At 45.9% G+C, this 72089-nt stretch overlaps 1 protein-coding gene across 2 annotated transcripts; it reads right to left on the bottom strand.

Moving 5' to 3' along the window:
* Positions 1-13429: 13429 nt before the first annotated feature.
* On the bottom strand, positions 13430-56827 carry LOC141055916 (uncharacterized). 2 transcript variants are annotated; one of them, XM_073552629.1, is made up of 7 exons: positions 56704-56827; positions 26836-26985; positions 26527-26706; positions 26321-26444; positions 26143-26240; positions 18057-18147; positions 13430-14850 (listed from the first exon to the last, which is right to left on the bottom strand). In XM_073552629.1, the coding sequence occupies exons 1-7, from the start codon at positions 56728-56730 to the stop codon at positions 13529-13531; spliced, it is 1992 nt and encodes a 663-aa protein (XP_073408730.1). In that variant the 5' UTR covers positions 56731-56827; the 3' UTR covers positions 13430-13528. The 2 variants fall into 2 exon arrangements, with proteins under 2 accessions (XP_073408730.1, XP_073408731.1); XM_073552630.1 differs by lacking the exon at positions 56704-56827 and adding an exon at positions 40761-40931.
* Positions 56828-72089: the final 15262 nt, after the last annotated feature.

The raw sequence follows: 72089 nt of genomic DNA, 5'->3' as shown, positions 1-72089 counted from the left end.
CAAAGCGCAAGCATGAGGAAAGCCTGTGAAGCGCCTGTGTCAGATCGCTTATCTGTCACAGCGATCTGTGATGTGACACATCAGTGATCTGTCACATGACAGTGATGTCCCCTCTGGGACAATGTAATAAAGTTAAAAGAAAAAAAAAAGTGTAAAAATAATTTATAAAAAAAAATCGCTAAATAAATTAAAAAAGAAAAAAAAATATTCCCTAATAAATTCATTTTTTGGAAATAAAAAAAAACAAAAGTACACATATTTGGTATCGCCGCGCCCGTAACGACCCACCCTATAAAATTGTCCCATTAGTTAACCCTTTTAGCGAACCTCTTAAAAAATAAAAATAAAAAACAAAGCAAAAAATAATGTTTTATTATCATACCGCCGAACAAAAAGTGCAATAACGCGCGATCAAAAAGACAGATATAAATATCCATGGTACCGCTGAAAACGTCATCTTGTCCCGCAAAAAATGAGCTGCCATACAGCATCATCAGCGAAAAAATAAAAAAGTAATAGCTCACAGAAAAAAGCGATGTAAAAATAATTTTTTCATATAAAATTGTTTTCATTGCATAAAACCGACAAAACATATAGAAACGGCATAAATGAGGTATCACTGTAACCATACTAACCTGAAGAATAAAACCTCTTTATCAATTTTACCACATGCGGAACGGTGTAAACGCCCCCCCCAAAAGAAATTCATGAAACGCTGTTTTTTGTTCAGTGTCCCAAAAATCGGAATAAAAAGCGATCAAAAAATGTCACGTGCCCGAAAATGGTACCAATAAAAACGTCAACTCATCCCGCAAAAAATAAGACCTCACATGACTCGGTGAGTCAAAATATGGAAAAATTATAGCTCTCAAAATGTGGTGATGCAAAAACTATTTTTACAATAAAAAGCGTCTTTTAGCGTGTGTCAGCTGCCAAACGTAAAAACCCGCCATAAATAGTAAATCAAACCCCCCCGTTATCACCCCCTTAGTTAGGAAAAATAATAAAATAAAAAATGTATTTATTTCCATTTTCCCATTAGGGTTAGGGCCAGGGTATGTTCACACGTGGCGTTTTTTTCGCGGCGCTTTTAACCGCGCAATTTTGCCGCAAAAACGTGAAAAATAAGCATCCCATGCATTCCTATGGGATTTCGCAATGCTGTGCTAATGCTGTGGTTTTTACCGCGGCGGGATCACTTCGCGGTAAAAAATGCAGCATGCTCATTAATTTAGCGGAATCGCGGCGATCCCGCACCCATAGGAATGCATTGTTCTGCTTACTTTCCGCATGTGGCTTTGTACACCATGCGAAAAGTAAGCAGAACATTTGCGGATGGTACCCACGGTCCGGAGGAGAGAAGATGCTCCTCCAGGCTCTGGGTACCATATCCCTGTAAAAAATAGAATTTAAAATAAAAAAAAATTGGTTATTCTCACCTTCCGACGTCCCACGCAGCCTTCCCGCCTCTCTCCACGCTCCCGGTCCCAGTAATCCTTTGCGAGTGATGACGTCCGTTCTCGCAGGATCGCGAAGTCTCGCAGTTATTCGCGCGACGTCATCGCGAATGACCGCGAGACGTCGCGATCCCGCGAGAACAGACGTCATCGCAGTCATTCTCGCAATGGATTACTGGGACCGGGAGCGTGGAGAGAGGCGGGAAGGCTGCGCGGGACACCGGAAGGTAAGAATAACAATATATATTTTTTTTAAATTATTTTTTACATCCTATCTTTTACTATTGATGCCGCATAGGCAGCCTCAATAGTAAAAATTGGTCACACTCGTCAAACACTATGTTTGACGAGTGTGACCAACCTGTCAATCAGTTCTCCAAGCGATGCTACAGATCGCTTGGAAAACGCTAGCAATTCTGCAGGCTAATAACGCTTGCAAAATGCTAGTTTTTCCGCAGGAAAATCACGGGAATTTAAAATGCGATTTTCCCACGGAATGGAATTCAGAATTCTAGCGGTAATTTCCTCAAGAGTTCCGCTACGTGTGAACGTAGCCTTAGGGCTAGGGATAGGGCAAGGGTTAGGCCTAGGGTTTGAGTTAGAATTGGGGGGTTTCCACTGTTTGGGCACATCAGGTGCTCTCCAAATGCAACATGGCGTCTGATCTTAATTCCAGCCAATTCTGCGCTGAAAAAGTCAAATGGTGCTCCTTCCCTTCCAAGCTCTGCCATGCACCCAAACAGTGTTTTACCCCCACATATGGTGTATCAGCCTACTCAGGACAAATTGGACAACAACTTTTGGGGTCTAATTTCTCCTGTTACCCTTGGGAAAATAAAAAAATTGGTGACTAAAAGATCATGTTTGTGGAAAAAATATGATTTTTTTATTTTCACGCCCGGGCATTATAAACTTCTGTGAAGCCCTTGGGGGTTCAAAGTGCTCACCACACATCTAGAAAAGTTCCTTGGAGGGTCTAGTTTCCAAAATGGTGTCATTTGTGGGGGTTTCCACTGTTTAGGCACATCAGGGGCTTTCCAAAAGCGGCATGGCGTCCAATCCCAATTCCAGCCAAAAAAGTCAAATGGCGCTGCTTCCCTTCCGAGCTCTGCCATGCGCCCAAATAGTGGTTTACCCCCACATATGGGGTATCAGCATACTCAGGACAAATTGCACAATATCTTTTGGGGTCCTGTTACCCTTGGAAAAATAAAAATTGAGGGTGAAAAGATCATTTTTGTGGAAAAAATGATTTTTTAATTGTACAGCTATACGTTATAATCTTCTGTGAAGCCCTTGGGGGTTCAAAGTTCTCTCCACACATCTAGATAAGTTCCTTGGGGGGTCTAGTTTCCAAAATGGTGTCATTTGAGGGGGATTTCCACTGTTTTGGTACATCAGGGGCTTTCCAAAAGCGACATGGTGTCTGATCTCAATTCCAGCCAAAAGAGTCAAATGGCGCTGCTTCCCTTCCGAGCTCTGCCATGCACCCAAATAGTCTTTTACACCCACATATGGGGTATCAGCGTACTCAGGACAAATTGGACAACAACTTTTGGGATCCAATTTTTCGTGTAACCCTTTGGAAAATAAAAAAAATTGGGGACTAAAAGATCATGTTTGTGGAAAAAATGACTTTTTTATTTTCATGCCCGGGCATTATAAACTTCTGTGAAGCACTTGGGGGTTCAAAGTTCTCACCACACATCTAGATAAGTTCCTTGGGGGGTCTAGTTTCCAAAATGGGGTCATTTGAGGGGGTTTTCCACTGTTTAGGCACACCAGGGGCTCTCCAAAAGCGACATGGCGTCCAATCTCAATTCCAGCCAATTCTGCATTGAAAAAGTCAAACGGTACTCCTTCCCTTCTGAGCTCTGCCATGTGCCCAAACAGTGGTTCCCCCCACATATTGGGTATCAGTGTACTCATGACAAATTGCACAATAACTTTTCGGGTCCTTTTACCCTTGGGAAAATAAAAATTGGGGGTGAAAAGATCATTTTTGTGGAAAAAAATATGTTTTTTTTTAATCATACGGCTGTACATTATAAACTTCTGTGAAGCCCTTGTGGGTTCAAAGTTCTCACCACATATCTAGATAAGTTCCTTGGGGGGTCTAGTTTCCAAAATGTGGTAACTTGTGGGGGGTTTCCACTGTTTAAGTACATCAGGGGCTCTCCAAACGTGACATGGCGTCCGATCTGAATTCCAGCCAATTTTGCATTGAAAAAGTCAAACGGCGCTCCTTCCATTCTCTGAGCTCTGCCATACGCCGAAACAGTGGTTCCCCCCCCACATATCAGGTATCAGCGTACTCAGGACAAATTGCACAATAACTTTTGCAGTCCAATTTCTCCTGTTACCCTTGGTAGAATAAAAAAAAATTGGACCTGAAGTAATTTTTTGTGAAAAAAGTTAAATGTTCATTTTTTTAAAAAAACATTTAAAAAATTCCTGTGAAGCACCTGAAGGGTTAATAAACTTCTTTACTGTGGTTTTGAGCACCTTGAGGCGTGCAGTTTTTAGAATGGTGTCACTTTTGGGTATTTTCTATAATATAGACCCCTCAAAGTGACTTCAAATGTGATGTGGTCCCTAAAAATAAAATTGTGCTGGAAAAATGAGAAATCGCTGGTCAACTTTTAACCCTTATAACTTCCTAACAAAAAAAAATTTTGGTTCCAAAATTGTGCTGATGTAAAGTAGACATGCGTGAAATGTTACTTATTAAGTTTTTTGTGTGCCGTAGCTCTGTGATTTAAGGGCATAAAAATTCAAAGTTGGAAAATTGCGAAATTTTCAAAATTTTTGCCAAATTTCCATTTTTTTCACAAATAAACGCAAGTTATTTGAATGAAATTTTACCACTAACATGAAGTACAATATGTCACGAGAAAACACTGTCAGAATCACCGGGATCCATGGAAGTGTTTCAGAGTTATTACCTCATAAAGGGACAGTGGTCAGAATTGTAAAAACTGGCCCGGTCATGAACGTGCAAACCACCCTTGGTGGTTAAGGGGTTAATGCACCCCATGATCATGTTTGCCTTGGCATCCGCTGCCCGGCACTGGCTGCTCCAGGTAAGTTTATCATTAACTAGGGTCCCCAAGTCCTTCTCCATGTCAGATTTACCCAGTGGTTTACCGTTCAGTGTGTAATGGTGATATTGATTCCTTCTTCCCATGTGTATAACCTTACATTTATCATTGTTAAACCGCATCTGCCACCTTTCGGCCCAAGTTCTCAACTTATCCAGATCCGTCTGTAGCAGAATACTATCTTCTCTTGTATTGCCTGATTAACATCGTTTTGTATCATCTGCAAATATCGATATTTTACTGTGCAAACCTTCTACCAGATCGTTAATAAATATGTTGAAGAGAATAGGTCCCAACACCGACCCCTGCGGTACCCCACTGGCCACAGTGACCCAGTTAGAGAATATACCATTTATAACCACCCTCTGCTTTCTATCACTAAGCCAGTTACTTACCCATTTACACACATTTTCCCCCAGACCCAGCATTCTCATTTTGTGTACCAACCTCTTGTGTGCACGGTATCAAACGCTTTGGAAAAATCAAGATATACCACATCCAATGACTCACCTTGGTCCAGTCTATAGCTTACCTCTTCAAAAAAAACTGATTAGATTGGTTTGACAGGAGCGATTCCTCATAAACCCATGCTGATGTGGAGTTACACAGTTATTCTCATTGAGATAATCCAGAATAACATCCCTCAGAAATATTCAATAATATCCTTCAAATATCATACCAACAATAGAGCTTATACTTAGGCCAGGTTCATACTGCGTTAATGCAGTCCTTTCAATGCATAGCGTTGACGGACTGCGTTAACGCTATAGCATAATGCGATCGCGTTATGCTATTTCGCTAGTGCAGATGCTAGCAGTGACAGACCCTTGGACTCAACAGACCTTGACCGAGGGTCCATCACAGAATGAGGGCACATCGCTAGCGCATGCTGATTATGGCATGCATTAGCGATGCGCTCGTTAATGGAAGTGAATGGCAGCGTTAATGGATTGTGTTACATTGCGCTATGCCGCTGTGTAACGCAATCCGTTAAAAACGGACTGCAATAACGCAGAAGGAACCCAGCCTTACTGGCCTATAATTTCCAGGTTCACTTTTAGAGCCCTTTTTGAATATTGGTACCATATTTGCTATGCGCCAGTCCTGTGGAACAGACCCCATCGCTATAGAGTCCCTAAATATAAGAAATAATGGTTTGTCTATTACATTACTTAGTTCTCTTAGTACTCGTGGGTGTATGCCATCCGGACCCGGAGATTTATCTATTTTAACCCCTTAACGACCGCCGATACGCCTTTTAACGGCGGTAATTAAGGGTACTAAAACCACAGCGCCGTTAATTCACGGCGCTGTGATTTAAGTGAATAGCGCCCCCCAGTGTTGGATTTTCCCCGGGGTCTCGGCTGCCAGGGGTAGCCGAGACCCCAGAGAACATGAATCAGTCGGTTTTTACCGACCCCCGCTTTTGCGATCGCCGTTATTAACCCTATAACGGCGACCGCAAAAAAAAAAAAAAGCCGCGATTTTACATTTAATTTCTCTCTCCTCTGATGTGATCGCACATCAGAGGAGAGAGAAATAGGGTCCCCGATCCCCCCCGGTACCTCTCCGTGGCCCTCCGTCCCCTCCGTCCCCTCCCGGTGGTCCCACGTCCCGCCGGCATCCTCCGATGGGCGCCGCCATCTTGAAAATGGCGGGCGCATGCGCAGTGCGCCCGCCGGGAATCTGCCGGCTCCGGCTGGCAGATTCCATTCATTATTTTGATCACTATGATAAACGATCATAGTGATCAAAATAAAAAAAATAGTACATAACCCCCCCCGTTTATCACTCCCTTATATAGGCCAATATAATGAAATAAAGAAAATATTTTTTTTTTCAGTTTTCCATTAGGGTTAGGGTTAGGGTAGGGTTAGGGCTAGGGTTAGGGCTAGGGTTAGGGCTAGGGTAGGGTTAGGGTAGGGTTAGGGCTAGGGTAGGGTTAGGGCTAGGGTTAGGGTTGGGCTAGGGTTAGGGTTGGGCTAGGGTTAGGGTTAGGCTAGGGTTAGGGTTGTGCTAGGGCTAGGGCTGGGCTAGGGTTAGGGCTCGGGTCACGACTAGGGTTAGAATTAGGGTTAGGGCGAACTAGAATTAGGGTTAGAATTAGGATTAGGGATTAGGGTTGGGATTAGGGTTGGGATTAGGGTTAGGGGTGTGTTGGGGTTAGGGTTGGAGCAAGAATTGAGGGGTTTCCACTATTTGCCAACTTTGGGGGTCTAAAAATTGGGGTCTAAAAAATCACTTTTGTGGAAATAAAAAAAGACTTTTTATTTTCACGGCTCTGCGTTTATAAACTTTTGTGAAGCGCTTGGGGGTTCAAAGTGCTCACCACACATCTAGATAAGTTCCTTAGGGGGTCTAATTTCCAAAATGGGGTCACTTGTGGGGGTTTCCACTGTTTAGGCCCATCAGGGGCTCTGCAAGCGCAACATGATGCCCGCAGACCATTCCATCAAAGTCTGCATTCCAAAATGGCACTCCTTCCCTTCCGAGCTCTACCATGCGCACAAACAGTGGTTCCCCCCCACATATGGGGTATCGGCGTACTCAGGACAAATCGCATAACAACTGTGCAGGTATGATTTCTCCTGTTACCCTTGTAAAAATAAAAATTTGGGGGCGAAAAGATCATTTTTGTGGAAAAAAAATGGATTTTTTATTTTCACGGCTCTACGTTATAAACTTCTGTGAAGCATTTGAAGGTTCAAAGTGCTCACCACACATCTAGATAAGTTCCTTAATGGGTCTAGTTTCCAAAATGGGGTCACTTGTGGGGGGTTTCTACTGTTTAGGCCCATCAGGGGCTCTGCAAGCGCAACATGATGCCCGCAGACCATTCCATCAAAGTCTGCATTCCAAAATGGCACTCCTTCCCTTTCGAGCTCTCCCATGCGCCCAAACAGTGGTTCCCCCCCACATATGGGGTATCGGCGTACTCAGGACAAATCGGATAACAACTGTGCGGGTATGATTTCTCCTGTTACCCTTGTAAAAATAAATATTTGGGGGCGAAAAGATCATTTTTGTGGAAAAAAAATGGATTTTTTATTTTCACGGCTCTACGTTATAAACTTCTGTGAAGCACTTGAAGGTTAAAAGTGCTCACCACACATCTAGATAAGTTCCTTAATGGGTCTAGTTTCCAAAATGGGGTCACTTGTTGGAGGTTTCAACTGTTTAGGCACATTAAGGGCTCTCCGAACGCAACATGGCATCCGATCTCAATTCCAGCCAATTCTGCGTTGAAAAAGTCAAACGGCGCTCCATCCCTTGCGAGCTCTGCCGTGTGCTGAAAAAGTGGTTTACCCCCACATATAGGGTATCAGCGTATTCAGGAGAAATTGTTCAACAAATTGTGTGGTTGATTTTCTCTTTTAACACTTGTGAAAATAAAAAAAATTGGTTCTGAAGTAAATTTTTTGCAAAAAAAAGTTAAATGTTAATTTTTTCCTTCCACATTGCTTTAGTTCCTGTGAAGCACTTAAAGGGTTAATAAACTTCTTGAATGTGGTTTTGAGCACCTTGAGGAGTCTAGTGTTTATAATGGTGCCACTTTTGGGTATTTTCTGTCATGTACACCCCTCAAAATGACTTTAAATATGATGTGGTCCCTAAAAAAAATGGTTTTGTAAATTTTGTTGTAAAAATGAGAAATCGCTGGTCAACTTCCTAACAAAAAAAAATTTTGCTTCCAAAATTGTGCTGATGTAAAGTAGACATGTGGGAAATGTTATTTATTAAGAAATTTGTGTGACACATCTCTCTGATTTGAGGGCATAAAAATTTAAAGTTTTAAAATTGCAAAATTTTCAAAATTTTCGCCATATTTCCGTTTTTTTCATAAATAAACACAAGACTTATCGAATAAATTTTACCACTAACATGAAGTACAATATGTCACGAAAAAACAATCTTAGAATCAGCGGGATCCATTAAAGCGTTCCAGAGTTATAACCTCATAAAGGGACAGTGGTCAGAATTGTAAAAATTGGCCTGGTCATTAAGCTGCAAACTGGCTCTGTCGCTAAGGGGTTAATCTTATTTAGCCGGTTTCGCACCTCTTCTTGGGTTAGATTGGTGACTCTTAGGCTATGTGCCCACGTAGCGTTTTTCATGCAGAATATTCCTGAGTGGAAACGCACACCCTCCTCCCAGGAAAACGCATGCGTTTTATGAAGCGCCTTTGTAAGCGTTTTTTACGCGTTTGTTAAGCGCTTTCGCATGCGCGCGTTTCCGCAAAATTAATGAACATGCTGCTTTTTTTCCGCTTAGCGTTTCCGCAGCAGAAAAAAACGCACCATTAGCACAACATGTGCGGATTCCATTATGATTAAATTGGATGCTTTTCTTAAGCGTTTCCGCAGCAGAAACGCGCGTCTAAAAGCGCTGCGGAAACGTTTAAAAAACGCAATGTAGGCACACAGCCTCAATATAGGGTTTTCTTTGTCTCTCGGCATTTCACCTAGCATTTCATTTTCCACTGTGAATACCGTGGAGATGAAGGTGTTTAATATATTAACTTTTTCCTCGTCATCTACAACCATTCTTTTCTCACACTTTTTTAAGGGGCCGACACTTTCACTGATGATTATTTTACTATTGATATAGTATTGTATCTTATCAATGGCATCAAGTGGAGGGACCATTATTAGTGTTCATCAGCAGGAGCTATCCTCCAGGGACAACAGACCAATATAGTATATAATTAATCTGCATACATTTATCACCATGAAGATTTCATTTATTTGGCTGGTAGATATATATCTACATGGGAAAAGATGACTAGGGGAGAAAGGGGTGGGTATGGAATTAAGATGGGGAATTGTGGCTAGGGAGAAAAAGCACAGTAGGTGCTCATCCACACTGATACTACCTGTGAGGATCTTGTTATGGGAGAAAAATATATTTGATCATTTATATTATATTTACAGCTAATTTATAACCCAAATCTGTTGACTGTGTGGATGTGTCTGTCCTAAGACAGATAATCACAGGGAGTGAGTGTGTGAAGACAAAATAGTATTTTGACACGGTCACTGCTTCTAATAGAGTCTTCATTGCTAGTGCATAAATCAAGAAGCAGTAGAACGTGGTCAAACCCCACAATGTCCATATACCAAAGAGGCATGCACAGACAAGACAGAGCTATAGAGATAAGTACATTACCCAGATGGGCCCTTTTATGCACGTTTCGCTTGTAATGCTTCCTCAGAAAGCGTTAGCATGATGTACGGTTTGCCACTTTCTGTTGCTTCTGGATTTATGCACTAGCAATGAAGACTCTATTTGAAGCTGTGACCGTGTCATGCCCATAATGCCACCATACTTTGGGACAGATATAAACACATTTTTATACTTACCCGATGATTTTTCTCTGCAATTCTTTTTACATGTTTTTATGTGTTTTGTTGAAATAAAGTATATAAAGTGCTCTAAGTGAGAGAAACAAAATAGGAATCTTGTGGGTGTGATATATTTAATGGCTAACAAATAATAGTGAATGATGTTACAATGCAAGCTTTCGGGACTGCTTACTTCTCTTCATCAGGCTGATATAACAAAATATTTGCAGAAATCCAATTATATACAGTAAAGAGCACAGGCATTTTACGGAGGTTTACGGAGTCTGTACATAGACATTTGATGACTCTTTTCAACTCCCTCAGATATTTTGGAGTTGGGTCATCATCCAGTTTGGTGTAGTACTGTATATCCATCAGTTGTCTGTGTGCCTCTTTAATGTAGTCGGTGATGTGCTGCAACACATCAGACTCTCACCATCAACGGAAACCTTCAAGAAGAACCTGAAGACCCACCTGTTCAGACAAGCCTACAGCCTGCAATGATCCTCGGTCTACTGAACCACCGCCCGACCTGCTCTACCCTCTCCTACTGTATCCTCACCCATCCCTGTAGACTGTGAGCCCTTGCGGGCAGGGTCCCCTCTCCTTATGTACTTGTGTGTCCCATGTCTTACACATGTTTATTATACTTATCTATATTTCCACTTTTCACATGTAAAGCGCCATGGAATAAATGGCGCTATATAAATGCATAATAATAATAATAATAATAATTAAGGAGAACTATGGCACCACCTTTATCCGCAGGCTTAATAGTGATCTACCTGTTGTTCTTAAGGCCATGCATCGTCTTTTTCTCCTGCAAACTGATATTAGATGATTCCTTTGCTTTTTTTCCAATATCGTGGACTGCACCTAATGTCTAAATGAGTCAATATATTGGACCTAACTGGTGTTGCGGCCAGAAGGAGGTGTCCAGTCACAGTTTGTTTTTCTTATTCTCTAGTCTGACTTGAGTTTGACTGCCCAGAAGCCCCAAGTCCTCTTTGACAGAGAAGAACTCCTTCAGTCTAAGTCTCCTGAAGAATTGTTCCATGTCACTACAAAGTTCTGTTTTGTCTAGAGGTTTTGTAGGACAGAATGTGAAACCTCAGGAAAGTACATTGAGTTCTAGATTAGTGGGTTTGTGAGATGACAGATTAATAACACAGCTGACTGTACCTGTGTCCTTCTGGCGGTTTTGCCCCATGCTTTAGTGTTTAGGAGGGTCTTGACTGGTGCTGGAATGTAATCCTGCTTTCATTCGAAGTCTGTGGAGTTTCTTTTTCTTGTTGTATATTAGGTACGACTGCAGGGTTGTATAGTAAAGCTGCATTTTCTGCTGTATGTCACCAGCAATTGTACTCCTTAAAGTTTGTATTTCCATTTGGACCTTTTTCTTGGTGCTGTAGAAAACATGAATAAGGTGGTTCCATAGTCTCTCCAAAGCAGAGGTGTTGTGAGTAATGAGTATTGTAGGTATTCCTAATAGGATTCTTTAAGCTTAGTCCTTTGGGTATTAAGTGCTCCTTCTTGCATCTTGTTGAAAAGATGTCACTATCCAGTTGTGCCAGTTTCTTCAGATGATCTTTCAGTTCCATAGTTGTACGGTACATTCTGGTATCCTCCATTTAGTAAAACGAAAAAAAAAAGTGGTTTGGTACTGTGTTAGACAGTAGAAAAAAATATATAAAGTGCTCTCAGTGACAGAAAGAAAATAGGAATCTTGTGAGTGTGATACCTTTTAATGACTAACAAATTGTAGTGAATGATGTTACAAAGCAAGCTTTCGAGACCGCTTTTCGAGTCTCTTCATCAGGCTGATGTAACAAAATATTTGAAGAAACCCAATTATATACAGTAAAGAGCACAGGCATGGTGTGATCCATGGATATTTCAATAAACAAACACTGAGCTTGAAGAGAGAATCCTTCATTAGGGAAGCTTAGATAAGTGGTGTGAAAGTTCTATGGACCCCATACGTATGTGAGATCAAAGGGCTGGTGGTGCCTTCATTGTTTTTGGAGGAAATAGCTCAGATTTGGAAGTGGGCCATAAATCCTCCTGACAAATTCAGTCCTGTGTGAACAGAATCAAAGATGGTAATGAATTTGTATTCCCAGACCCCGCAATGTTTCTGTGATTTGAAATTGCCTTTTAAAATGACAACTTTCATATTGTCCATGTTGTGTCCTGGACCACAGAAATGTTAGCCACAGGTAAAAGTTTTGTCTGTAATTGTATGACAATGAGACCTCATCCTTGCTCTCAGACTCTGTCCTGTTTCTCCAACATAGAGGCCACCCACAGGACATATATTGCATACAATTAAATATACCACATTGGAAGAGGAACCTGTGAATTTACCATTTACCTGTGGCCAAACATTTCTGTGGTCCAGGACAAAACATAGACAATATGAAAGTTGTCATTTTAAAAGGCAATTTCAAATCACAGAAACATTGCGGGGTCTGGGAATACAAATTCATTACCATCTTTGATTCTGTTTACACAGGACTCAATTTGTCAGGATGATTTATGGCCCATTACCAAATCTGAGCTATTTCCTCCAAAAACAATGAAGGCACCACCAGCCCTTTGATCTCACATGCATATGGGGTCCATATAACTTTCACACCACCTATTTAATCTTACCTAATTAAGGATTCTCTCTTCAAGCTCAGTGTTTGTTTATTGAAATGTCCATGGATCACACCATGCCTGTGCTTTTTACTGTATATAAATAAGGTTTCTTCAAATATTTTGTTATATCAGCCTGATGAAGAGAAGTAAGCAGTCCCGAAAGCTTGCTTTGTAACATCATTCACTATTATTTGTTAGCCATTAAATATATCACACCCACAAGATTCCTATTTTGTTTCTCTCACTGCGAGCACTTTATATATTTTTTCTACTGGCCAATACAGTACCAAACCACTTTTTTTCCGTTGAAATAAAGATATTGTATTTCATACTATAATTTTGTTTTTGGAAGTAATATTTGTAGGCTATGGTGTTGATTTGTACTCCTGAATATATGGACGACCTTGTTTGAGCTTTTTATATATGGTTAGACAAAAGAACTACATATTGTGGCAAAAGGCGTATACATGATAACCTCATACTGCAAGGAAAGACGTGTATTTTAGAACAATAAAGAAAGTGATAATACAACATGACAATATTTAGGGGTAGTTCACCAAACTCCATTACAATCCATAAATCCCCATGTCCCTTTTATCTAATGTCATTATAACTTCACATATTGACAACTGTATTGTTCTTGTCACACACACTACTTACTAGCATATGAGACCACTTATTTACTCTCACAATACCCTGCAATTACTCCTATTAACCTTTGTGTATGCCAACCATACCTGCTAATGGCTCTGATGTCATTTTATGTCTCTATTCTGGCTACAGCTCCCATAACGGCATCTCATTAGCTGCAAAGTTAGTTGGCGAAAGTTTTTACAAGATGACAGCTCAGTCCGACGAGGCTGTTCAACATATTTAGTACTGATGATTCTGCCGCAATGAGTGTTTTTATTTTAATGTGGCCAAACATGAGAAATGACAAGGGGTTGTCCTAGTAGTGGTCAATCCTTTTAAGAAGATACAATTTTCAGTTAAAATATTTCCCACATTCTGAACATGAAAAAGGCTTCTCCCCTGTGTGAGTTTTTTGGTGACTAAGAAGAGATGATTTCTTCACAAAACATTTTCCACATTTTGAACATGAAAAAGGCTTCTCTCCCGTGTGAGTTCTCTGGTGCCTAATAAAATTTGATTGATCTTTAAAACATTTCCCACATTCTAAACAGGAAAAAGGCTTCTCCCCTGTATGAGTTCTCTGGTGCTTAACAATATTTGATTTATGGCTAAAACATTTCCCACATTCAGAACAGGAAAAAGGCTTCTCCCCTGTGTGAGTTCTCCGGTGTTTAACAAAACTTGATTTATGGTTAAAACATTTCCCACATTCTGAACATGATAAAGGCTTCTCCCTTGTGTGAGTTCTCTGATGTTTAACAAGACTTGATTTACCTATAAAACATTTCCCACATTCTGAACATAAAAAAGGCTTCTCCCCTGTGTGAACTTTCTGATGCATAACCAAATTTGATTTATAGTTAAAACATTTCCCACATTCTGAACATGAAAATGGCTTCTCCCTTGTATGGGTTCTCTGGTGGCTATCAAGATGTGCTTTCCGGTAAAAACATTTCCCACATTCTGAACAACAAAAAGGCTTCTCCCCTGTATGAGTTCTATGGTGATTAACCAAATCTGGTTTTTGCTTAAAACATTTCCCACATTCTGAACAGGAAAAAGGCTTTTCCCCTGTGTGAGTTCTTTGGTGCTTAATCAAATCTGATTTCTGTGTAAAACATTTCCCACATTCTGAACAGGAAAAAGGCTTTTCCCCTGTGTGAGTTCTATGGTGATTAACCAAATCTGATTTCTGGTTAAAACATTTCCCACATTCTGAACAGGAAAACGGCTTCTCCCCTGTATGAGTTCTCTGGTGCCTAACCAAATCAGATTTCTGGTTAAAACATTTCCCACATTCTGAACATGAATAAGGCTTCTCCCCTGTGTGAATTCTTTGATGCTTTATGAAAGCTGATTTGTGGTTAAAACATTTCCCACATTCTGAACATGAAAATCTATTCTCTGCTGTGTGATTTTTTTCATGTTTAAGAAAAGTCATTTTGAGAAAACTATATCCATATTCTGAATATGAAAATGGCTTCTTTCCTTTAGAATCAATTTGTTTTCTAATGCTTATATTGTTACTTTGATCTTCCTTAGTAGTTGGTAATGAACCAGAAGACATAACCTGTTTCAAAGGATCAGATGACAGATCTTTGCTGTGAAGGGATGATGGTATATCTGGAGTAATGTCATTCACTTCAATTGTATCCTGTGGGATCTCAAGATCATCTGAAATAAAAATTGAAGATGTCAGCTGTCCCTCTGATCTCCTGGTACAGTCATCGGCTAAAAATAAAACCAATTATTAATTTTGAACAAAATATCTTCAAATTTTATGCTTTTGAACATTTCTACTTAAACTGTCCATAAAAAATACAAGTTATGTAAAAATATTGAATTATTCACCAAGACAATGACAGTTCACAGACTAATCGAAACCATCATAGCATGAACCAGTAGAGCATGGTGTTCAACTATTTGTTCACTCTGCCTCCCAAACATGGAATGAAAAGCCACCAAACAATGTTATGTAGGTGAAAATTATACCAATAAAACGTCTACTCATCTCACAAAATACAAGACACCACTAAGGTCCATCATCTGTCAGTGGAAAAACAAAGGTTTCCACATTAGTGGCTCAGAAGCTCTTGAAAAGTAACATGGCTTCCATAAACCAATCCAGCAATATCCGTTCTTCCAAAGTCAAATTTCTACTCGCTTCTGAGCCTTGCAGTGTGCCCAAACCACATTTAGCATCCATGTATTTGGCATGACTATAGTGAGCCAAATTCACTTAATTTATGGTGTGTGTGTCTCCTGTAGCACAATCTGGGTACTATGTGCTGGATAATAAAATAACAAATGTGCAATTTTCACGTTGCAACATCCAGTGCGAGCTAATTTGAGTAAAGTGGATGTGGAGTCAAAACAGTCACTACTCTCATAGAATAATTCACAGAGGGTTATAATTTCCAAAATGGAGACACTTTATGGGGATTTCTACTGCATTAGTTTTCTGTAATTTTGTTATATTAGGACATCTGCAAATGATGTGTCCCATCTCCACTGGAATCTGTTCTTGAAATGTTTGCTTCCATCACCAGGCAGCATCTTATTTATTGTGCAGGCGTTGCTTGTAATAGAGGAGACATCAAAACCAGAAGCTCTGGGTGTCACTGGCTCTGTCCAGCCACTAAGATTAGGGTGCCTGAGACCAGTAGTACCATCCAGTCTGGCAGTAAGGGTTTGTGTGCTGTCCAGCTGGAGCAATCTTCTACCTGCTTAAGCCAATTGGAAAGCACCAAACCCTACTAAAGCTTGAAGCATATTGCCGGAAGCTGCCAGATACAGCGCTGTTCTCCTGTAGTTCAATCCTCTGTGCTCAGCTCCCCGCTAGTGTATGTTTCCTGTTGTGATCCCAGCCTGCTTCCTGACTACGCTTGCATGTTCTGATTTTGTTCTCTCTCTGCCCTCCTGGTTCTGACCCACCTATCTGACTATTCTTATCATCTAACACCACAGAATAGCAGGTAACATGATGGCCCAAGCCTAGGGGTCTGTGTGTAAGTCCAGATCCATGTAGAGGGGTTAAAGGATGATGAGCAATGCAATCCTTGAGTTCTGGAAAATGAAGTAGATAGAGCCAAGCCTTCTTATGGTGGCCATCTTTTGATCTGCCAGGTGATCACTAAGGCTATGTGCACACACTGTGGAATCACCTGCAGGTTTTTCCCCGCGGAACCGCAGGTAAAGTGACCTGCGGTTTTCCTGAGGTTTGGCCTGCGGTTTTGCCCTGCGGTTTCACACCTCTACTATGTTAAAGGTGTGAAACCGCAGCGGAATCCGCAGAAACAATTGACATGCTGCGGTTTATAAGCCACAGCAAAACCGCGCGGAAAAAAACGCAGCGTGAGCACTGCGGTTTTGAAAACCCATAGGGTTACATGGTACTGTACCACATCTGCGGAACTGCTGCGGTTCCGCAGGGTCAAAACCGCAGCAAAAACCGCAGCGTGTGCACATAGCCTAACAGTTCTCCCAATACATTGTGTCAGCAAACTATTCCAGCAAGATCTGCATTCAAATAGCTAAATGGCGCTCCTTCCTTTCTTAACCCTACCATGTGCCCAGAAATTAGTGTACAACCATATATAAGGTATTGTCGGTTTCAAGAGACGATGGAAAATAATTTGTAAGGTCCATTTGTTTCCTAGTATCTTGGTGAAAACGCTGGGTAATTAGAGTATATAGCTTGGTGGTTATTGGCAATCTAAACAATTGTAAGGACCAATATTTTCTGTCAGATGAGTTGCAAGCAGAAATATTAGACATTCATAGAGAACTTTTTTTAATAGTGCAGAGCTGAGGTGTCCTAAATTTAGATCTCAGGCATTTGGAAAAGGTAAATGAGACCTTCTTTTAAAGTTGCAGACTCACATAAGTGAGGCAGCACAATCCCACCACCATCAAACTACCATACAAAATGAACCTGGAAAGAAAGACATAGAATAAAAAGACATGTTATATCCCCAACAACAACATATGTTTGGAAGGAAGCTCCATCACTAAACCGGAGTTGCATATGTTTATGGTAGACCATTGGAGCTACTGGGTTCTGAAATTATATGTTGCTCCCCATATCGGAAGAGATTGTGCAGTAATCTCAATTCCTTAGGCTGAAAACATAATGTAATTGATAACGTTGGCTGATTTCATGAAACCAGGGCTTGAGCCATGCCAACACATTCCCTGCGGCTTGAATAAATATATATTACAGCCATCAGTCTCGCACAGTTTAGAGATATATCATGGAACAGGTGTAATGTTTTTTTTATGTAGTTTGTCACAATTCTGTTTGAAGTTAGTCGGTTTTAAAAGAAATTGAGAAGTCAGGATAAAGGGAAACTCTGTCGTTATTGTACAGAAATTCACACTTGGCCTCACTGCACATTCAATGTTGTAGATTATAAAAGTGAAGTTTGATCAGAAAGACTGGACCTGGTCTTGTAAGGACCATATGAGCACATTCAGCAGCACAGAAGGGAGAGAAGGGAGATTCACCCAGTAAGATATCAGGGATCTAGGAAGCCAACAGCATCATTACCCTCCGCTTTCTCTTATAGGCCCATCATAATATTTTTCTTCAAGTGATTTTCTAACTTGTCATTTGGCTTTGTAGTTTACAGATCTGGGCAGGTAACGGTCAGCAGCTTCTAATTGAAGTAGATGGATCTTCCAGGTTGTAAGATCCATAGTAAAGGGCTTTCAATGTCCAAAGTAATTTAAACAGAATTTGGAGGAGGAGAATGTTGTGGTCTAGAAGAAAACGGTTGATCGCATAATTGTGATACGGCCGGACTACATGACAAAAAAGCAGCCACAGTCGGTGACCGAGAAGAATCTGTGACTTTGCATTTATAGTGGTTACTACTCACCTGGGCGGTTATCTGTAGAAATCTCCTCTTTACACCGCTCATCTCCCCGCACATATGTCTCTGTAGTATTAATATGGGTCAGATCTTCACCCTGAAACAAATATTGTAAAAGTCACAAACAGATGGAGAAGTCACATCTATGATCAGCATTAATCCTGCCATCAGATCTCTTCTGGAATATTGTGTCCAGTTCTGGGCACGATATTTAACCCCTTAACGACCGCCGATACGCCTCTTAACGGCGGTAATTAAGGCCACTTAAACCACAGCGCCGTTAATTCACGGCGCTGTGGAGAAAGTAAATAGCGCCCCCCAGTGTCAGATTTTTCCGGGGTCTCGGCTGCCGGGGGTAGCCGAGACCCCAGAGAACATGAATCGGGTCGGTTTTTGCCGACCCCGCTTTTGCGATCGCCGTTATTAACCCTATAACGGTGATTGAAAAAAAAACGCGATTTTGCATTTAATTTCTCTTTCCTCTAATGTGATCGCACATCATAGGAGAGAGAAATAGGGTCCCCGATCCTCCCCCTGTACCACCCGGTGGTCCTGGATTCCCTCCCGGTGGCGGTGGTCCTCTGTCCCGCCAGCGTCCTCCGGTGGGCGCCGCCATCTTGGATCCGGAAGAAAACGGCGGGCGCATGCGCAGTGCTCCCGCCGCGAATCTGCCGGTTGGCAGATCCATTTTGATCACTATGATAAACTATCATAGCGATCAAAATAAAAAAAATAATAAATAACCCCCCCCCGTTTACCACCCCCTTAGTTAGGCAAACATAATGAAATAAAGAAAATATATATATTTTTTCATTTTTCCATTAGGGTTATGGTTAGGGCTAGGGTTAGGGCTAGGGTTGGAATTAGGGTTAGGGCTTGGGATAGGGCTAGAATTAGGGCTAGGGTTGGAATTAGGGATAGGGTTGGAATTAGGGCTAGGGTTAGAATGGAGCAAGAATTGAGGAGTTTCCACTATTTACCAACTTTGGGGGTCTAATTTCTCCTGTTACCCTTGGGAAAATAAAAAAATTGGGGGCTAAAAAAATTCACTTTTGTGGAAAACAAAAAGACTTTTATTTTCACGGCTCTGCGTTATAAACTTCTGTGAAGCACTTGGGGGTTCAAAGTGCTAACCACACATCTAGATAAGCTCCTTGGGGGGTCTAGTTTCCAAAATGGGGTCACTTGTGGGGGATTTATACTGTTTAGACACATCAGGGGTTCTGCAAACGCAACATGACGCCCGCAGACCATTCCATCAAAGTCTGCATTCCAAAATGGCGCTCCTCTTCCGAGCTCTGCCATGCGCCCAAACAGTGGTTCCCCCCCACAAATGGGGTATCAGCGTACTCAGGACAACTTGCACAACAACTTTTGAGGTTCAATTTCTCCTGTTACCCTTCAGAAAATAAAACATAGCAGGCTAAATTCTCTTTTTTGAGGAAAAAAAGTGATTATTTTATTTTTACTGCTCTGCGTTATAAACTTCTGTGAAGCACTTGGGGTTCAAAGTGCTCACCACACATCTAGATAAGTTCCTTAAGGGGTCTAGTTTCCAAAATAGTGTCACTCCAAAAGCGACATGGCGTCCAATCTCAATTCCAGCCAATTCTGCATTGAAAAAGTCAAACGGTACTCCTTCCCTTCTGAGCTCTGCCGTGCGCCCAAACAGTGGTTTACCCCCACATATGGGGTATCAGCCTACTCAGGACAAATCGTACAACAACTGTGGGGGTATGATTTCTCTTGTTACCCTTGTAAAAATAAAAATTTGGGGGCGAAAAAATCATATTTGAGGAAAAAAATTATTTTTTATTTTCACGGCTCTAAGTTATAAACTTCTTTGAAGCTCTTAAAGGTTCAAAGTGCTCACCACACATCTAGAAAAGTTCCTCAATGGGTCTAGTTTCCAAAATGGGGTCACTTGTTGGAGGTTTCCACTGTTAGGGAACATCAGGGGCTCTCCGAACGCAATATGGCATCCGATCTCAATTCCAGCCAATTCTGTGTTGAAAAAGTCAAACGGCGCTCCCTCCCTTGCGAGTTCTGCCGTGCGCTGAAAAAGTGGTTTACCCCCAAATTTTGGGTATCAGCGTATTCAAGAGAAATTGCACAACATATTTTGTGGTTCATTTTCTCTTTTAACACTTGTGAAAATAACAAAAATTGGTTCTGAAGTAAATTTTTTGCAAAAAAAGTTAAATGTTAATTTTTTCCTTCCACATTGCTTTAGTTCCTGTGAAGCACGTAAAGGGTTAATAAACTTCTTGAATGTGGTTTTGAGCACCTTGAGGGGTCTAGTTTTTAGAATGGTGTCACTTTTGGGTATTTTATATCATGTACACCCCTCAAAATGACTTTAAATATGATGTGGTACCTAAAAAAAAAGTTTTGTAAATTTTGTTGTGAAAATGAGAAATCAGTAGCCAACTTTTAACCCTTATAACTTCCTAACAAAAAAAAAATTTGTTTCCAAAATTGTGCTGATGTAAAGTAGACATGTGGGAAATGTTATTTATTAAGAAATTTGTGTGATAATCTCTCTGATTTAAGGGCATAAAAATTTAAAGTTTTAAAATTGCAAAATTTTCAAAATTTTCGCCATATTTCCGTTTTTTTCATAAATAAACACAGGACATATCAAAGAAATTTTACCACTATCATGAAGTAAAATATGTTATAAAAATCAGAATCTCAGAATCAGCGGGATCTGTTAAAGCGTTCCAGAGTTATAATCTCATAAAGTGACAGTGGTCAGAATTGTAAAAATTGGCCTGGTCATTAAGCTGCAAACTGGCTCTGTCACTAAGGGGTTAAAAAAAAAAAAAAAAAACATAGAAAAGCGGGAGCAAGTTCAGAGAAGAGCTACCAGGATGATGAGCATACTACAAAGTATGTCCTATGAAGAACGGTTAAAGGATTTGGGAATGTTAATCTTGCAAAAAAGAAGGGTGAGAGGAGACTTATTAACTGCCTACAAATATAAACCAGGGGAAGAGTCTTGAGGAGATCATTTGCATATTCCCAGTGCCTTCTGGGATAAGTGAAGAGTCTCCGCGAGCTCAACGATCACTGGGTTTTGGCCGTTGCAGCTGAAAAGAGGAAATCGGAAAACCAGGGGAAGAGTCTTGAGGAGATCATTTGCATATTCCCAGTGCCTTCTGGGATAAGTGAAGCGTCTCCGCGAGCTCAACGATCACTGGGTTTTGGCCGTTGCAGCTGAAAAGAGGAAATCGGAAAACCAGGGGAAGAGTCTTGAGGAGATCATTTGCATATTCCCAGTGCCTTCTGGGATAAGTGAAGAGTCTCCGCGAGCTCAACGATCACTGGGTTTTGGCCGTTGCAGCTGAAAAGAGGAAATCGGAAAACCAGGGGAAGAGTCTTGAGGAGATCATTTGCATATTCCCAGTGCCTTCTGGGATAAGTGAAGAGTCTCCGCGAGCTCAACGATCACTGGGTTTTGGCCGTTGCAGCTGAAAAGAGGAAATCGGAAAACCAGGGGAAGAGTCTTGAGGAGATCATTTGCATATTCCCAGTGCCTTCTGGGATAAGTGAAGAGTCTCCGCGAGCTCAACGATCACTGGGTTTTGGCCGTTGCAGCTGAAAAGAGGAAATCGGAAAACCAGGGGAAGAGTCTTGAGGAGATCATTTGCATATTCCCAGTGCCTTCTGGGATAAGTGAAGAGTCTCCACGAGCTCAACGATCACTGGGTTTTGGCCGTTGCAGCTGAAAAGAGGAAATCGGAAAACCAGGGGAAGAGTCTTGAGGAGATCATTTGCATATTCCCAGTGCCTTCTGGGATAAGTGAAGAGTCTCCGTGAGCTCAACGATCACTGGGTTTTGGCCGTTGCAGCTGAAAAGAGGAAATCGGAAAAACCGCGCGCCTATCGGCGCGCAAATCTGGGCTCATCTTTCATCGTTTTTAAGAAATCTCAAGATGGAAGAGGCCAGGAGCCATTTGGTGAGCTGCATTTCTTGCTACATGTTCACAGACTTACCAGTGGAAAAGCCAAACTTCACATGCCACAAATGCAAGCTTGTGTCCCTGTTGGAGGAAAAGTTGCAAAATCTCGAAGAGAGGTTAGCTACGTTGAAGATCATTAAGGAAGGTGAAGAGTTCTTGGACAGAGCAGAATTATCTCTTCATGTTACAGAAAGAGAAGAAATTCGAAGTGCACCTGAAGAAACAGAGGAATGGAGACATGTGACCCAGAGAAGCAGGAGGATCAGGAGGCAGTCAGCACCCATACTGCTCAGAAACCAGTACCAGGCTCTCACGCAGGAAAACAATGAAGAAATACATCAGGATAAGACTTTGCCAACAAGCAGCAACCTTGTACGCCTTCAGAGTCCTCCTGGATGGAGAAAGAAAAATGTTGTGAAGAAGAAACGGAGAGTGGTGGTCATGGGGGATTCCCTGTTGAGAGGAACTGAGGCCGCTATCTGCAGACCGGATATAACTTCAAGAGAAATGTGTTGTCTTCCAGGTGCAAAAATTAAAGATGTGTCTGACAGGATATCAGGACTCTTCAGACCTACAGATGACTACCCATTCCTGCTACTACATGTGGGGACAAATGACACTGCAAGAAACGACCTGGAAACCATCTGCAGAGACTTTGAAGACTTAGGCAAGAAAGTGAAAGAACTGGGAGCGCAGGTGGTCTTCTCTTCCATCCTCCCAGTGGATGGCCATGGAACAAGGAGGTGGAATAAGATTCTGCAGGTGAATAACTGGCTACGTCGATGGTGCCGTCAGCAACGATTTGGATTTCTGGATCACGGAGTGAACTACTTATACGATGGACTACTTGCTAGAGATGGGGTGCACCTTACGAAGACTGGAAAACATGTATTTGGAAGTCGCCTTGCTACACTTGTAAGGAGAGCTTTAAACTAGAACAACATGGGAAGGGAAGCAAAAGACCAGAAAAAGCCATACACCTGACAAATGCTATTGAGAACTCTGCTATTAGAAGTGGAAAGGAAGAACAAAGACGAAAGAATCTAATTAATAAAAATATTGGAGAAAGAGAAACCAATCACAAACTAAAATGTTTCTATACTAATGCACAAAGCATGGGCAACAAACAAGGAGAATTGGAACTACTAACACAGGAAAAGAAATATGATGTCATTGGAATCACTGAAACTTGGTGGGACAATACACATGATTGGAATACAAGACTAGAAGGATACAACTTATTTGCAAGAAACAGACTTGATAAACGAGGAGGGGGTGTCGCATTGTATGTTAGAAACGCGTATATCTGCACAGAGATTGAAGCTTCAGAGACTGGGAGTTCTGTGGAAACTGTTTGGGTAAGAATACAAGGACAGAACAATGGAAAGGACACCATTGTAGGCATTTACTACAGGCCGCCTGTGCAAGCTGAAGCTATGGATGAACTCTTTATGCATCAAATGGCCAAGTTCTCCAAAAAATATGACATAGTTGTCATGGGAGATTTCAACTATCCAGACATTTGTTGGGAATCTCTCTCAGGCAAAACTAACAGGTCAAGGAAATTCTTATCCTCTCTTGCTGACAACTTTATCTTCCAAAAGGTAAGGGAGAAAACAAGGGGAACTGCTACCTTGGATCTAATCCTTATAAACAGGGAGGAAATGGTTGAGGAGGTAAAAGTGGCTGGGACCCTAGGAGGTAGCGACCATGCTATTTTAGAATTTTGGATAAGTAGAGGCGGAAGACCTGTGAAGACTCAGACATCAAGGTTAGATTTCAGAAAGGCAGATTTTAAGGGATTCAGAAAGAGAATTGGAGGGATCCAATGGCTGGATATCCTTAAAGACAAAAATGTCCAGGAAGGATGGGAAATCTTGAAAAATGAAATTCTCAAAGCACAGTTGTTAACAATTCCGAAAAGAGGGAAGAATAGGAAGCAGTTAAGGAAACCAGGATGGATGAACACAGAACTTAAGCACATGCTAAAAAGGAAGAAAAAAATGTTTATAAAATGGACAGAGGGAGGCATATCTAAAGAAGAATATAATGCTGTCTGCAGAACCTGCAGGGCACAAATCAGATTATCTAAAGCTGAAAATGAATTGAGGCTTGCAAGAGATGTCAAAAGCAATAATAAAGGATTTTGGGGATATGTCAAAAGTAAAAGAAAAGTCAAAGATGCTATAGGATTTTTACAGGATGAAAATGATGAAATGGTAAGACAGGATGTTGAGAAGGCTGAACTTTTAAATTCCTATTTTGCATCTGTTTTCTCTCAGAAAGGAAATGTAACATCAACTGTTATTCACTGTCCTATTAAGGGAATAGAAGAATCCAGGATATCTATAAACAGAAAGATAGTGAGGAAACACTTAGCTAGCCTAAATGAATTCAAGTCTCCAGGTCCAGATGAATTACACCCCAGAGTACTGAAGGAGATAGCAGAAGAAATTTTTGAACCCCTCTCTATAATCTTTGAAAATTCTTGGAGAACAGGAGAAGTGCCAGAAGACTGGAGAAGAGCAAATGTTGTTCCTATCTTCAAAAAGGGGAAGAAGGTGGACCCAGGTAACTATAGGCCGGTGAGTCTGACTTCTATACCAGGAAAGATCTTTGAACAAATTATTAAACAACATGTATGTCAATACCTGGATAAGAATGAAGTGATTAAACAGAGTCAGCATGGGTTTGTAACTAATAAGTCATGTCAGACTAACTTAATTTCCTTCTATGACGGTATCACTGATTGGGTGGATCAAGGAAATGCTGTAGATATAGTATATCTTGACTTCAGCAAAGCATTTGACAAAGTCTCTCATACAATCCTTATTGAAAAAATGATTAAGTATGGAATGGACAAGGCAACTGTTAGGTGGATTCATAACTGGCTTAGTGATCGGACCCAAAGAGTGGTCGTAAATGGCTGCACATCCAGTTGGAAGAATGTCTCAAGTGGGGTACCACAGGGCTCTGTCCTGGGCCCTGTATTGTTCAACATCTTTATCAACGATTTAGATGAAGGAATTGAGGGTAAACTGATTAAATTTGCTGATGACACAAAGCTAGGAGGGATAGCTAATACTAGAGAAGAGAGAGAGAGGATTAAAAAAGATTTAAATAAACTGGAGAAGTGGGCAGCAACTAACAGAATGGTTTTTAACAGGGAGAAATGCAAAGTACTACATCTGGGCAATAAAAATGGAAAAAACATATATAGAATGGGAGGAATAGGGCTAAGTGACAGCACATGTGAAAAAGACTTGGGTATACTAATAGATCACAGACTGAATATGAGTCAACAGTGTGATGCAGCAGCAAAAAAGGCAAATGCAATTCTAGGATGTATTAACAGAAGCATACAGTCTAGATCACGTGAAGTCATTATTTCCCTCTACTCCTCTTTGGTCAGACCTCATCTGGAATATTGTGTCCAGTTTTGGGCACCACATTTTAAAAAAGACATCAACAAACTGGAGCAAGTTCAGAAAAGAGCGACCAGAATGGTGACCGGTCTGCAAACCCTGTCTTATGAGGAAAGGTTGCAGGATTTGGGAATGTTTAGTTTGCAAAAGAGAAGACTGAGAGGAGACTTAATAGCTGTCTACAAATATCTAAAGGGCTGTCACATTGTAGAAGGATCAACTTTATTCTCATTTGCACAAGGAAAGACTAGAAGCAATGGGATGAAACTGAATGGGAGGAGACACAGATTAGATATTAGAAAAAACTTTTTGACAGTTAGAGTGATCAATGAGTGGAACAGGCTGCCACGAGAAGTGGTGAGTTCTCCTTCAATGGAAGTCTTCAAACAGAGGCTGGACAGACATCTGACTGGGATGATTTAGCGAATCCTGCTTTGAGCAGGGGGTTGGACCAGATGGCCCAGGAGGTCCCTTCCAACTCTACGATTCTATGATTCTATGATTTCAAGGAATGTCACAATGTAGAGGGATCATCCTTTCTAATTTACACATGGAAACCCGAGGAGTAACGGAATATAACTGAAACAATGATTCTAAGTATAAAACATATAATCCTGGTGGATAAAACAAGACTGAGCACAAGACCTTCACAGCCGTCTACACATCATAGGGGAGATCTCATGACACCTTCTCTCCATCTACCTGATGATCCTGAGGAACATTGGGATCTTCTTGTTTACAGTCCTGTGGAAGAAGTGGATGCGGACATCTGTCTGGTGTTGTCGTCTTAGTGGATAGAACTGGAGGAAACACATACAGGGACTGAATTAATTCTTTACATACAGATTATATTCTGTGTGCATTTAGTCCTATCTTTTACCTGGTGATGTGAGGGGCTGGGGAACCTCCATCATGACGTCCTTGTACAGATCTTTATGTCCTTCTAAATACTCCCACTCCTCCATGGAGAAATAGACGGCGACATCCTGACACCTTATGGGAACCTGACACATACAATGATACCGTCATCCCCAGATCCCTTCATAGCGTTGCTGTATAATGTCCCAGCATTCCCAGCAGTGTCACCTCTCCAGTCAGCAGCTCAATCATCTTGTAGGTGACTTCTAGGATCTTCTGGTCATTGATTTCCTCATGTATCAGGGGGTGAGGTGGAGGCCCAGTGATTGGGCTCAGGGGTCTTTCCCATACCTCAGACACAGGGTCCTGACAGCGCTCACTAGAGGTCTTCTTCACTACTGTGTAATCCTGGTTATGGAGAGACACATTATTAAATCTCACTACAGACATCTCCAGAGTCCTCACCTCTCCAGTTCTGTCCACCTGTTATTCCCATAGATAAGAATGATGTAATGTGACGTCATCAGAATCTCTCACCTCTCCAGTAAGCCGGAAGAGGATCTCTAGGGTGAGGTGTAATATCCTCTCCGCCATCTTGTCTCTGTCCATATCCATCTTTGATGGGTAAATTGGGAAGATTATCTTATATAGAAGATCTTCACTGAGGGGATCCGATATTGTAGAGACCTAATTAAGAAGATGAACCGATGTAACATCATAAAAATCCGGTGTAATAATTCAATTATTCGAGATAATAAGGGAAACATATGAGGAGATTTATTATTTTACAGTATTTAGTTTCTTCTTTACATCTACTGATAAAACCTATATATTTAGGCCACAGACAACAAGCAGTTTCTCCCTCGGAGTCGGCAGCTGAATACGTTCCTCATAGACTCATCTTCCATAACGCTAATTCTCGTCTCATTTGCCGACACTGGAATCGGCATTAGCAATACTGCAGGAGATATTCATTACACGGGACAGAAGAAATAACTACTTCATGATGAGGACGACATCTTCATCTTCTACTACGGCTCTAGAAACATATTTGGCCAGAGTCCTTCACTGACTCCATCCCCACCGGCCGTCTATATGAATGTCTCCCGTCTTCCCCGCACTGTAATCTTCTATCACGTTAGATCTCAGGTCTGAGTCACACACAGAAGTTTGAGGCTTTTAGAAAAGCTTTTTTGGTTGCAGAAACACAGAAATTATCTGATCCCAAAGTCTCCATGTACAGGGTTTTATGGGGTTTATTTCTGGCCTTAGGCTTTTCTATATTACAGGAAAAACACCATAAAAAAAAACAGATAGTAAAATGTAAAAAGGGAATAATATAACATTTAACATTTGTTTTTAATTTTTTTTAAACTTTTTTGGGGACAAGAACATACAGTAGATGTACACCGCAGGGACGGCACAGGTGCGGCTACAACAACAACCCTGACAGTTTAACCACTCGCTGCTGTCAAAAGCAAACATTGCATCTAAGAAGGTGTGACAGAGTTCGGCTGAATGCCCTCCGCCCCCAAGTACTCAATAGTATGGTGCGGCCTAGTTTCTACGATACTTACATGCTTAATGGAGTTTGGGCATGCAATGTTCGAAGGCCTATTAGGCCGGGCCAGAGGCAGTGTCCAATAAGTTACCTTTTATTGCCCCCATACACATTAGACTAAAGATACATGAGAGCACTGATTTTGGGGGGTTTGGGAGACTATATAATGTATTTTGGGGCCTCCCGACAGAAGATGTCAGGGCAGAGAAGGATCCGACATCCTGAATTTCTGAGGACAATCCGTTTGATCCTCCTGTAGATAATCCTCCGCTAGAGGAGTCTGGAGGCGACTCTCTCATACAGACCACAGGAAAGCTGGAATATTTGTGTGTATGGGGGAGTCGGGAGAGATAGCCGTCTGCCAAATGACCAGTCAGCCAACACTTATCTCATGTGTATGGGGCCGTTAGTATTACACTGACAGGCAGTGATGATACACGGCACTACAGTAGTACAGTGCATCACCGGAGCCATCACAGGCTTGTATGTTGTATGATCGCACTGATCAGAGGGGTTTAAAAAAGGTTAAAAAAAAAGTTTGAAGTGAAAAAAAATCACAGTTTCAGCAACAAGAAATATCTGTCACTATAGGGAAGACAGACTCACTGCACAATTTTCATCCATAACAACTTTATTATATTATTCTATACACAGTGGAGTAGATAGAAATCACAGGTCCGACAGCAATAGCTGTAATTGGGCCCCGCAACTTAAAGGATATAGTGATGTATATTTGTCGGAGTCATATCTCCCGAATCAGAAGGCATTTTGCATTTGTCAATTTAAGTCTGCAACTAGATAGAACAAAACTCTGTATTTATCACTTACTAATCCCTATGTGACTCATGACCAGGAAATTTTCCCCCTAGTGACCCAGGTAACTCAAAATGAGGTCTCCCACACACTATGATGGACCCCACACAATATGACGGTCCAAACAGCACCTCACACAATATTATGGCCACCACAGTTTGCTACACAATTTAAGGACCCCACTCAGTATGGAGGGGATTGCGGTACTGTGGGAACATTATACTGTGTATGGGGGATGATGGTACTTTGGTAGCATTGTACTGTGTGTAGGGGGATAGCGGTACTATGGGGACAGTATACTTTGTGAAGGAAACACGGATATTACTTATCGGTAATGGTTTTTTTCGTAACCCATGACGGCACCACGAGAGAGGGGATTCACCCTTCAAGGACAGGAAACCTTCTAGATAAAAAGAGCGGCTCTTCTCTCCACATCAATTGGTTTACAGAGCACGAGAGGAAACTCCCAGGTTAGTGTACACACATAAATCATAAACTCGCAATCCTATTCATTCTTAACTACCAACACTCAAAAGGAATGCATGAACCAAAACGAAGATCCACTGAACCAAAAAGAGTGATTAGAAAGGGAGGGAATATAAGGGTGCCATCATGGGTCACGAAAAAACACATTACCGGTAAGTAATATCCGTGTTGTTCAATCCAGCCTATAGTGTTTAAATAAGGTGGATGGAGAGGACCAAGTGGCCACCTTACAAATCTGGTCGAGGAAGACATCTGCTTTCTCCACTGAGGATGCCGCCAAGGCTCTTGTAGAATGAGCTTTCAGACCTTCATGAATGGCCCTACCTGCACTAACATAAGCTAGCTTGATAGCCTCTCTAACCCATCTCGCTTTGGTTCCTTTAGCCAGGGGTCCCCAACCGCCGGTCCGCGGCCCAGCACCGGGCCGCTGCAGTGCCCTTGCCGGTCCGCGGACACAAGGGGAGCCAGGGGCGGTCAGTGGCGTAGCGGGGGCTGGGGCGGCGCGCAGCAATTCTTAGACTGCCCTCACGTGTAGCGGCGGCCAGGGAGCGATCCAAGCAGCTCCGCTGCCTGCAAGAGGGAATAGCAGGAGCGGAGCTGCAAGGACCCGTCCAGCTTCCTGCCCGCCGCCCGCGCTTCCTGTCTCTGACTGACACAGAGAGGAGCGCGGCCGCTGCTGTGTCAGAGCGAGGAAGCGCGGGCGATGCTGCGGACAGGTGAGAGGAGAGAGGTGGTGTGTGTGTGTAGATATGATGTGTGTGTATGTATGTCTGTCTGTGTGTATACATGTATGTCTGTGTGTGTGTGTGTGTGTGTGTGTGTGTGTGCTTGTCTGTGTTTGTGTAGGTGGAGCCTGGCCCTGGAGGAGATGGGGACATGAGGAGAAGACCGTGATGGGGAGAGAAGGCCATGAGGGGGTAATGGGAGAAGGCCATGATGGGGGTGATGGAGAGACGTCAGTGATGGGGTGAAGGCAATGATGGGGAGAAGGGAGTGATGGAGTGAAGGCAATGATGGAGAGACAGCAGTGATGGGGTGAAGGCAATGATGGAGAGACAGCAGTGATGGGGTGAAGGCAATGATGGAGAGACAGCAGTGATGGGGTGAAGGCAATGATGGAGAGACGGCAGTGATGGGGTGAAGGCAATGATGGGGAGAAGGGAGTGATGGGGTGAAGGCAATGATGGGGAGAAGGGAGTGATGGAGTGAAGGCAATGATGGAGAGACAGCAGTGATGGGGTGAAGGCAATGATGGAGAGACGGCAGTGATGGGGTGAAGGCAATGATGGAGAGACGGCAGTGATGGGGTGAAGGCAATGATGGGGAGAAGGGAATGATAGGGTGAAGGCAATGATGGGGAGAAGGGGGTGATGGAGCACTCATTCAAAACCTATGGTGAGTTGAGTCACATTATAAATGTTATTTAATTATAAGTATGCACTGCTACACTACAACCTAGCCCCGCCCCTTATGACCAAAGCCCCGCCCCTGCCACACCTCCATCCCCGCCCTGCCGGGCCATGGAAGAATGGTCTTGCTTGAAACCGGTCCCTGGTGCAAAAAAGGTTGGGGACCACTGCTTTAGACACTTTAAGGCCCTTACAAGCCCGCTGAAAGGATACAAACAGGGCCCTCTGTCGCCTCAAGGGTTCTGTCATCTCTAGCTATCGCAGTAAGCACCTCCTAACGTCTATGGAGTGCAGCTTTTCCTCCTTTTGGTTGCTGGGATTAGAACAAAAAGATGGCAATACTATTTCCTGAGCCCTGTGGAATTTTGCAACCACCTTAGGGAGGTAAGCTGGGTCTAACCTTAAAACCACCCTGTCTTCCATGACCTGAGTGTGAGGATGTCTGCTGACAAAGCCTGTATGTCACTTATTCTACGGGCTGATGTAAGTGCCACCAGCAGGGATGTCTTTAAAGAAATTACTTTCTCTGAGATGGAGAGCAACGACTTAAATGGGCTCTCCATTAACTCTGTTAATACTAAATTCAGATCTCATGGAGGGGTTCTACAGGACGGAACTGACCTGGCTCTACCACAGGCCATATTAAATTGGGAAAACCCATCTATTATCTGCTAGGTCATAATTGTAAAGAGCCCCTAGGGCCAAGACCTGCATGTTAAGGGTACTATCAGAAAGGCCAAGCTCTAATCCCTTCTGGAGGAACTCCAGTATAGATGTTAACGGGACTTCTTACAGTTCCGCCCCCGATAAGGATTGGAACTTTCTCCAGGTCCTCCCATAGACCCCACATGTCCACAATCTTAATGAACACTGTATCCTTCAGGGACCATTCTCCCTGACTTAGCTGAGCATGGCTTAGGAAGTCTGCCTTGACATTCTCTGACCCTCTGAAATGCAGGGCCGATAATGAGAGATGTTTTTCGGCCATAAAAATAACCACTCTGCAACTGACATTAACAACTGGGAACGAGTGCCCCCCTGGTTATTTATATAGACCACCATGGTCTGGTTGTCGGAGAGTATTCTCACATGGTGGTACTTCAGAAAAGGTAACAGTCCTTTAAATGCTCTCTCCACCATGAGGAGCTCCCAGTTGTTCGACGAGAGTAACCTCTCCTTCTGCGACCAGACCTCTTGTAGCCAGTGGACATCTAGGTGGGCTCCCCACCCCCAGGGATTGGCATCCATCGTGACTACAGTACTCTGGATATCTCATTCACCCAGGGAACTCCCCTCGGTGTTGAATTGATCCCGAGCCACCACAGGAGGGAATGGATTACTGTCTCTGGGAGGATTAGCTTGCCTTCCAATCGCCCCCCACAAGACTACCTCATTCTCCAAGACACACCACTGAAGGCTTCGCGTGTGGTACTGGGCCAATAAGACTGTTGGTATACAAGCGGATAGAGACCCACAAGGACATTGCTCTTCTGAGAGACAATCTTGGACTTGCTGCAACTGACGAGATAAGGCTTTTGATGTTTCTTTCCTTTTCTTTTGAGAGGCGACATTCCTGTCTTACGGAGTCTATTACTAGACCCAGAAAGACTTGTAATGTTACTGTAACGTCCGTCTGCGGTTCTGGGCTGCAGCCAGGCAACACCCCGAGAAACACTGATACCCTTTACCCCTATACAGGGATCTGGATTTACAACAGAGCCCAGGAGGTACTGTCTGAATAGGAGCAGCGGCCAGAGCAGGACGGTCGTCAAAGTGAAGTACAAAAACGGCAGGCAATAGCAGAGTCAATTTCAGGCCAAGGTCAGAGTCAAAAACCAGGAGGGCAGCAGAGGTACAGAATCGTTAGGAAGTAGCAGAGTCAGAATATCCAGGCCAAGGTCACAAACCAGGAGAGTAGCAGAAGTACAGAATCGTCAGGCAAAAGAGGGGTCAGAAATCCAGGCTGAGGTCAGAGTCAAACAGAAATCAATCACTAAGTAACACACAGGGGAACCAAGAATATATCCGGCGGCTTGCAAGACCAGTCCCAAGGTATTTGAGGGATCAGGTCATCCCTCACAGGTTCCTGGACTGGTGATGTCATTAGGGCCGCCCCCAGGACCAGGCCAGATGGAGTTGCAGTAACCCCCTGATGACTGACAGAGGGGCGGAGCCTGCGCCCACCAGATACCTGCGCAGGAGCCACTTCTCTGTCACCACCATAACTCACGGGCGGACCACGGCGCCTCCCAGTGGCCGAGGCAGGAACAGCCGTCCCCGAGTCTGACAGTGAAGTGGCGGTCTGGCGCCTCCTAGTGGCCGTGACCGGAACAGCAGGCCTCGAATCCAACGGTGACGTGACAGACCGGCACCTCCTAGTGGCTAAAGCTGGGACCATAGGCCCTGAGTCTGACGGCGATGTAATAGAACCACGGCGCCTCCCAGTGGCCGAGGCAGGAACAGCCGTCCCCGAGTCTGACGGCGAAGTGGCGGCCCGGCGCCTCCTAGTGGCTGCGACCGGAACAGCAGGCCCCAAATCTGACGGAGACGTGACAGTTACTGGTTCTAGCCTGAATTTTTTCAAGTTCAGGCACCACCCCAGCAACTCTAAAGCCTCTCTGACCATTTTGACATGTTCCTGGCACTGGAGAAAGGAATCCCCCACAATCAGAAAATCATCTAGATTTGGTATGACCAATATGTTCTTCGCCCAGAGATGAGCTGTCACTTCCGAAATTAGTTTCGTAAATATCAGGGGGGGGCTATTGTCAGTTCAAAGAGAAGAGCCCTGCACTGGAAGTGTCTAATTTGTGACTCAATCTGTACTGCAACTCTGAGGAATCTGCGCTGTTGTTTGTGAATAAGTATATGGTAAAAGGCATTCTTGAGGTCCAGGACTGCTATGTAACACCCTGGAAACAGGACCTTCACTGCTGTCCTCACCAACTCCATCTTGAATGATGGGACTACTAAGAACTTGTTTAATGCCTTTAAATTTATAATGATCCACAGAGAAGCATCTGTTTTTTATCAGAAATAAGGAGGAGTAGAACCCCTTCTTTCTTTCCCCTAGGGGAATTTCTTCCAGTACATTCTTCTCTCTGAGAGATAGGACCTCTTTTTCTAGCACTAGTTGTTTGTGCAAAGATGGTTGCTCCAGAGTCTCCAAATATCTCTCGCTGGGTGGAGTGTGGAATTTTAATTTCAGGCCTGATCCTGTGATGTGAAGGATCCAGGCACTGGAAGAAATTTTCTCCCAGGCCAGGAGGAAGAGAGACAGCCTTCCCCCCACCTCGGAAACCGAGTCATTGGGAGGGCTTTTTGGTCTCCCGGAAGGGCTTTCCGAAGAAGAAACTTCTCCCTACTTTAGGCCATCTCTCTGGTCTGTCCTGGTCCCTAAGTGGTTTCTTGCGGGAATGGCGACCCTTTTGAAAGGACCGCCGAAAGGATGGAAAGGGTGCTCTAGGGAAACTTTTCTTCTTATCCCCAACTTTCTTGAGAATCTCGTCAAGGGCTGGACCAAACAGAAATTTTCCTTCACAGGGAAGAGAACAAAGTTTAATCTTTGCCTGCATGTCTCCTGGCCAACATTTTAGCCAGACCACTCTGCAACCTGCATTGGACAGCGCGGTCGATCTAGCTTCTAATCACGCCGAGTCGTCTCCTAGGAATGCTGCTGCTCCCTTGAAGGTTGGGATTGACGCCAGGATGGTCTCCCTCGGTGTTTGCTGCTTTAACTTTTCCTCCAAACTGTCCAGTCAGACCTTCAGGGACCTTGCCATGCATGTAGCTGCGATGGACGGTCTCAGGGCCCATGCTGAGGACTCAGAGGCCACCTTAAGGAAGCTGTCAGTCTTCCTGTCCAATGGCTCTTTTAACGACCCCAAGTCCTCAAATGGGAGGGAAAATCTCCTAGAAATCTTGGACACTGCCACATCCAACTTTGGGGCTTTATCACAGGAAGAGGATGCTTCCTCTTCAAAGGGGTATTTCCTTTAAGAGAGGCCAAACCTTGTCCCTTTCTGTCCGGTCTTTCCCACTCCGCTTTAATGAGATTCTGTACATGCTCATTCACTGGGATGGATGTCAACGGGACCAGGGATTCCCAGCCAGTCTCCCATGCGGGTACTTGCCCAGACCCTGGCCAGGCGAGGCTGCTGGGGCACTTGCTTCCTTCTCTCATGAGGACGTGACAGGCATCTTTTTTCTGGCTGCTGGAGCAACTCCTGTTGCTCCTGCCGAAGTCATGGCTGTAGTTGCTCAGGCAATCACCGAGCTTCAATCCTGACGCCACCATCTGCCTGCCGGGGGCCCCTTTTCAAACTCACACAGGACCACCGGCCAGCGCGCACAGCCCTCCCAGTACCGTCCCTTCCTCTGGAAGCTGTCAGTCATTGCGCATCCACTTTCGGTACATGCTACTGGCCGCGATTTCCGGTGCGTGCTCCATCCCGAACTGCCAGTACTCCCGCAGACGGAGGAAGCCCTGCAGCCCTGACAGGTGAGGCTCCGGCGCGGCTTGCTGGCTTTTCTTCACCCGGCACACTGATACATCCAGGACACATGGCATGGAGGCACCGCGCACCAATGCCCAGCACATACCCGCTCAGGGAGGGCACCCCACGAGGACATCCGAAGCGTTACCAGTACCTGTTGACAGCTGCAGCAGACCCATGCCTGCAAAACCTTGATCGTCCCAGGCCCAGACATCCTCTTCTATCTTCACCGCCGATCTTACTGAGGGTTTCCCATCAAGAACAGGAAACTAACTGATGCGGAGAGAGGAGCCGCCTTTTTATCTTCAAGGTTTCCTGCCCTTGAAGGGCGGATCCTCTCTTGTTGTGCCTTCATGGGTGACTGAAAAAGTTACAGTACTGTAGGAGCATTATACTGTGCATGGTGGAATGGCGGTACTGAGGGAAGGTAATTCTGTGCGTGGAGGAATGGCAGTATTGTGGGTATATTATACTGTGAGGAGGGAATGACGTCTTTTCCATCTGGCCCAGGCCGACATGACAACTCCTCCAGCCAGGACTCAGCTAAAGAGAACACAACAAAAACACGTTTCACTTCTCACATTTTCAGCACTGTCTAAAATGGGACTATTCCCAACCTGCACAAACTCCTCATCCTGCTGATACCCCAATGCTTATCTGCTGCTGTCGTATGTGACCCTATTAATGCACCTGCAGTGTGGCCCTGTGTGACCTCTAAATTATAAAGCAAAATACTAGAAAATACTTAGGCCGGGTGCAAGTGCCCTAGAAAACAGTGCCCACATTTTGTCCCCTAGAATGTAATAATGTCCTCCGTGTGCCCATCTGATCACAGTAACCTAAGTTCCCCTATAACAATAAGTGCCCACTTTAGATTTAATAATGTCCCGAGTCTCCCCCCTGTACAGCTCCTCTATACACAGTATGATGCCCCTCACTGTATACATACTGACCCCTTAGAATCCCCCAAACTATTTAATGGCTCCAACACTGTATGATGGCCCCGTCACTATAATTCCCACACTGTATGATGGCCCCCTAGATAGCCTCCATATAGCATAATACACCAGATAGTTCTCAATATAGTGTAATGCACTCCCCATAGGTCTCCATATAGTATAATGTACTCCCCATAGGCCTCCACATAGTATAATGCACTCCCCATAGGTCCACCGTCTCCATAGAGTATAATGCATTCCCCATAGTCCTCCATATAGTATAATGCACTCCCCATAGGTCCACCATCTCCATATAGTATAATGCACTCCCCATAGTATAATGCATTCACCATAGTCCTCCATATAGTATAATGCACTCCCCATAGTATAATGCATTCCCCATAGTCCTCCATATAGTATAATGCACTCCCCATAGGTCCAACATCTCCATATAGTATAATGCACTCCCCATAGTCCTCCACATAGTATGATGCACTCCCCATAGGTCCACCGTCTCCATATAGTATAATGCACTCCCCATAGGTCTCCATATAGTATAATGCAGTCCCCATAGGCAGACTCTATACTGTATATAATGCACTCCCCATAGGCAGACTCTATACTGTATATAATGAACTCCCCATAGGCAGACTCTATAGTATAATGAACTCCACATAGGCAGACTCTATAGTGTAATGCACCCCAATAGGCAGCCTCTGTAGTATAATGCACCCCTATAGGCAGCCTCTGTAGTATAATGCACCCCCATAGACAGCCTCTGTAGTGGAATGCACCCCCATAAGCAGCCTCTATAATATAATGCACCCCCGTAGCCACCCTCTGTAGTATAATGCACCCCTATAGCCACCCTCTGTAGTATAATGCACCCCATAGCCACCCTCTGTAGTATAATGAACCCCTATAGCCACCCTCTGTAGTACTGTCACGGGGCAGTAGGGAAAAAGCAGGAGACGTGGAACCTGGGCCCCTGAACTGCCCCCCTCAGGCTAAGGGAGTGCCCTGACTCTCCTTAACTTGGGGGTACACTTGAAGGTAGTGAGGCCCAGTCCCCGACCTGTCCCTGTCTCCTGTTTAGCCCTGAGCTAAACCACCAACCCCCCTCCCAGGAGGTGAGACAGGGAATAAAGTGAACTGCACCCAATAACACACAAGGGAAAATAAAACAGACACCACGGGGTTAATGCAGCTAAAACCAAAAACTTAGCTTTGCTCTGCTGCAAATGCTCCAAGCAACAGAGTAAGGATCCGATCAGCATCCAGCAGCAACTCCACTGCTCCAGATAAGCTGAACCCCATCTCCACCAGGTAAGTCCAGTCTTCACCAAGGTTGGTTAGCAAATGAACAATATTACCAACAAGGAGCTAAGCACCTGACCTCCTTTTATAGGAAGCAGGGGGTTGGTCATCACTTGCTGGCTAATTAAGCATGAAGTAACCCCAGTGGTAAAAGGAAAAAGGTTTCTATAAGAATCAAGATTCTGCCGCAGATCCAAAAATGGATCATGACAAGTATAATGCACCATATAGCCACCCTCTGTATATGCACCCCCATAGCCATCCTCTGTAGTATATGCACCCCCATAGCCATCCTCTATATATATGCACCCCCATAGCCAGCCATCCTCTGTAGTATATGCACTCCAATAGCCACCCTCAGTATATGCACCCCCATAGCCACCCTCTGTATATGCACCCCCATAGCTATCCTCTGTATATGCACCCCCATAGCCACCCTCTGTATATGCACCCCAATAGCCATCCTCTGTAGTATATGCACCCCAATAGTCATCCTCTGTAGTATATGCACCCCCATAGCCATCCTCTGTATATGCACCCCCATAGCCATCCTCTGTATATGCACCCCCATAGCCATCCTCTGTATATGCACCCCATAGCCATCCTCCGTATATGCACCCCCATAGCCATCCTCCGTATATACACCCCCATAGCCATCCTCTCTATATGCACCCCCATAGTCACCCTCTGTATATGCACCCCCATAGCCATCCTCCGTATATGCACCACCATAGACGATCCTCTGTATATACACCCCCATAGCCATCCTCTCTATATGCACCCCCATAGCCACCCTCTGTATATGCACCCCCATAGCCATCCTCTGTATATACACCCCCATAGCCATCCTCTCTATATGCACCCCCATAGCCACCCTCTGTATATACACCCCCATAGCCATCCTCTCTATATGCACCCCCATAGCCACCCTCTGTATATGCACCCCCATAGCCACTCTCTGTAGGATAATGCACGCTCCCCATAAACTAAATACTCACCTCTCTTCCTCCTGGTTCCTGCGCTGCTCCCGCTTATTTCCGACTGCAGGCGCTGAGTACTGACGTCATTGCGCCCCGTCAGTGTCGGCGATGTCAGACGCTGACAGGGGGATGATGAGACAAGGAGCGCTTGCTCCTTCTCTCATTAATGCAGTCAGCTGAGTCGGCATGCAGCCGACCCCACTGACCCTGCGATGACAGGCGGGGGGGCCCACTGCTGCACCGTCCCCACCTGCTCAGGGGCCCATAGCGGCCGGGCGGCAGAGCAGGGAGATTGATTCACCGGGTGGGCCACCTGAGAGCGCGGGGCCCGTGGCTACCGCCCCCTCTGCCTCCCCGGTAGCTAAGCTACTGCGTTGCCGTGAGAACATTATACTGTCTGTGGTGGTGTAGGGAGGAGGACCCCCACAGAGTGTCCGGGCCGGAACCAAGGGGACCGCCATCTGAGTTCCTAAGGAAACAGTACCCGAGGAACAGAGGAGGAGAGTGGACTGTTGAGAGTGACAGGACAGCAAAGGGAGGGGCAAGTATAAAAGGGGCAGGGAGCGCACAGAGGAGTCAGTTGGTGATACGTCAGACATGGAGCAGGAGACGGAAGGGGCGTGAGAGAGCGGGAAGGACACTGATAGTTCAGAGAAGAGACCAGCAGCAGAGGGTAGATACGCAATGGACCTCTGGAAAGAGGCGCCGAGCTTACCGACAGGGGACTGTCCCTTCACCCCAATCCCGGGTTACGACCTGCCCCTGGTCATCCTCGGCCGTTACCGCTCCCTCTCCCGGCTGCTGCCATTCCACTTCAGCCGGCGGTTGCGGCCTGCCCGCTGCCACCCGCAGACGCTGCCCGTTCACGTCAGCCCGTGGTTGCGGCCAGTCTATCACCGCACACAGCCGCCTTCACCCCGCTGCAGTCGGCAGTTGGGGCCTGTTCCTCATCAACAGAGACACTCTGCACACAGCCCCAGGCTGTGCGCGCGGCCAGTAAACCGCGACTCTTGAACACTGCGATGCAACCCTGCTTGGGGACAGGAGTCCCATTGAACTCGCTAAAAAGCGCAACCCCGCTGTTACAACAGGGGGTTACTCCATCTCAGGAATCCATCAGGACCTGTTGTGCCCCAACTCCTCCTTGGCGCTGGGGCGCCCGAAGACTACTCCAAATCTTCAGCAACTGGGCCCAGCGGCTGCTACGCCAAGGCAGCCTCATCAAAGACACCACAGCAGCCTCATCAAAGATGCCAGAACAGCCTTATCAAAGACTCCAAAGCAGCTTCATCAACAACGCAGCTTCCACAGAGGCGCCGAGGGACGTCAGGACGGATAAGTGACATTACAGATTACAAGGACCCGAAGATGGCCATACCATGGCCCCATAGTAACCGGCCTCGGCCAGGTTAGTTGTGTTCTTTTCAAATAGTGTTTGGTTGTACTGAGTCCCTGCGAGGACAACTGTTGTTACCCCTTTTTGGTTGCTTAGTATAGCCCTAACGACTTTAAATTATAAAATGTTTGCTTTTCAAAATTCAACGGGTCTCGCGTCTCGTCACTGCATCCTGCGAACCTGCTGTTACCTACAGTGGGATGATGGTACTGTGGGAATATTATACTATTTGAAGGGAATGGTGGTACTGTAAGAAGATTATACTGTGTGTGGTGGATTTGTGGTACTATGAGAACATTATACTGTGTGGTGGGATGGCGATACTGTTATGGAAATACATATGTATATGTATTTCATATAGATCTCACTTGCCTGCTATAGGCTATATACTCATGTACTCTTATATAGGCTATATACTGCTATATACTCATATATACTGCACACAGACACATATTCACAGTTTGAACCTTATAACTAGTTGGTGGAAATAACCTGCTACCCAGTCATCTCATTGTCTTGTGATTTGAGAAATATCTAGCAGACATAGGGAATGAGGAACTTAGGCCAGGTGGTCCGGCCGATATTGGAGACTTGCTGACAAGTGCAAGACTCCGGACAGTAAATCACGTGGTGTCTAAATAACCCCAGGTCGGACACCCATATATGTTCATGCATTTAAACTGACCAATTAGCTAAGAAGTAAAGCCTTTATGTTAATGAGTAGCCACTCCTTTTCTGTACAATTGATAAAACCAAGTATATTCAATAAACTTCCAGAGTTTTGCTGGGAGGTATTGCTGCTAACCAAGTCTGGCGTCTTTCCTTCTTTGAGCGCTCAATAAGACTCTGTCTAATTAGGACAGGTCACAGTATGGACAGGGGTAAATCTACCCAAATCAAAAGTAAATAAATCCACAACAAGTGGCGCCCAACGTGGGGCCGTGGACGAAAACGCACGGGGATCCTGCTGACCGGAGAGGACAGAGGTGCCGGCCAAGGTCTTGGCTCATGGGAACGGAGATTTGCGCAACTCCATAAGTAAGGTAAGAAAATCTAGTTATCTTACCTGAATGTTCCCTGTGCTCAGTCCGGGTCAGCAACTCTAGCCGGTCAGTGTGGTCACCAAACCCAGGTAGTGTTGAAAAGTCCACGAGAAAATCCAAACCCTGGGATAAGCTAAGTGTCTACTGTGATCCTGTGTGTCTGAGATTCGGGTGAGAGAGTTGGTGGAGACTGTGACTTGATTTGTAGCTGCTGAGACACCAATAACAAGACTGAGTCTCTCTGACTAAGTCAGATCACGTCCCCGCACCATGCGGAGGTTTTGACTTAGACGGGATATCACAGGTGGTTTCCTCTGAAAAAGCTGTCACGGTCCCCGCACACACACACGGAGGTGTCAGCTTCAAGGAGGTATCACAGGTGAATCCCACCCCACGGCTGTCACGGTCTCCGCACACATACACGGAGGTGTCAGCTTCAGGGAGGCATCACAGGTGAATCTCTCGGCTGCCACAGTCCCCGCACACACGCGGATGCGGCAGACTGGGGGGATTTCACAGACTGATCACTGGAGAGATTATCACGGTTCTCGGGTGCACACGGAGGGGTGATAATCTAATGGGATATCACGGCTCCCGTCTCCCAGCAGACGGAGGGTGATACTGTAAGGTACTCCTGGGGTGGACCCACTAGACCGTGGCAACGAACCTCCCGAGGGCGAGCTGACCAGGTGGACCACCTCCTATACAGGGAGTGTTTGGGGCAAGCCCGCGGGTAACTATCACCACGGCAGCTGGTACCCAGGGAATGTATCAACGGACAGACAGGTAGATCCGGATTGGAGACACAGGACTGACGGGCACGGCTTGGCGACACAGGAGTGACGGGCACGGCTTGGAGGCACAGAAGTGACGGGCACGGCTTGGAGGCACAGAAGTGACGGGCACGGCTTGGAGACACAGGAGTGACGGGCACGGCTTGGAGACACAGGAGTGACGGGCACGGCTTGGAGACCCCGAGCCTAGGAGAGAGAACAAAGGAGGAATGAGTAACGGACAGACAGGACGCCGGGGCGAACATAGAGAGCGGGCCAGAGTCACTAGCAAGGCGCAGTGATAATCAGGCACCGCCAGCAGGAGGAGGCGGCCTGATATAGGGAAGTGGGAGGCCTTCCGGGTCGTGACCTCCAGTTGGAGGAGGAGGCGCGTGTCCTCAGGAGGAGGAGGAGCGCATGTGCCCGGCCATAGCGTGGACGCATGCCCGCCGAGGAGGAGGGGCGGGGGCGCGCACCCGGCGCGATCCAGAGGACCAGACGGAGGCGGTCGCCGGACGAGGAAGAACGACCGGAAGAGACCACGCCGTAGCCCGCAGCAGCCGGCGCCGAGGCGAGGAGGCCACCGGCGAGCGGGTGAGCTGCGGCTGGGGGGAGGTAAGGGAAGGAGTGCGCGGCAGCCGCCGCGTGACAGTACCCCCCTCCTTACGCGCCCCCCTCCGCAGTCCGGAAAAAAATTTAGCCAAGATTCGAGGAGCTTGGATGTTCTCCTGGGGCTCCCAGGACCTCTCCTCAGGGCCAAAGCCCTTCCAATCAACCAAAAAAAAAGGTTCTCCCCTTTTGCCTTTTCATGGCCAAAATATCTCTAACCTCAAATACATCGTCTGCGGAGACAGGCGGAGGCGAGTGAGGGGCCTTAGAAAGGAAACGATTGAAGATGACTGGCTTAAGCAAAGACACATGAAAAGCATTAGGGATGCGGAGAGAGGCGGGAAGCCGTAGTTTGTAGGAGACATCATTAATACGGGACAAGACCTCAAAAGGTCCAATATAGCGGGGACCCAGCTTATGGGACGGATTTTGAGGCGAATAAACTTGGAGGCTAGCCAAACTTTATCACCTGGGTGATATGGCGGGACATCCAGGCGCCTTTTGTCTGCGTGTCTCTTAACCCTGTTACGTACCAACTCGAGAGCGGTCTTGGTCTCCTGCCAGATCCTGGAGAATTTACCGGTCAGAAGATCAGCCACCGGTACACCCGAGGCAGGAGGAACCGGTAGAGGTACACCAGGATGTTGACCGTAGACGACAAAGAAAGGGGACTTGCCAGAAGACTCACTGACGTGGTTATTATAGGCGAACTCGGCTCACGGGAGTAGTTCAGACCAGTCGTCCTGGTGGACATTAGAAAAATGCCGGAGGTAATTCACCAAACTCTGATTCGTCCGTTCCGCCTGACCGTTGGACTGTGGGTGGTAAGAAGAGGAGAAGTCGAGGGTGACATCCATCGATCTGCATAGGGCTCTCCAGAAGCGAGAGGTGAACTGGACTCCTCTGTCTGAAACAATATGTTGGGGCAGTCCATGAAGACGGAAGATGTACTGAACGAAAATCTTCGCCAAGGCTGGGGCCGATGGCAAGCCGGGAAGAGGGATGAAGTGTGCCATCTTAGAAAACCTATCTACCACCACTAAGACGACAGTACAGTTGGCAGACGAGGGTAGGTCCGTAATAAAGTCCATGGCAATGTGTTGCCAAGGAGACGAGGGTACTGGAAGCGGATGTAGAAGACCAGAAGGCAGCTGCCTAGGCACCTTGATCTTGGCACACGAGAGACAGGAGGCGACGAAATCCCGGACATCCTGGGTCAGAGTCGACCACCAGTAGTAGCGGGACACCAGGAGAAGTGTCTTTTTAAGCCCGAGATGGCCAGCCAGCTTGGAAGCATGTCCCCAGTGGAGGATTCATCTTCGGTCCTTCTCCGGAACAAAAGTCTTGCCAGGTGGGGTTGAGAGGAGAGAAAGCGGTGCCACCGTGATGAGCCTGGATGGGTCCAAGATATGCGCGGGTTCTTCTTCGACATCTGCGGAAAGAGAGGACCTGGACAAGGCGTCAGCTTTGAGGTTCTTGTTACCTGGACGAAAATGCAGGTCAAAATCGAATCGACCGAAGAACAGAGACCACCTGGCTTGCCGAGGGTTGAGTCTTTGTGCAGACCGAAGGTAAGCTAGATTTTTATGGTCTGTGAAGATTGTGAAGGGATGTGCGGCGCCCTCCAATAAGTATCTCCACTCCTCTAGGGCTAACTTAATGGCAAGCAGTTCTCGGTCTCCGATGGAATAATTCCGCTCTGGGGTGGATAATGATTTGGAAAAGAAACCGCACGTAACGAGCCTACCAGAGGAAGACTTTTGAGACAAAACCGCTCCAGCTACAGTTGCGGATGCATCCACTTCGAGGACGAACGGTTTTTTTGACCTTAGGGCGATGGAGTACGGGAGCCGTGGCAAATTCTTGTTTCAGAGATAGAAAGGCTCGCTCTGCTTCAGGGGTCCAGACGTGCGGGTTGGCTCCTTTACGGATCAAAGACGAGATAGAGCCAGCCAATGAGGAAAAATGGGGGATGAACTGCCGATAGTAGTTTGCGAAGCCGAGAAATCGCTGAATGGCTTTCACCCCTTGGGGACGTGGCCAGTTAAGCACGGCAGAGACCTTCTCAGGATCCATACGCAGGCCAGAGTCGGAGATGATATAGCCTAGAAATGGAAGGGAAGACTGTTCAAAGGCGCACTTCTCCAATTTGGCGTACAGGCGATTCTCCCTCAAACGGAACAGTACTCGGCGGACATCTCTTCTGTGGGTGGACAGGTCAGGAGAGAAGACAAGGATATCGTCGAGGTACACGACCACACAGGAGTACAGAAGGTCTCGGAAAATGTCGTTCACAAATTCCTGAAAGACCGCGGGAGCGTTGCACAACCCAAAGGGCATGACGAGATACTCGTAGTGTCCATCCCTGGTGTTGAAGGCGGTCTTCCATTCATCTCCGGAGCGAATACGGATGAGATTGTAGGCTCCACGGAGATCCAATTTAGAAAAGATTCGCGCCCCACGTAGCCGGTCGAACAACTCGGGGATGAGAGGTAGAGGATATCTGTTCTTAACGGTAATCTCGTTGAGACCTCGATAGTCAATACAGGGGCGCAGAGACCCGTCTTTCTTCTTGACAAAAAAGAAACCAGCTCCAGCGGGAGAAGATGACTTCCGGATGAAGCCTCTGGCCAAATTCTCCTGTACATATTCGGTCATGGCCTGGGACTTGAGTGGACTCAACGGATAGATTCGCCCCCGGGGCGGAGTTGAACCAGGAACAAGCTCGATAGGGCAATCATATTGCCGATGCGGTGGAAGGACCTCTGCCTCCTTCTTATCGAAGACGTCCGCAAAGGCCCAGTAAGCCAAGGGCAAATCCGCAGGGCCCGAGACAGGAGACGAGCATTTGAGGGGTTGTACTGGACGAAGACATCTAGTCTGGCAGAAGCGGCCCCAGCGAAGAATGTCTCCGGACCGCCAATCCAGGACAGGTTCATGCATCCTCAACCACGGAAGGCCCAGGAGCAAGGTGTGGGACAGAGACGGCAGCACGAAGAAGGCTATTCTTTCACGGTGCATGACCCCGATCTGTAACTCCAGCTCTTCAGTGACCAGTGTAACGGTCTCGCGCAAGGGAACGCCGTTGACTGAGGCTAACTGCCAGGGAACCTCCAAGGACCTGACAGGTATCCCTAATCTCTTCACCGCCTCGAGTTGGATAAAATTTCCAGCAGCCCCTGAGTCAATATAGGCTATCTCCGAAAAACGTTTGGAGCCCAGGAGAAACAAAACAGAAAGGGTCAAGGGTAGAGAGGTATCAAAGACACCTAGGGAGGCCTCTCTTACATGTCCTAGGCGGAGGAGTTTCCTGGCCTCACAGGACAGGAACGCAGGAGATGGGAGGCGCTGCCACAATAGAGACAAAGGCCATGAGCGAGTCTCTCCTGGCGGCGTAGCTCCGCGGGCCTGAGTCGGTCCACTTGCATGGGTTCAGGAGCTGCGGCCGAGGCGGAGGACCGCAAGCGTGGAGGACTGCGTGTCGGAGGAGAAAAACGAGTGGGCCTTCTCTCCCTGGCGACCTCGCGGGAACGCTCCCGGAAACGCAGATCAATTCGTGTTGCCAGCGAGATGAGATCCTCCAAAGACGTAGGTGTATCCCTGCCTGCCAACTCGTCCTTGATTCGGACCGACAAGCCACGCCAAAAAGCCCCCACCAGGGCCTCATTGTTCCAACCAAGCTCAGAGGACAACGTACGGAACTGGATGGCGTACTGTCCCACAGAGAGGGTACCCTGGCGAAGGCAAAATAAAGACTCGGTGGCGGAGACCAGGCGGCCGGGCTCATCGAAGACCTTACGAAAGGTCTCCAAGAAGGTCGTGAGCTGGGAGACTATCGGGTCATCACGCTCCCACAAGGGATTTACCCAAGCCAGTGCCTCACCCTCTAAGTGGGAAATCATAAAGGCCACCTTGGCCCGGTCGGAAGGATACTGTAGGGGTGCCAACTCGAAATGCAACTGGCACTGGTTAATGAACCCCCGACAGAGTTTGGGATCTCCGTGGGGGTTTGGCCAACCGGGGGGAGGAGTGAGGAACTGCCACAGGCGCAGGGACAGCGGCTGCCGTCTGTAGAGCTAGTAATCGGTTATCTACAGAGGCTATATAATTCAAAATATGGGCCTGGGTGTCGCGCTGCTGAGCAAGTTCCTGCTGTAAGCCGGAGATTTGGGAGGCAATTCCCGGATCGGAGGTCTGCAGAGACGAAAGTCGGGACTCCATTGATTTGAGGAACGACATGATCCTCGCCTGGTTCTCACGAAGGAACAAAAGTTCCTTTTGGGTCGGGGTCGGGGTACCAGCGGGATCCATGGCCTGATTATACTGTAAGGTACTCCTGGGGTGGACCCACTAGACCGTGGCAACGAACCTCCCGAGGGCGAGCTGACCAGGTGGACCACCCCCTATACAGGGAGTGTTTGGGGCAAGCCCGCGGGTAACTATCACCACGGCAGCTGGTACCCAGGGAATGTATCAACGGACAGACAGGTAGATCCGGATTGGAGACACAGGACTGACGGGCACGGCTTGGCGACACAGGAGTGACGGGCACGGCTTGGAGGCACAGAAGAGACGGGCACGGCTTGGAGACACAGAAGTGACGGGCACGGCTTGGAGACACAGGAGTGACGGGCACGGCTTGGAGACACAGGAGTGACGGGCACGGCTTGGAGACACAGGAGTGACGGGCACGGCTTGGAGACCCCGAGCCTAGGAGAGAGAACAAAGGAGGAATGAGTAACGGACGGACAGGACGCCGGGGCGAACATAGAGAGCGGGCCAGAGTCACTAGCAAGGCACAGTGATAATCAGGCACCGCCAGCAGGAGGAGGCGGCCTGATATAGGGAAGTGGGAGGCCTTCCGGGTCGTGACCTCCAGTTGGAGGAGGAGGCGCGCGTCCTCAGGAGGAGGAGGAGGAGGAGCGCGTGTGCCCGGCCATAGCGTGGACGCGCGCCCGCCGAGGAGGAGGGGCGGGGGCGCGCACCCGGCGCGATCCAGAGGACCGGACGAGGCCGTCGCCGGACGAGGAAGAACGACCGGAAGAGACCGCGCCGTAGCCCGCAGCAGCCGGAGCCGAGGCGAGGAGGCCACCGGCGAGCGGGTGAGCTGCGGCCGGGGGGAGGTAAGGGAAGGAGTGCGCGGCAGCCGCCGCGTGACAGTTACATCCCGGTGCTAACCAAAGCGCCATGGGTGATTGGCAGTTACCGGTTGTCAGCAACTGTTTGACGTGTCACAGAAGGGCTTTCGATCTCGAGAATTTTGAATTTTTACCTGCTTTGGTAATTCCTGTGTTATCTTGCCAATTTTTGATTTTCCATATTCTTGTTTTCTTTTTGTTCCCTTTTAAGCAGGTTAAAAGGGGTTGAAAGGTGTTAAAAGGTTTAATCACTTTTTTTTGAAGTTTTTGGAACAGACACAGTAGGTGTTATTCAGAAAGTTAAGCATGTCGGTTTCTACGGGCAGCTCCGTATGCTCTAGCATGGCATAATGTATTGAAAGGAAAAAAGGGAAGTAGCTAGTTGAGCTCAATTGCAGTCTGCATTTCTTAAAGTGACAGAGCATTTAACAGCGCAGTAGGTGCTAGCAGATAGTGTGAACAAGACAGGATTGTTTTTTTTTTTGTTGTTTTACGTGTAGGAAAAAGTGTTTTCATAGTAATCTGTGCCGTCTGAGGAGGACCACAGGTCGAAGAATGCCTTCCGTGACGGCAGGGGGGGGGGAAGCAGTCCGCCCCCCATCTCCTCTCTCCTCACTCTTCCCTCCTCCCATCTCCCTCTATCTCCGCTATTTTCACAACCTCCTCCCCTCTCTCATCTATTTCTCCTCCTATACCTCGTCCTCCCTCACCATCTCTCCCTCCTCTATCTTCTTCACCTCCGCCTATCTCTCCTCCTATCCCTTCTCCTCCTTTTTCTCTCTCCTACCTCTCCTCCCTTTCCATCTTCATCACCAACGCCCACCTCTCATCCCTCTCTCATCCACTGCACCCGTCTCCTCTTCCCTCCTCCTTGTCTTCACCATCTCCTCCACCCTTTCTTCTTCTTCTTTTTTCTCACCCACCTCTCAGTTCATCGTCACCCGCTGCCCCAGTGCCAGATCCAGACAATGAAGTGTCCCTAGTTCCACAGGGGACTCTCTCTAAAGAGACAGTTATGTCACCGGGAGAAGAAAGTGAATCACTCCCCACACATGACAACACAGGTGCCCTCCCGATACAACAGATAGCAGAAGGGAGGTGTGGGCCATCAGACACTGCACCTGCTAACTCTGAGACTGAAGATCCTATGTGCCACATGGAGCTCCAGTCTCAAGGGGGGGGGGGAGGTACACACACACACAGAAAGACAATCACTCAGTGGCACAGTTCCTCCTCTGATGAACATGAAGAGGAGATTATGCTGCATAGTAGGCAGGGGCAGATAGAGCCAGAACTCTTACACTATGTGCCCTTCACCCCTAGTCAGGTGTTCAGTATTCTAAAATCATGAAGGAACACCTCAAGCTTCCATCAGAATTAGATGTGCATTCCTGGAAACCAGGATCAAAGGTAATTGAACAGCTTAGAGAGTGGGCCAACGCCAGACAAGCACCCAGCCTGCATAACATGAACCAAGCCGAGAGAGAGTCTGTAGACGAGTTTCATGGCAGAGTGAGGCAAGTATTCCAAGTTTTAGGCTTCACTATTCATGATCAGATACATGGACAGATGTTGGCACAGGCCTTTGTGCATGGACTAAGAGAACCAATCAAGAAACTACTGATAGTGGCCAGACCTGAGTACAGGACAATAGCAGTAGATGTCCTGCTTACAGTAGCCAGAAGAATTGAGTCCCTCCCAGGAGTACGGAGGACAGGCCCTCCCGTGATGGCCACTGACGTGGAGGAGCAACTATCACACAGAGTTAGGAGAGCTGGCAGGTGTTTCAACTGTGGCAACTTTGGCCATTTCCGGAACCAGTGCACAGCACCCCGGCAACCCAGGTCATCCCGCAGAGGAGTAGGCCAAGAAAGAAACACAGAAGACAATGAAGAACCCTGTCCATAGGACAGAGGCAAGCCAGGTCCGCCAGACGTCACGCCCCTGACATGTAGCCTTATCGGCGGACCCAATACCTCAAATCACTGGGGGCTGTCATATCCTTCCTTGTGGACACTGGTGCAGTCAGAAGTGAAAATCCCTGACCCCACCAGTCTATCAGAACACTCTGTGTCTTGTATGGGGATTTAAGGCCAAGACAGACGTTCCCCAGCTTGCAAGCCCCTGAGCATGTGGACACAGCCAAGACACTCCATCCTGTTCCAGGTTACGGTGGAGACCTGCCCACCCCACCTGATGAGCGCAGACCTGCTGCAGGAACTGAAGGTGACCAAAGGGTCCTATGAAGATGTGACCTTGGCCACCTCTCCACCCCAGGCGCAAGAAGAATCAATCATGCTGGTGGCACAACAAGAGCCTCGCTCGAACAACCGGTGCAAGCCTACCCAAGGAGGTGCTGGACATAGCACCCAGAAGGCTATGGCCCAAGGGAGACTTCAAGTTGCGCCAGTGCGGGTGTCACTCAAGTCTACAACCCCGGACGCTCCGAAGGCCCAGCACCCGCAGCTCATCACCCAGAGCTAAACTGACTCTGACCAGCTGGAGGTCTAAGTGGAACTGCTGTTCAAGAAACGGCCTAAGAACTTTGGCACGGGTCAGGAAAACTCTCAACCCCGAGGGACCACACCCGCTTCGTGAAATGGCTGCACTGCTTCCGGCTCCAGCGCCAGAGGATCATCTTGGACAAGATTCTGAAGGTGCTCCCTGAAGTTAATCCAGGCCCTGGACCAGAAGACAGCCACTCAGCTCCTCAAATTGGTTAACAAGATGCTGACCAGAAATCAAGCTGGGTGAAAGGAACTGCTGCTGGCTGGTAAAGAAGATGCCCCAGCAAAAAGACCCCCTGTGAGAGCAAGAAAGCTCAGCTGAACGTCACCACTGATGAAAAATAAGGACCCCAGCAAATGGTTTGGTTTCCTGCCAGCCAGCCCTGTGCCAGAAGATGGGAGTCGCTCACGGCACTGTGAAGAGCAAGGCCAGATTGAGCCGCCTCACCCACGGGAATCATCATGCGGTCCCAGCTTCTCTCGATCAAGAGGAAGACTGTGAAAGGAGAACCAGATCAGACTGAATGGTGCATAACCTGAAGACTGTGAGCGAAGCAACCGTGTTTGAAACCCCAGTTGTGCCAGATCTGCACACCCTGCTAACAAATGTGCCAGTCACAGCAACGGTGCTCACGGCAATGGATCTGCCCGAAGCTTCCCCCAATGTTCCCCCTCACCTGGACGACCAGTTCCTGAAAGCGCACAAGGGAGGTGCGGAACAAATGGACAGTAAGACCCAAGAGGGCCCAGAACAGCTTTTCACAGCTCGCCAGAGCATTGTCCTCCATCCCCGACAACTGGATTGCGGAGCATGCAGAAGTCATTGACATCGCTACCTGCACTGCGCTTTCCATGTCTCCTCTACTCTGCCTAGCAGAGCAGCATCGTAAGTTCTGCAAAACAGAGTCCAGTGGTGTCAAAGCAAGTTCCTGAAGACACTGTATCGCCCACTAGACGAAACACTTGACAGATGACCGGAGGGCCGCGGAGGAGAAGATGGCTCCCTCAACAACTCCGAAGATGCAGGGCCTCTTTGGTCTAGTCTCTTACTGCAGAACTTGGATCCCTGGTGCTCCAGGCTTAATGCAGCCTCTGTACAATTGCATCAACGCATTGCAACCTTCATCTCGTACAGGAAACTGAAAGACTTCATAGTCTCTGCGCCAACTCTAGGCCTCCCTGACTACAAGAAGCCATCCCGTCCTGACCAAAACGGAGAAAGAAGGACCAAGATGGAGAAGGTCATGCTACTGGCCAGGCTTAAAACAGACCCACGGAGGAAAACCAGAGGCCTCTAGACTACCTCTCAGCAGGCCTGGATCCAGTTGCAAGGGGGGGGCCCTCCTGCATGAAAGCAATACCCACAGCACACGCCCTCCTGACAAGGCTGCTCTCCACCACTCTTCAGTACTCTCAGCCGTTACCTGTCTCTACTCCCACTCCCAAGGGGGGATGCGGATACGGACCCTCAGATGAAAAATCTGCAAGATACCGTACATGGCTCCAGTCTTGCAAATGATGAAGGAAAGTTCCACACGGGATGTGCAGCGACCAGCAATCAAGACATTCTATGGTCCAGATGGTTGTCAGCCCAAGAGCCCAAGAAACGGAGCTGACAGAGCTGACGAAAGACCTGCCAGATTGCGAAGAACGAAAACTTCCAGGTACTCGCATGACATGGCACCTGACTTGGGACCCATCTAGGCTGCAAGAAACTTCATCACTGCAAGCGGATCGACCGTGAAGCACCATGGAGCCATCAGAGACCTGCTGGACGCTTTTCAACTACTAAAAGTGGTGGCAGTGCTGAAGGCCAAGGCACACGGAAAACTGAACACAGTAGAGACACGGGGCATCAACAGCAGACGTGGCAGCCAAAGAAGCAGCCAGAGGAAGACAATATGGAAGATGGGAGAGGTCGTAGAGCCGGACGGCTACTACATGACGACTGAAGACGAGAAAACCTGGCAAACAGAAGTCAATGGGAAAACCATTGAAGATGCCATCTCAGAATTGGACAGAAGTGCTGCCTCCTCCTCCACCAGTCAACAAGCTGAATCACTTCCAGGACGAAGACTCTGACGTGGATATGAATTTTGAGGCAGAAGAATGGTGCCCACCTTTACCAGAAAGGACGTATTTGATGGAGAACATGCCAGAAAATTGTCCTCCACCATCCTCTCATGGGGAAGCTTCTCCTCCAGCACAGTCCTACGATTGGCAGTCCACGGCAACACTCCCCGAGACGAGCTGCATGAGTCCGAAGGCATCCCAAGGCTACAACAGTTTGACCTTCCCCCTCATCCCCAGAGAATACCGGCTGGACCTGTACCAATGCAAAGAGTCCCAAGTCCTCCTCTGACACAATCTAACCAGAGTCTTCATACAGAGGGAGGCGCGGACAGAGACGAAACCTCAGCTAAAATCCCACCATCAGCTCAGAGAATGTCAATTACCACAACCCAGTCACTAAACCTGACAAGATGACTTCCTGAAACCTGTACAAGAAGTAACAGGATCAGACTCGGAAGGAGGAGAAGGAGAGCTGGATGCTGAAGGCCAAAAGCACTGGGCTCCAAGAAACCGTCTACCTCAAAACGTCTACCTCAAGACAGACCCAGTCTATCTCAAAGTGTGTATCCTACGGTGGTTCAATGGGCACATGGCCCCCACACAGAAGTGAAGGCACAGATGAATGACCTGATTGGACTCAACTCACACCTAAACAGCAAAGATTCCCGGCAGCTGTTCGGCCACCGACAAATTTAACATCGGACAAGCGGGAAAAGTTCCCCCACATCATCTGGCCTGAAGACTTCCCAGTAAGGAACCAGTTGGCAAAGACTACTGCAAAGAAGCTACTCTCAAAAATAGTGTGCAGATATGGGGTTTCCAGAAGCAATAGCAAGTGATCAGGGACCCGCATACACAGCAAACCTAACACAAGAGACCTGATCAGCAGTAGGGTCAGACTTAGGCCTACACACTACTCACCATCCCACACCATAGACTAGGTGGGACACTTAAGAGCAGCATGCTAAACGATCTGCCCAAGAGACAGACAAACCCTGGCATTAGACACTCCCGTAGGCTCAGAGAAAGCTGTCACCAATATGAGACTTTATTTGGGTAAAAAACACAGTTTAGGGGTATTCTTTACTTAGCAGTTGACTATGCAATATGATACTTTGTCTGTATGTGTAGTTGAATTTATCAAGAATTTTGCTAATGTCCATTCTCGAGTTTCTCTCCTTCATTGCCAGGTCCAGATTCGGTGCCTGGTATACATGTCCTGAAGTCAGGAGACTGAGTGTGGGTGGAGAAAGTCTGTAAAGAGAAGCACTCGATCCCAGATCCGATGGCCCTTCACCAAGTGCTGACGCTGCCGACCTGGAGAGAAAACCCCGCCTGGATCCACGCATCGCATTGCTGGAAAAGGCCTTCATACCAGAAGATACACCTGAGCTGGAATGATGCTGTGGATGACCTCCCTGACTGAATAAATAACCTACCTGACGAAGAATACACATGCACTGACTGCATAGACTGCTAACTAAGAGACTTTGATTACATTGCACCACACCCCCTTTAGGGACAGATCTCCTGACTGCCCATTTGCGAAAAGTCTGTACAGAGGAGGATGTATGCACTAGGCATATGTCAGTCCATTGGCAGCATAAAAGAGTTGCAGCGCTTTGGGCCAGGAGCAGGGTTTTAGGGCAAGTGATATCTAAGGGGGGATTGTTATGGAAATATATATGTATTTCATATAGATCTCACTTGCCTGCTATAGGCTATATACTCATGTACTCTTATATAGGCTATATACTGCTATATACTCATATATACTGCACACAGATACATATTCACAGTTTGAACCTTATAACTAGTTGGTGGAAATAACCTGCTACCCAGTCATCTCATTGTCTTGTGATTTGAGAAATATCTAGCAGACATAGGGAATGAGGAACTTAGGCCAGGTGGTCCGGCCGATATTGGAGACTTGCTGACAAGTGCAAGACTCCGGACAGTAAATCACGTGGTGTCTAAATAACCCCAGGTCGGACACCCATATATGTTCATGCATTTAAACTGACCAAATAGCTAAGAAGTAAAGCCTTTATGTTAATGAGTAGCCACTCCTTTTCTGTACAATTGATAAAACCAAGTACTGTATATTCAATAAACTTCCAGAGTTTTGCTGGGAGGTATTGCTGCCAACCAAGTCTGGCGTCTTTCCTTCTTTGAGCGCTCAATAAGACTCTGTCTAATTAGGACAGGTCACAGTATGCACAGGGGTAAATCTACCCAAATCAAAAGTAAATAAATCCACAACAATACCATGGAAATATCTTTTGTGTGAGATGTCAGCAATGTTTGAACATTATTCTGTGTGAATGGCATCATATATACTGCATAAGGGGTTTTAAAAAGGGGTGCCATAGGAAGCGGGAATTCTCAGCAATGTGCGGCATTTGTACAAGAAGACTGCCATCTGCCATCCAGGTGGGACCCTGAGGAATCAATGGGAAGAGTCAGAGTTTCAGCAAGGAAGAGTCTGGATGGTACCTTGATGATGCAGTTTCTTGATATAAAAGGTCAGTACAAAAAAAAGAGCAAATTTGGCGGCAAGCAAAGAACAGAAAGGATGTGTGTCGGGGGAGAAACAGGCTGAGGTACCAGTCCATGGTAAAGTACCCGAGGCAGCGGGTTGTGGCATGCCGGGAAGCAGAACCCAGGCGGCATCAGATGAGTCCCAGAATCCAGGCTACGCCAGCCAAGGCCTGAGAACCAGACTTGCATCAGTCAAGACCCAGGGTCCATACAATTCTAGGCAACAGCTGAGTCCCAGCCCTCACTACTTCAGGTACGAGAGACATCCACTGTTTGTCAAGCACTGAAGATCCGAGAGGAGATTCTGCTCGGGAGTATACGCCTGCAGTGAAGAGCAGGAGGTGCGAGTGAGCTGGGGTGTTGCTTCCAGCACTGACGTACGGTACAGGAGTTGGTCTGGGTTGGAAACAACAGTCAGGACAAGGGCAGGTTGAACTGCAGGCAGTTCACAGAGCCTTAATAGACTTTGTCAGGAGGACATGTGGTCTAGCGGGAAGAACCGGAGACCTCCAATATGGCCTGTGTTCGCAGAAAAGGTAGTGTTGAGGCTTGTATGTGTCAGGACCATCACTCTTGTCAGTAGTTAACATAACGTACGGTTAGAGGCTGCTGTTATAGTTAAAGTGAGCCGAGAAATTAATTGTATTTATGATATTGTATATTTCACCTCGTAATCACGCTGTTTTGCATTATATACTGTTGCCATAGTGATCACAATTCCATCACATCAGGGAAATAATGATTATGGTTACTTCTGCCTTGTGTTTGTCTGAGTATGTATCTGGTCACTCAATACATGGACATATTGAGGTCATTACACTGTGTGGGGGGATGACGGTGCTGTGGGAACATTATACTGTGTGGGGGGATGACGGTACTGAGGGGACCATTATACCGTGTGTGGGGGGATGGCAGTACTGTGGGAACATTATACTGTGTGTGGGGGGATGGCAGTACTGTGGGAACATTATCCTGTGTGGGGGGGATGATGGTACTGTGGGAACATTATACTGTGTGTGGGGGATGGTGGTACTGTGGGACCATTATACTGTGTGGGGGGATGACAGTACTGAGGGGACCATTATACTGTGTGTGTGGGGGGATGGCAGTACTGTGGAAACATTATACTGTGTGTGGGGGGATGGTGGTACTGTGGGACCATTATACTGTGTGGGGGGATGACGGTACTGAGGGGACCATTATACTGTGTGTGTGGGGGATGGCAGTACTGTGGGACCATTATACTGTGTGGGGGGATGACGGTACTGAGGGGACCATTATACTGTGTGTGTGGGGGGATGGAAGTACTGTGGGAACATTATACTGTGTGTGGGGATGGCGGTACTGTGGGAACATTATACTGTGCGGGGGGTGGCGGTACTGTGGGAACATTATACTGTGTGGGGGGTGGCGGAACTGTGGGACCATTATACTGTGTGTGGGGGATGGTGGTACTGTGGGACCATTATACTGTGTGGGGGGATGACGGTACTGTGGGAACATTATACTGTGTGGGGGGTGGCGGTACTGTGGGAACATTATACTGTGTGGGGGGTTGCGGTACTGTGGGAACATTATACTGTGTGTGAGGGATGGCGGTACTGTGGGAACATTATACTGTGTGGGGGCATGACGGTACTGTGGGAACATTATACTGTGTGGGGGGTGGCGGTACTGTGGGAACATTATACTGTGTGGGGGTGGCGGTACTGTGGGAACATTATACTGTGTGTGGGGGATGGCGGTACTGTGGGACCATTATACTGTGTAGGGGGATGACGGTACTGTGGGAACATTATACTGTGTGGGGGATGACGGTACTGTGGGAACATTATACTGTGTGGGGGGTGGCGGTACTGTGGGAACATTATACTGTGTGGGGGGATGGCGGTACTGTGGGAACATTATACTGTGTGTGGGGGGATGACGGTACTGTGGGAACATTATACTGTGTGGGGGGGTGGCGGTACTGGGGGAACATTATACTGTGTGGGGGGGTGGCGGTACTGGGGGAACATTATACTGTGTGGGGGGGATGGCGGTACTGTGGGAACATTATACTGTGTGGGGGGCATCATACATACTGCATAACGAGCATTATGGCAGTATTACACTGTGTGGGGCCAAGAAAGGTGCCCTGTAATATGAGAACACTCCGTTTCCTCCCTTCCTGTCTCCCATAGTTGGGCCGTATGTATCTATTACAGGAAACAGCACAGAAACGTTATGATTCTTATAAAGTGGCAACAAAGACCCCAAAAGAGTCTCAGTGCTGAAGGGGTTAATGTCCCCCGCGCCCAGTAATGGGGAATCTCCAGCACCTACCTCCACCCGCAGAGCCGCACTCCACATATATGGCTGCTCTGTGCGCACAGGACCTGTGATGAGGTCACAGGAGGGGAGGAGTCAGGGGTCACATGATCTCCGGAGTGCAGACGCTACATGGAGACTTCTCCTCAGTCAGTGACATTCCCGCCATTATTTCCCCTCACTACTGGCACAATTCCCCCGCGCCGCCTTTTCTACACAGTGTTATGTGTGGAATGTAACGTGTGATTTCTCTGCTTGGAGACAAATAGACGCCACACATGAGGGAATTATCACCAGTTACCGGACGGCTGCTATATGGCGGCATATTTCTCTTGACTTATTGTACTTTATGATAGTTGTAGCATTTCTTCGATATGGCTTGCATTTAGTTGTGAAAAGATCAGAACTTTGGTGACAATTTTGAAAATGTTGCAATTATCAAACGTTTACTTTTCATGCCCTCAAACCAGAGATATGTCACACAAAGTAGTTAGTAAATAACATTTCCCACATGTCTACTTTACATCAGCACAATTTTTGAAACATTATTTTTTGCTATTAGGACATTATAAGGGTTAAAAGTTGACCAGAAACGTATTATTTTTACCAAATAATTTACAAAACCATTTTTTAGGGACCACCTCACATTTGAAGTGAGTTTAAGGGGCCTATATGGCAGAAAACACCCAAAAGTGACACCATTCTAAAAACTGCACCCCTCAAGGTGCTCCAAACCACATTCAAGAAGTTTATTAACCCTTCAGCTTCACAGGAATAAGTGGAAGGAAGAAATGAACATTTAACTTTTTCGCAAATTTGACATTAGACCCCATTTTTTTTATTTTCACAAGGGCACCAGTTGAAAACGAACTGCTTGTTGTGTAATTTCTTCTGAGTATGCCGATACCTCATATGTTGAGGAAAACTACTGTTTGGGCGCACGGCAGGCCTCGGAAGGGAAGGAGCACTATTTTACTTTTTGAATCCCAAAAAATTGCTGGAATCAGACGTGTTGCGTCTCGAGAGCACCTGAAGTGTCCAAAGAGTGGCAACCCCCTCAAGTGACTCCATTTTAGAAACTGTCATCTCAAGGAACTTATCTAGATGTATGGTGAGCACCTTAAACCCCCAGGTGCTTCATAGAAGTTTGTAACGTTGAGCAGTGAAAATAAAAAAATCTCATTTTCCCAACATTAATTGGATTGGCATTAAGTTAAATCCTGGCAACGGGAATCGCCTTAGGCTGTGTGCACACGCTGCGGATTTTGCTGCGGTTCCGCAGCGGTTTTGGCCGCTGCGGACCCGTAGCAGTTTTTGCTGCGGTGTACAGTACCATGATTCCCTATGGGAATCAAAAACCGCAGTGCAGACGGTGCGGAATTTTCCGCGCAGATTATCTGCGGTTTTCAATTCGCAGAAAGAATTGACATGTCAATTCTTTCTGCGGATTCTCCTGCGGTTTGCCATCTCCTCCATTGAGGAGATGAAAAACCGCAGGGCAAAACCGCAGAGCAATCCGCAGGTAAAACCGCAGGTCTTTTGACCTGCGGTTTCACCTGCGGATTTTATAAAATCCGCGCGGATGAATCCGCACCTAATCCGCAGCGTGTGCACACAGCCTTACCGAGGCTGCCAGGTACACATGAATTGGCCAATTTATCTGCTAAGCATTCTTAAGTTTTCATATTTCTTGTGGAGTAGTGCAATTCAATTTTCATATTTCTTGTTTGCATGCTATAGTGCTGCAGAGTGCTTCCTTGTTCAGCTGAGAGGCCAGACTCCCAGAGTTCCCAACCAGGTCAATTAACCCCTGTACTGTCAAAAGAAATTTATATTGTTTAAATAGACGGTGAAGTGCTTCTTTTCAGCGCAGGAGTAGGAGTAATCAGACGCTGCGGTCTTCTGGCTCCTTTGTGTCGTGGTAATCCTGTGACAACAAGCAAATTTTCATAAAATCGGGAAAAATCGGTAACATTCGGTAAAAGTGCGTGAAAACATTTGCATTGCCACTAAAGTATTCTGAGCACTTTTGCTAGGATAGTGGTGATGTATGATGAGCAGGGGCACATGTTTGATAAGGGGAGGGGCTGGGGAGAGCTCAGAGGAGTGGTGTGCTTGTAAAAAAATTTTTTTCTAACTTTACATATGCACATTGTAGCTAGTCAATCAGGGCACAGGAAACATCCACAATGTCCTCACACAACGGCTTGTGTCACTGGTTCCTGAAATCACATGTCCCTCTCTATATAAAGAGTGGACATCTTGTTTTAACACAATTTTGTTACTATAACATCGCAGAGAGGCTGCATCTGACGCTGGGACTGTTTGCTGATAGATTTTAGCTAGTTAGCTAGGTGGTTGTTTCTAAGTCAGATAGTTTAGATAGCTACTGTCCTGCGAGGCCGTGAAATTAACCTTGCAGCACTTTTTTTTTCTTGTGCCATTACTGAGGTCCACAGACAAAGCCAGCAGGGAACATTTCATAGAAGTGTGTTGTGCACTGCTTCTATTGTGCTCCATGCACAAGTAGACCTTTAAAATCTATTATTTCAGTTGCTTAACATGATTCAGTAAGGCATATCTCACCTTGTCATTTAGTGCCGCAGAAATTAATCTGTGTGCAGAGCTGATGCAGATTAAAAAAACAAACAATTTTTTTCAGTTGCTAAAGTGATTCAGCACGCCATATCTCACCTTGTCATTTAGTGGCGGTGAAATTCATCTTTCTGCAGAGCTCATGCAGAGTAAAAAAAAATTCTGTGACAAATGGCTAGATTTGAGTTTGAAATCATTTGGAGCATATATTCTATGGTATACAGACCTCATCCATACTAAAAAAAAATACTTTCTTCTGTTACTAACGTTCTACAGTAGGGGAGATCTCAGTTTGAAATTGTTTGTAGAATATCTTCTATGTTATACAGGCCTCATCCAGAGTAAAAAAAATACTTTCATCTTTTCATTATTTGGTGCAGATTTTGTTCTCCATACAAGGGTACACATGATAAAATATTAGTTTTTCTGTTACTACCGTTCTCCAAACGTTGGCCATATCTGACGTTCTAATACTTTTATGCTGATATTCTGCTGTATCCAAGGCTCGTCCACAGTAAATCAATTTTTTTTATATTACTACCGTGCTACATAAAGCAGGCCACATCTTATCTTTTCATTAATTTGTGCTTGTATTTTGCCCCAGCCATTAGTCCACATTTCACAAGTTAAATTCATTGTGATAATAGCGTGGTCCTTAAACCATGCCATGTTTAAGCATTGGACAGGGCTTGGAGCAGTATTTCTTGTTTAGGCCGGGGTCACACTAATGACAGAAATGGACGAGTGCAATGCGATAAAAAATCGCATTGCTATCGTCCCAATGTTAATCCATGGGGCAGCTCCCATCCGCCGATTTTTCCTCGGGCCGAGACAATCGCAGTCACCGATTATCAGATCGGACTCGCCAATGCAAGTCTATCGGTGCGATAAAAAATCGGATTACAAACGGACCACACGTGTGACTTGCGAGAAAATCGCACCCGGTGTCCTTTAACAAAAGCCGGCAATTCATTTAGCAATACAGTAAAATCACACTGACATGTTTAATAAAGAAACAAAAGAATAGATATAGACACATAGAATACATATATATATATATATATATACACTCACTGGCCACTTTATTAGGTACACCATGCTAGTAACGGGTTGGACCCCCTTTTGCCTTCAGAACTGCCTCAATTCTTCGTGGCAGAGATTCAACAAGGTGCTGGAAGCATTCCTCAGAGATTTTGGACCATATTGACATGATGGCATCACACAGTTGGCGCAGATTTGTCGGCTGCACATCCCTGATGCGAATCTCCCGTTCCACCACATCCCAAAGATGCTCTATTGGATTGAGATCTGGTGACTGAGGAGGCCATTTGAGTACAGTGAACTCATTGTCATGTTCAAGAAACCAATCTGAGATGAATCGAGCTTTATGACATGGCGCATTATCCTGCTGAAAGTAGCCATCAGATGCCTGTTCTTAGCTGAGAGGAGTGGTACCCAGTGTGGTCTTCTGCTGCTGTAGCCCACCTGCCTCAAAGTTCGACGCACTGTGCGTTCAGAGATGCTCTTCTGCCTACCTTGGTTGTAACGGGTGGCAATTTGAGTCACTGTTGCCTTTCTATCAGCTCGAACCAGTATGCCCATTCTCCTCTGACCTCTGGCATCAACAAGGCATTTCCGGCCACAGAACTGCCGCTCACTGGATTTTTTTTCTTTTTCGGACCATTCTCTGTAAACCCTAGAGATGGTTGTGCGTGAAAATCCCAGTAGATCAGCAGTTTCTGAAATACTCAGACCAGCCCTTCTGGCACCAACAATCATGCCACGTTCAAAGGCACTCAAATCACCTTTCTTCCCCATACTGATGCTCGGTTTGAACTGCAGGAGATTGTCTTGACCATGTCTACATGCCTAAATGCACTGAGTTGCCGCCATGTGATTGGCTGATTAGAAATTAAGTCTTAACACACAGTTGGACAGGTGTACCTAATAAAGTGGCCAGTGAGTGTATACACACATATACACATGTTATTGAGACACTCACATATATATATATACTGTATATATATATACTGTGTATATATATATATTTACATTTCATAGAGCTCTACATAGCAGAATAGCTGCTAATTCCATTGCCGGCAGTGGTTTAGAGCGGGCTGGTCGCATTAGCACCGGTCCCGTTCTAAAACACTTAACCCCTTCTGATGGATTGCAGCGGGGGACCTGACTGACCAGCGGAGAGGTAAGGATAGTGTTGCTTTTTTGTTTTATTTTTGTTACAGGTCAATGTTTTTTTCTTGGATTAGCAGAGGAATAAATCTTGTCAAAAACTTGGTGTCTTTATTTCATTAAAAGATTTTTTAATTAATGTCTGTGTGTGTTTTTTAACCCTTTATTAATCTAGTGTTAATAATGGATCGGTGTCTTATTGACACCTCTCCCTTATTAATCCGGCTTAATGTCACCTTCCAATAGCAAGGTGACATTTAACCATTAATATTACCCCGTATCCCACCGCTACACGGGAGTGGGATGAGAGAGGATAAATGCCAGAAAAGGCTCATCTTATAGATGCGCCTTTTCTGGGGTGCCTGGGCTCAGATTTTTGTAGCTGGCTGGGGGGGGGCAAAAACAATGGTCCCTCTTAAGGCTATTAAAATATGCCCTCACTCACTGGCTATACCTCTCTTGGTGAGAAATTGCCGCTGGTTGCCCACGCAATTTTTTCAACGAATTAACCCCTTAATTTAACACCTACATGTCCCAAATTTTGCACACATACTCTAATCTAATTATTAGTTAGGGACATATAAAAAAAAGAAAGGAAATGGTTTACTGTATGTAAACCATGTGTCATTTCATGTTGGGGTTTTTATTGACTTTAGGCAATTGAATTAGCGGCTATTATACTATGTAGAACTCTATGAAATGTAAATATATACAGTATATATATATATATATATATATATGTGTCTCAATGACATGTGTATATATATATATATATACAGTGCCTACAAGTAGTATTCAACCCCCTGCAGATTTAGCAGGTTTGATAAGATGCAAATAAGTTAGAGCCTTCAAACTTCACACAAGAGCAGGATTTATTAACAGATGCATAAATCTTACAAACCAAAAAGTTATGTTGCTCAGTTAAATTTTAATACATTTTAAACATAAAAGTGTGGGTCAATTATTATTCAACCCCTAGGTTTAATATTTTGTGGAATAACCCTTGTTTGCAATTACAGCTAATAATCGTCTTTTATAAGACCTGATCAGGCCGGCACAGGTCTCTGGAGTTATCTTGGCCCACTACTCCATGCAGATCTTCTCCAAGTTATCTAGGTTCTTTGGGTGTCTCATGTGGACTTTAATCTTGAGCTCCTTCCACAAGTTTTCAATTGGGTTAAGGTCAGGAGACTGACTAGGCCACTCCAACACCTTGATTTTTTCCCTCTTGAACCAGGCCTTGGTTTTCTTGGCTGTGTGCTTTGGGTCGTTGTCTTGTTGGAAGATGAAATGACGACCCATCTTAAGATCCGTGATGGAGGAGCGGAGGTTCTTGGCCAAAATCTCCAGGTAGGTCGTGCTATCCATCTTCCCATGGATGCGGACCAGATGGCCAGGCCCCTTGGCTGAGAAACAGCCCCACAGCATGATGCTGCCACCACCATGCTTGACTGTAGGGATGGTATTCTTGGGGTCGTATGCAGTGCCATCCAGTCTCCAAACGTCATGTGTGTGGTTGGCACCAAAGATCTCGATCTTGGTCTCATCAGACCAGAGAACCTTGAACCAGTCTGTCTCAGAGTCCTCCAAGTGATCATGAGCAAACTGTAGACAAGCCTTGACATGACGCTTTGAAAGTAAAGGTACCTTACGGGCTCGTCTGGAACGGAGACCATTGCGGTGGAGTACGTTACTTATGGTATTGACTGAAACCAATGTCCCCACTGCCATGAGATCTTCCCGGAGCTCCTTCCTTGTTGTCCTTGGGTTAGCCTTGACTCTTCGGACAAGCCTGGCCTCGGCACGGGAGGAAACTTTCAAAGGCTGTCCAGGCCGTGGAAGGCTAACAGTAGTTCCATAAGCCTTCCACTTCCGGATGATGCTCCCAACAGTGGAGACAGGTAGGCCCAACTCCTTGGAAAGGGTTTTGTACCCCTTGCCAGCCTTGTGACCCTCCACGATCTTGTCTCTGATGGCCTTGGAATGCTCCTTTGTCTTTCCCATGTTGACCATGTATGAGTGCTGTTCACAAGTTTGGGGAGGGTCTTAAATAGTCAGAAAAGGCTGGAAAAAGAGATAATTAATCCAAACATGTGAAGCACATTGTTCTTTGTGCCTGAAATACTTCTTAATACTTTAGGGGAACCAAACAGAATTCTGGTGGTTTGAGGGGTTGAATAATAAATGACCCTCTGAATAAACTTTTCACAATTTAAAAAAAAAAATACACAAAGAAATGACATTCTTTTTTGCTGCAGTGCATTTCACACTTCCAGGCTGATCTACAGTCCTAATGTCACAATGCCAAGTTAATTCCGAATGTGTAAACCTGCTAAATCTGCAGGGGGTTGAATACTACTTGTAGGCACTGTATATATATATTCTATGTGTGAACAAGGAAAAAATCCAGCAAGGACTCAGCGAACCAGGATTGGAGTAAAATAATAATTTTCTTTATTTCTTCAAAAAGTTAAAAAAGACGACCCACAAGGATCAGGAACCAGAGTGCATGGCAGAAATAAACGCAAATGGGACTACGCGTTTCGGCGACTTAATCCGTCTTCTTCACGGTCCAAACCTAAATATATTCTATGTGTATATATCTATTCTTTCGTTTGTGCTTTAACCTGTCATTGGGCTCCATTATATGTCCATTTTGCAAGCCGGCGACAAAATCTCACCAGACGGATGTCACACGGATGTCAAACGGATGCTCAGATGCGAGAAAATCGCATCTTCGCACTAAAATAAGATGACAGACGAATCACTGTTCATGAAACATTTTTGCAATTGTGGTCCGTCAAAAACGGACCAATTTTTTAGACGTTGTGTGTGACTACAGCCTTAAAGTTTGATCAGTAACTGGTGGATAAGTGACAGGTGTAGACCTGGTGCTCTGAGAACAGTGCCAAATTCTGGCAACACAAATGAAGGAAACCCAACTTGGAGACCAAACATATCCAAAAATTATGGGCAGATACCACTAAAAAGTGGCATCAATTTCTACAGTATTTTTTTATTTATTTTTTTTACTCACTTATAGGCAGGGATCACAACTGCGAGAAACTCGGACGAGTCTCGCATCTTAATACCTGGTACTACTGCTGGCACTCGGAAACAGAGCGTGCGGCTGCATAGAAAGACATGCAGCCGCAGGCTCCGCTCCCGAGTGCAGGCGGCAGTGCCGGGTATTAACATGCGAGAGTTGTCCGAGTTTCTCGCATTTGTGATCCCAGCCATACAGCGCCAAAAATTCCTCAGCGCTTTACAGACATTAGTGACAATGTCCTCATTGGGTCTCACAATCTAAATTTCCTATCAGTATGTCTTTCGAATGTAGAAAAAAAAACAAGTACTGGGAGGAAACGAACGCAAACACGGGTAGAACATACAGTGGGTGCAGAAAGTATTCAGACACCTTTAAATTTTTCACTCCTTGCTTATTTGCACCATTTGGTACATTCAAAAAAGTTTATTTTTTCTCATTAATGTACACCCCATCTTGACTGAAAAAAAACCCAGAAATGTAGAAATGTTTCCAAATTTATTAAAAAAAGAAAAACTGAAATATCACATGGTCATAAGTATTCAGACCCTTGCTCAGTATTGAGTAGAAGCACCCTATTGAGCTAGTACAGCCATGAGTTTTCTTGGGAATGATGCAACAAGTTTTTTACACCTGGACTTGGGGATCCTCTGCCATTCTTCCTTGCAGATCCTCTAAAGTTCCATCAGGTTGGATGGTGAATATTGGTGGACAGCCATTTTCAGGTCTCTCCAGAGATGCTCAATTGGGTTTAGGTCAGAACTCTGGCTAGGCCAGTCAAAAATTGTCAGAGAGTTGTTCTGAAGCCACTCCTTTGTTATTTTAGCTGTTTGCTTAGGGTCATTATCTTATTGTAAGGTGAACCTTCAGCCAATTCTGAGGTCCAGAGCACTCTGGAAGAGGTTTTCATCCAGGATATCTCTGCACTTGGCCTCATTCATGTTTCCTTCAATTACAACCAGTCTTACTGCCCTTTCAGCTGAAAAACACCCCCATAGCATGATGCTGCCACCACAATGCTTCACTGTTGGGATTGTATTGGGCAGGTGATGAGCAGTGCCAGGTTTTCTCCACACATCCACTTACAATTATCACCAAAAAGTTTTATCTTCGTCTCATCAGACCAGAGAATCTTAATTTCCATAGTCTGGGAATCCTTCATGTGTTTTTTAGAAGACTCTATGCGAGCTTCCATATGTCTTGCACTGAGGAGAGGCTTCCATCGAGCCACTCTGCCATAAAGGCCTGACTGGTGGAGGGCTGCAGTGATAGTTGACTTTTGTGGAACTTTCTCACATCTCCCTACTGCATCTGTGGAGTTCAGCCACAGTGATCTGGGGGTTCATCCTTACCTCTCTCACCAAGGCTCTTCTCCCACGACTGCTCAGTTTGGCTGGACGGCCAGGTCTAGGAAGACTTCTGGTGGTCCCAAACTTCTTCCATGGAGGCCACTGTGCTCTTAGTAACCTTGAGTACTGCAGAAATTCTTTTGTAACCTTCGCCAGATGTGTGCATTGCAATAATTCTGTCTCTCAGCACCTTGGCCAGTTCCTTTGGACAGACCAGAACTTAGAGATATTTTTAACCCTTCGGCATCCTCCTCTGCTTCCTCCTCTTTCCCCAGGACCATCACTTTCTCCCGCACACTATTCAAAGAGTGCTCCAGCATGTACATGATAATAATAGTGATGCTGATGCCAGCATCGCCAGCGCTAACCATCTTAGTAGCCATTTTAAAAACGTGCAGAAGGGTGCAGAGGTTCTTCGTCTGTGTCCATTCCGCTAGTGTGAATTGCACCTCGTTCGTACTGCGTTGGGCCAGGCTGTGCAAAATGTGCAGAGTTGAATTCCAAGGTGTCATCACATGGCATATCAACCGGTTAACCGATAGGTCGAAAGATCTCTATACCAACGTAATTGGAATGTTAGAAGTGAGCACATAACGACAGTGGATCCTGCAGTAGCGCATTCAGGCTGAGACAGTGGTAGAGGAATTGCTGTACCATGAGGTTGAGGATACTAGCCATGCAAGGCATGTGTGTGAGGTTGCCCCGGTGTAGGTTTTCACTGTTATCGCACATGGCCTTCCCTGGCTCCAGGTTCAGTGGAGACAGCCATTGCTCAAACTTAAAAAAACAGTAGGAGGAAAAAGACAGCGGAATAGGGTTTTATCCAAGGGAGATATAGCTGTTTAAATAAGGTTATACTACCCTGATTGAAATATTGTGTATACACAACTCAATCACTTATACATCCACCTGAAACAAGTCCAACGGGTCTTCAGTCCGGGAAAAAACAGAAAAGGGGGTTTGTGGATAATCTGCGCTGCTGGTATCCCATATAATAAATCCAAATCCAGACCGAAAGTACATGCGGTTATTCTTTATTTAGTCTACGCGTTTTGAAGTACTACAGACTTCTTCATCAGGACAAGAAGCGCCGAGCTCACACCACAATGCAGTTATAGTGATGAAAGATCAAATCTTGAAGCCAAATAGACACATGATGGACACCTGAAGTGTCAAAGTTCATCAGGGAAAAAAAGGATTCTTTACAGGTAGGTAGTATAGACTTATACTTTCGTTTGTATTTATTTCTAATTGAAAAAGACACATAGAAGTTAAAAGAAAACAAATTTTATATGTATTTAAAAGGTAAAACTATATATTTATGTGTAGATAAAATGGAGTTGAATTTAGGACATGAAAATGTTCTAATCTTATGTGGCATTGAACTCAGAGAGCCCCGTCAATTGAAGATAAGAAGAATTCATAGCCTTATGTGATAAAGGAAATAACAAATAAAAAAACTATTATTATACATTCATTAATTGATTATTTTTATGTGGTGAGACAAATATGTGTGAAACTGTGCTGCAATAATTATACAAAAGGTTCTGAATTAATCAGAGTAAAGAACAAACAGTGCAGCTGTGTAATGACGTAGTAAGATGATCTTTCAGCTGGACAGATAATCATACAAACATCAATCTCAATTCCCTGCACTACTTTGAAATTGGAATAAAGCAGTATAACCACACAGAACTATTATACTCATGATGCTACAGGGGGAAAGAATAAAAAACCTGCACAATTATTATTTATTTCTCTCCCCATCAATACATTAAAATTGGAATAAATCAGTATAGCCACCCATAACAATTATAATTGCTGCAGTGGGAAACTGAAAACAAAAATACCTCAAATCCCCCCTAAAATTCAAGCCTTCTGGATGTCTGGCATTCTCCCAATTTCCGCCTCTGACCAGTCACGACACACGTTCTATGCCTTTTACCCTCAGGCTATCAGTATTACCTGCATGTGCCTCCAAGAAATGCCTAACCAACCCTGAGATCAGAGCCACCATCAGGGCATTACTGCCCTGACTGTCGTATCGGGCCCGATCAGCAGAGGGGGCCCTCACTGGGCCCAGTCACTTCTGCCCATCAGGCCCCACTGCCCCAGCGGCAGGTTCAGTTACTCTATTGCTGTGCGGGCCCGCACGGAAATAGTTAAAGCCGACAGTCAATCAGAGGCTGTCAGGTGACGTGAGCGCGCATGTCACTGGCGTCTGACATCATTATCATTCGCCAGCGAGTGCGCGCTTGAAACTCCTGGAGGTATCTTCGCCGCAGGAGTGCGGCCAGATAAGGAGAAAGTTTTTTTATTTTATTTTATTATTATTGAAAGTGGCAATATATTTCACTGGCAGGATAAAGACATGGGGTCAGGATGGGAGACACACAGGGGCAGAATGGAGACACGGGGGCAGGATTGGAGTCACGGGGGCAGGATGGGAGACACACATGGGCAGAATGGAGACAAGTGGCAGATTGGAGACACAGGGGCAGAATGGAGACAAGCGTCAGATTGGAGACACACAGGGGCAGAATGGAGACACGGGGACAGGATTGGAGTCACGGGGACAGAATGAAGACAAGGGGCAGAATGGAGACAAGGGAGCAGAATGGAGACACAGGGCAGAATGGAGACACGGGGCAGTATGGGAAACACGGGGGGCAGGATGGGAGACACGGGGCAGGATGGGAGACAAGGGGGCAGCATCAGAGACATGATGCAGAATGGGAGACATGGTGTAGGATGGGAGACAAGGTGCAGGATGGGAGACTTGGTGCAGGATGGAGACATAATGCAGGATGGAAACAGATGGGGCAGGATCATTGGGCAGGATTTAGACAGATGGTGCAGGATGGAGATACATGGTGCAGTATCATGGGGCAGGATGGAGATAGATGGGGCAGGATCATGCGGCAGGATCATGGGACAGATGGGGCAGGATCATGAGACAGGTGGGGCAGGATCATGGGACAGCTGGGGCAGGATCATGGGACAGATGGGGGCAGAATGAGACATACGGGGGCTAGGATGGGGGGATATTATTACTATAGGGGCTAATTAAGGGATATTATTACTGCAGTCATGTATTTATTTTATTTTTTGAGGATACTGTTTTAAATGGGTGAGGTGGTTCTGTTACTGTGCAGAACGACACTGTCACCTTTTTTTCTTCATCTTGTGTAGTTTAGAATTTGGGAAAAAAATAAGTAATGTGTTTAGCAAGCGGTGCTCTAGCTAACTGTGTTATTTCCTGCAGAGACGAGTCCTGGCTGGAAGAAGTGATGGCGGTCTGTGCTGGATGAAAGATGAAAAGCGAAGATCAAGGACTTCACCCAAAGACGTCACTGGTGAGTCAGTGCATTATCTGTACACTGACACTATGCACTGTATACTATATACAGAGGTCTTGTGTATAATATCACCAGTGATCATTGTTTTACCTGTAATGGCACTTATGGTGATATTAGTATTGTGTTTTTGTATTAATCATCAGCATTGTAGTATTCAGTTACTATGTGGTGGTAATATGTTGTCCGGCCATGGTGTGGCGGTATTGGTTCCTTGTATGTGGTATTATTGGTCACCATGTGGTGGTAATATGTGGTCTGGACATGGTGTGGTGGTATTTGTTCCTTGTATGCGGTATTATTGGTCACTATATGGTGGTAATATGTGGTCTGGACATGGTGCGGTGCTATTTGTCCCTTGTATGTGATGATATTGGTCATTTTAAAAATTGAAAAATAAATAACAATATACCTAAACTGTATTAGATATTTTAACAAATATTTAATAGGTTAGAGTAGAGTAGAGCTCGGTCAAAAGAGTTTACCTTGTCGTGGTGGCAGATTTAACAAAATCTTTTGGCCAAAACAAAAACTGCCAGCTATATGTGTAATCTAGTGATGGGAACTGTTAATGTGTGATTGGTGAGAAGTGGAGTTTTTCTAAAGGTACTGTCACACTAAGCGATATCGCTAGCAATAAACTATGTTTGACGAGTGTGACCGTGCAGATCTGCATGCTATAGAAACTGTCACCGCTGCATGGATTTTACACTGACCTGAGAGACTTACTGATCATGAGTGTGCATGACAGGAAGTCTCTCAGGTCTGGAGACCCAGATGTCATCATGATGACATCGGGTCTCTATGGCAGCGATCGGGATCCCGCGTCAAGCCGCGGTGTCTCTGATCCAAAGGCAGAGGGGCTGTTAGCGCCTCTGCCGGCTCTGGAACTCTGCAATCATGTTTGATCGCAGTGTTCCAGGGGTTAAAGCGTTGGGACACACGGCCGCGATCAGCCACACTCCCCCTGTGAGCTTGGCTTATCGCCTATGACGTACTATCCCGTCTATGGGCAGAAAGTCCCAGGGCACATGGGCGGGATAGCATGTCTAAGGTCAGAGAGGGGTAAAAGGCATGGAACCTGTGTCGAGACCGGTCCGAGGTGGAAATTGGGATTGTTGCTGGGGAGAGAAGCGTACCGGATACTGGCTTTAAATGCCAGACATCCAGAAGGCTTGAATTTTAGGGGGGATTTGAGGTACCGTATATACTCGAATATAAGCTGACCCGTGTATAAGCCGACCCCCCCCTAATTTTTCCACAAAAAAACTGGGAAAACTTATTGACTCGTGTATAAGCCTAGGGTGGCAAATGCAGCAGCTACTGGTAAATTTCAAAAATAAAAATAGATATCAATAAAAGTAAAATTAATTGAGACATCAGTAGGTTAAATGTTTTTGAATATACATATTGAATCCGGAGCCCCATATAATGCTCCATACAGTTCATGATGGCCCCATAAGATGCTCCATACAAAATACACCCTATATAATGCTGCACAAAGGTTAATAATGGCCCCATAAGATGCTCCATATAACAATATGCCCCATATGCTGCTCCATAAACGTTATGGCCCCATAAAATGTTCCATAGATTATGCCCCATATGCTGCTCCATAAAGGTTATGGCCCCATAAGATGCTCCATAGATTATGCCCCATATGCTGCCCTATAAGATGCTCTATAGATTATGCCCAATATGCTGCTCCATAGATTATACCCCATAAAATGCTCCATAGATTATGCCCCATATGCTGCTCCATAGATTATGCCCCCATAAGATGCTCCATAGAATAGGCCCCATATGCTGCTGCTGCGATTAAAAAAAAAATTACATACTCCCCTCTCGTCGCTGGGGGACAGGTGCCGGTGTCACCGCTTGCTCAAGGCCCCGGCGCCTGAGATATTCACCTACCCCCATTCCACCGCTGCGTGCCGCTCTGTTTTCCGGGTCCCTCTGTCAGTGACTGTTCAGGCAGAGGGTGTGACACGCACTAACTACGTCACCACGCCCTCTGACCTGAACGTCACAGACAGAGGACGGGGAGGACAGAGTGCTGAGCAGCAGTGGAACGGGGACAGGTGAATATCGCATATACTTACCCCCTTCTGGCGCGGTTTCTTCAGACCCTCCAGGAACGGTCACTGGAAGCTCTTCCTTCCTTCAGCGGTCACGTTGTACTGCTCATTAAAGTCTTGAATATGCACAAGAAGGGGCTCCTGCGCAGGCATCTGGTGGGCGCAGGCTCCGTTACTCTGTCAGTCATGAAGGGGTTGTTGCGCCGCCATCTGGCCAGGTCCTGGGGGCGGTCCAAATGAGGTCATCAGACAGTGAGCCTGTGAGGGATAGCCTTATCCTTCAAATACCTTGGGGCCTGTCTTGCAGGCTGCCAGATATAGTCTTGGTTTCCCCAGTGTGCTAGTGTGTTATTTGCTATTGCTGACTCTGACCTTAGCATGGATTTTGACTCTGCTATTGCCTGCCGATTTTGTACCTCTGTTGCCCTCCTGGATTAAGACTCTGACCTTGGCCTGGATTTTGACTCTGCTACTGTCTTCCGATTTTGTACCTCTGTTGCCCTCCTGGTTTAAGACTCTGACCTTGGCCTGGATTTTGACTCTGCTACTGTCTGCCAATACTGTACCTCTGCTGCCCTCCTGGTTAATGACTCTGACCTTGGCCTGGACTTCGACTCTGCTTTAGCCTGCTGATTTTTGTACCTCTTCCGGCCGCCTGGTTTAGACTATGATTTCGGCCCCGTTAATTTATCCCTTTCTGGCAACCGTCCTGCTTTGGTCCGCTGCTCTTATACAGACAGCTACCTCCTGGGCTCTGCTGTAATTCCAGATCCCTGTATAGGGGTAA

This window comes from Dendrobates tinctorius, unplaced genomic scaffold, assembly GCF_039654945.1.
Source record: "Dendrobates tinctorius isolate UK_male_01 unplaced genomic scaffold, ASM3965494v1 ptg000192l, whole genome shotgun sequence".
NCBI lineage: Eukaryota > Metazoa > Chordata > Amphibia > Anura > Dendrobatidae > Dendrobates > Dendrobates tinctorius.
Note: the sequence above shows the minus strand (reverse complement) of the source record. Positions and strands in the feature narration are given on the sequence as shown.

Coding starts and splice junctions, on each gene's coding strand:
- LOC141055916 (XM_073552629.1), bottom strand. CDS start 56,730: ATGTGGAGTGCGGCTCTGCGGGTGGAG. Junction 26,241..26,320: donor CCAGCCCCTCACATCACCAG/GTAAAAGATAGG, acceptor TGTTTCCTCCAG/TTCTATCCACTAAGACGACA. Junction 14,851..18,056: donor TTCTACAGATAACCGCCCAG/GTGAGTAGTAAC, acceptor TTTTTATTTCAG/ATGATCTTGAGATCCCACAG.